At 38.6% G+C, this 72,089-nt stretch overlaps 1 protein-coding gene, 4 non-coding genes and 1 pseudogene across 5 annotated transcripts; 1 reads left to right on the forward strand and 5 right to left on the reverse strand.

Moving 5' to 3' along the window:
• Positions 1-5,175, reverse strand: part of LOC122055116 — a 22,746-nt pseudogene extending 17,571 nt beyond the window's left edge.
• Positions 5,176-23,443: 18,268 nt separating this feature from the next.
• Positions 23,444-23,549, reverse strand: LOC121968923. Its single transcript, XR_006108436.1, has one exon. It is a non-coding gene; the product is annotated as a small nucleolar RNA R71 (small nucleolar RNA).
• A 7,417-nt stretch (positions 23,550-30,966) lies between these two features.
• On the reverse strand, positions 30,967-31,072 carry LOC121968924. Its single transcript, XR_006108437.1, has one exon. It is a non-coding gene; the product is annotated as a small nucleolar RNA R71 (small nucleolar RNA).
• Positions 31,073-38,493: 7,421 nt separating this feature from the next.
• LOC121968925 lies at positions 38,494-38,599 on the reverse strand. Its single transcript, XR_006108438.1, has one exon. It is a non-coding gene; the product is annotated as a small nucleolar RNA R71 (small nucleolar RNA).
• A 7,521-nt stretch (positions 38,600-46,120) lies between these two features.
• On the reverse strand, positions 46,121-46,226 carry LOC121968816. The gene has a single exon (XR_006108351.1). It is a non-coding gene; the product is annotated as a small nucleolar RNA R71 (small nucleolar RNA).
• A 21,194-nt stretch (positions 46,227-67,420) lies between these two features.
• Positions 67,421-70,203, forward strand: LOC121967298 (protein ALP1-like). Its single transcript, XM_042517429.1, has 4 exons — positions 67,421-67,609; positions 68,774-69,301; positions 69,388-69,613; positions 69,717-70,203. The coding sequence occupies exons 2-4, from the start codon at positions 68,780-68,782 to the stop codon at positions 70,184-70,186; spliced, it is 1,218 nt and encodes a 405-aa protein (XP_042373363.1). The 5' UTR covers positions 67,421-67,609; positions 68,774-68,779; the 3' UTR covers positions 70,187-70,203.
• Positions 70,204-72,089: the final 1,886 nt, after the last annotated feature.

Here is a 72,089-nt window from a genome sequence, read left to right on the forward strand (position 1 = left end):
CTAAACCCAAGGCTCGGTAGAACCCAGGGCAGCAACTCACACAAGTGTGAGGCTCGGCTAGGGCAGAAGAAAGGGTCGGTTCGGCACTGGGGCAAAGGGTGTAGCGGCAGTGGCAAGGAAGTGGCGTCGGGCTCGCTAGGGCACAAGCACAGAGGAAGGGCCGGCGATGTCTCGTCGGACCAGAGGAGGGGAGAGGAATCGGGAGGCAGCGTCGGCGCTAGGCTCGGGTGCCGGCACAGAGAATCGGCTGTGAACACAAACTAGGGCAAAGGAAGAAAGGGCGCTGCGTGGTGATCGGTTCGTGGCGGCAGAGGAGGGCTTCGGCAGTGGCGAGAAGGTTGTTGAAGGAGGAAGACAGCGGCGTGAGAGCGAAGATGCAAAACCCTTGGCCGAGTGGTTTTGTACGCGGAGAGGGGAGAAACTTCCGTAACCCGGTTAGGGCACGGTTGTCGGGCGCGCGGGGAGGAAGAAACGGCGAGGAAGAGAGAAAATAAAGAAAAAAGAAAAAGAAAAAGGAAATATAAAAATAAACATTTCCTCACTTAAATGGGTAGCCTAAATAGGCTTTTCCCGGGCCCCATTTTTATCCCCATTAACTCGTCCGTACGAGCTCCGAAAAATCCCGAAAAATTTCCAAAAATTCCGGAAAATTCCCTTATTAATATTTGCCTATTTTCGGTATTTTAAATTCTCCTCCACTAATAAAAATTTGGTCCCCAAATTTCGTTATCTACCATCAGCAAGTACTAACAACAGATATAGAGTATAAATGCTGACCGGTAAATTAAATCACATACCTCAAGTAAAAAGATGGGGGTATCGAGCTCGGATAGTATCCTCAAGCTCCCAGGTAGCCTCCTCGTCCGAATGATGCTGCCATCCGACTTTAACCAGCCGGATAGTCTTGTTCCGCAACTGGCGCTCTTTCCGGTCAAGAATCCGTACCGGAACCTCCTCATAAGTGACGTCAGGCTGAACTAGAACTGAGACATCTGTCAGCACATGCGTCGGGTCAGGTACGTATCTCCTCAGCATAGATACATGAAATACATCGTGCACGCTTGCCAGGGACGGTGGTAGTGCCAGCCGGTAAGCTACTGCTCCAATCCTCTCCAGGATCTGGAAAGGGCCAATGTATCACGGAGCTAGCTTACCTCTGAGGCCAAATCTCTTCACCCCTTTCGTGGGTGAAACTCGCAGAAATACATGGTCGCCAATAGAAAACTCTAGTGGTCTGCGTCTCCGATCAGCATAACTCTTCTGGCGGTCCTGCGCCTCTGACATCCTCCGTCTGATAGTACGGACCAACTCTGCCTCCTGTTGAGCTCTATGAGGTCCCAATAGCTGGGCCTCTCCAACCTCATCCCAGAGGGTGGGTGTCCGACAAGGCCTACCATACAACACCTCAAACGGTGCCATCTAAATAGCCGAATGAAAGCTATTGTTGTAGGCGAACTCTACCAATGGCAAGTGGTCCTCCCAACTGCCTACGAAATCTATAACATACGATCTCAGCAGGTCCTCTAAATTCTGAATGGTCCGCTCTAACTGTCCATCTGTATGCGGATGGAAAGCTGTACTAAATCGGAGATGCGTGCCCAAGGCCTGCTGCAGACTCTGCCAGAAACGAGACGTGAACCGGGGGTCTCTATCCGAAATGATAGTCAAAGGAACACCATGTAATCTGATGATCTCCCGACAATACAGATCTACCAATCGATCCAGGGAATCAGTCCTCCGGATCGCTAAGAAGTGCGCGGATTTGGTTAATCGATCAACGATTACCCAAATCGCGTCATGGTCTCGTCGTGTCCTCGGCAATCCCACCACAAAGTCCATAGTAATATGTTCCTATTTCCACTCAGGAATAGGAATCCGCTGAAGTAATCCGGCAGGTCTCTGGTGCTCAGCCTTCACCTGCTGACAGACAAGACATCTAGCTACAAATTCCGCGATGTCTTTCTTCATACCGTTCCACCAGTAGGAACGCCTCAAATCTCGATACATGTGGGTCCCGCCTGGGTGGATCGCAAATCGAGAGTGATGAGCCTCCTGAAGTAGCTCCTGTAAGACCGGATGAGATTGAGGTACGCATAATCTGCCTCGGAAGTATATAATACCCTCATCGTCACGTGTAAACTCGGTCTGCTGCCCGGAAGCTATCTGACTGCCAATGAACTGCAAATGTTGATCACCAGCCTGGGTCTCTCGAATCCTCGTCCAGATCGACGACTGAGCAACCATGGTAACAAGTATACCCTACTCTGTATGTCCCTGCTCCTCAATGTCTAACTCGAAGAAAGCCTGAACCAAGTCTGTAACTGAAACTCGGTGGCAAGCCAAAGTCCCTCTGGACTTCCTATTGAGTGCATCGGCAACCACATTAGCTTTCCCCGGGTGGTAGCTAATGGTACAATCGTAATCCTTCAGGAACTCCATCCATCTCCTGTCGAAGATTAAGCTCCTTCTGAGTAAAAATATATTTAAGACTCTTATGATCAGTGAGAATCTCAAATGTAATGCCGTATAAATGATGCCGCCAAAGCTTCAGAGCAAATATGATGGCAGCTAACTCCAGGTCATGAACTGGGTAGTTTTTCTCATGTTCCTTCAACTGTCGAGAAGCATAGGATACTACCCTGTCGTGCTGCATCAGAACAGCGCCCAACCCTGAAGAGATGTGTCGGTGTAGAGTACAAATCCATCCTCTCCAGAAGGTAAAACCAAAACTGGAGCCGACACTAATCTCCGCTTCAGCTCCTGAAAGCTGGTCTCGCAATCCTTGGACCATGTGAACTTCACGCCTTTCCTAGTAAGATGTGTCAGCGGCATAGCAATACGCGAGAAACCCTCGACAAAACGTCGGTAATATCCTGCTAGTCCCAGAAAACTGCGGATCTCCTGAACTGATTTCGGCTGCTCCCAACTGGTGACAGCCTCGATCTTCTGAGGGTCTACTGAAATACCTCTGCTCGAAACCACATGTCCCAGAAAACCGACTAAAGATAGCCAGAATGCACACTTGCTGAACTTCGCGTACAGCTGATGTCGTCTAAGAGTCTCCATGACTATGCAAAGATGCTGTGCATGCTCCTCCTCGGAATACGAGTAGACCAATATGTCATCAATGAAAATGATAACAAACTGATCCAAATACTCCAGAAAGATGCGGTTCATCAAGTCCATAAACACCGCTGGAGCATTGGTAAGCCCAAATGGCATCACCAAAAACTCATAATGACCGTATCTGGTACGGAAAGCTATCTTCTGAATATCTGAGTCTCTGACTCTCAGCTGATGATATCCGGATCACAGATCAATCTTAGAATACACTGATGTACCTCTGAGATGATCAAACAAATCCTCGATCCGTGGTAATGGATATTTATTTCTGATGGTCACTGCATTCAGCTGTTTGTAGTCAATACATAACCTCATGGTGCCGTCCTTTTTCTTGACAAATAACATCGGAGAACCCCATGGAGAAACACTAGGGTGAATAAATCCCCTATCCAAAAGCTCTTGGAGTTGAACCTTCAGCTCATTCAACTCTTTCGGTGCCATACGATAAGGAGCTTTCGATGCCGGTGCAGTCCCCGGAATCAGCTCAATAGCGAACTCCACTTGCCTTCTAGGAGGCAAACCTGGTAGCTCCTCTGGAAATACATCCGGATACTCATGGACTACCGGAACGTTGAAGAGCTGCGAACTACTGCTGTCCTCAGTACTAATTAAAGATAACAGAAAACCCTGACAGCTATGTGACAGCAGCTTCTGAGCCTGAATCGCCGAAATGATCGATATGTCGTCGTCTCTGATGCTAGTGAAATCCCATGAGGGTTGGTTCGGAGGCCGGAATGTGACCACCCTCGTATGGCAATCAACAGTGGCATGATATGCTGACAAACAGTCCATGCCAAGTATAATATCAAACTCGACCATTTCCAATACTAACAGATCCACCGTAAGTATTAGGTTGCCAAAATCTAACGGGCAACCTTTGACCTCTTGGGTGACGTCCAATGTTTCACCGGAGGGTAGAGAGACGGTCAGTCGCTGCGATCTCGAAGTGGGTAATCTACCAATCTCCCGCATAAAAGTACGAGATATAAAAGAATGCGAGCTACCAGTATCTATTAGTATATTTGTAGATAAGGCATAAATAGAAATCATACCGTGGAAAACGGATCCGTCGGCTCGCTTCATGTCCTCTCTGGTGATCGCATGAATACGTGCAGTCTCTGACGGCGGAGGAGGGGGTAACGCTGCCAGTGGCTGCTGCAGCTGGGCAGAAGCCTGCCACTGAGGCGGTGCAGGATACTGTGCCATAGAAGCCTGAGAGGGCGACGACTGATATCGTACCGAGGGCTGGGACTATGTCTGATACTGAGCCTGTGGCTGAGACTGTGACTGGTACTGCCCCTGAGTCAGATAATGAGATCCCGGAATAAAGCTCTGGGGTAATATGGAAACACCGGAATACTCCTGTCCAAGCATGCCAAACGCAGCTGCTGCAGGAGGAGCTGTCCTCTGCTGATGATGCGAAGGTTGGGCTCTGTGCCCTCCTTGCTGAGTCCCTGTCTAACTGAGCTGAACTCCATGACCAGAAACTCAGGAAGCAATATGCTGAGCCTTCAGCGAACAATCTCGGCTCGCGTGCCCCAGCAGTTTATAATAATAGCAAACCGGCTGTCCCAGGGTGCAAGCTGATGTGGTGTGCTCTCTGGATCCACACCAGGTGCAGTGAATGTCACCGACGGTTTGTTTCCGGGTCTGCTGAGGAGGCCGGAAACGTCCAGATGGAAACCGCCTGGACCTCTGAGACTGACCAGATGCCCCAGAAGTACCCTGACCAGACCGACTGCGACTACTCTGCTGCTATCCGGTCGTCTGTGCCTGCTGGATCTGTCCTGACGTCTGATCCGTCTGCTTCCTTTTTCTGTCCGGATACGCTCTCTGCATAGCTGACTCGACCATGAGGGCTCTGTCCAATGTTTCTAAATAAGATGCACTACCCAAACCAGCAAGCTTTACTTGCAAATGCCCATCAAGCCCATGAACAAACTGCTGCATACGTGTACTGTCCTCAGTAACCAGCTCTGGACAAAATCTGGCCAATCTGTTAAACTCTGCATTATATTCTGTCACCAACCAGTTGTTCTGACGCAGGTTCATGAAATCCTACCGGCGGGTCATCTGATATGCTCGTGGAAAGAAGCAGCTCTCAAAAGCCTCTTTGAACCTGGCCCAAGTGACGTTCCGCTCGCCGATGAGGGAACGCTGAGTAACCCACCGGGTGTTAGCCTCATCCCGTAAATGAAAAGCAGCCAGCTCTGCTTTCTCCCACTCGGAGCAAGCTATATAGAAGAAGGTCCGCTCCATAGTCTCTATCCATGATAGGGCCATACTCGGATCGAGGTCTCCTTGGAAGAGTGTGAATCGACTCTTCATCGACTCTACTAATACTAGAATCCTGGCTCGTGCCACGACAAGGTCAATGAGGTGTGTCGGAACGGCTGCAGGAATTGTCGGAACCACTGGAGCTGGTACTACAGGTGGTACCGCTGAATAGACCAGAGGAGGTACTCCCAGTGCTGCTGTATAAATTGGAGCATAAGCTGCCGGTGGCACTGTAGGGTGAATATAGGTGGCCGCGACTGGAGGTACAGTAGGTAATGGTACCGGATGTGGAGCAGCCGGTATCCCTGATGCCAGTGCTGCTGGGTATACTGTAGGTCCAGGTGGCGGTGGTGCCGAGTACGCCGTAGGCTGGACCGGAGCAGGTGCGGGGTATGCCGGTAGTACCCCTGGTGGTACTGGAAATACAGTAGGGATAGGTACACTCGGCACAGCCGAGGTAGGTACCTCTATAGGAGCCATCGGGGTCTGAGAGCCCGACGCGCCCGCGATATGCTGAGTCTGTCCCTGACTGACAGGCTCAGCCCCAGTAGGCATCTCTGGGGAATCCAGAGATCCCAAAGTCCTCGTACGTGGTCCTCCAGCACCACGTCTCGCAGCAATACGTGTAGATCTCCTCATATCTGTTAAATTATATCACAGATATTACTACAAGTATAAACAATTACAAAATAACATCATACCTAATTGCTGTCTGGAGATGTTCCGTCGCTGTCCAGTCCCCATACTGACCTCGGAATTCCGAACGAGTAAATCGCCGGGAATCTATACCAATCCAAAACAGAAGTTCGAAATATAACCATAACAGAAATCCGTACAAACCGAAGTAGATATTCAAATATCCAGAACACCAAAAGCAAATATCATAACCCACTCTGATACCAATAAATTGGTATAAGATAAATCTCGAAAATCCGTAACACACGGAAATCAAACAAGTATCGCCAAACTTTGGCGCTCTGATACCAATAAATTGGTATAAGGTTATCCCAAATATCCAAAATACGAAAAAAAGATCGTAAAACCTTGCTCTGATACCAAATAAATTGTCATGCCCCGGAGGAGTCCCTGTCCGAAGAAATTTCGGCAGCATCTCCCTTGTACGGCGGACAATCTGAAACTTTCTACACCACCATATACCTCAGCCACATGCGGCTGAATAATAACAATAATAAAAATACATCACACAGCCATCCACGCAGTTAAATAGATAACAAACTAGAACAGGGATAATATGACTCAAAAACAACCCTACTCAACTACACTCGTAAAGCTCAAAACCGATATCCTACTCCACTACACTCATAAAGCTCAAATCACAACGAACTTACCTCTTCTGCCCTCTAGACAGACATGTAGTAAAAATAAATCCAAATAAAAGTCATCCACAAGTAAAACAATCCATACAAGACCCAAAGTATCCAAAATGGAACAAGTCCGAACATAGTCTACAAAAGAACACCAAAAGACAAATAACCATCCTCGTGGACTGCAGGGGACTAGTGACTAGAACTCTCTCCTGACAGCATCAACCTGAAATAGCAATGGAGGAGGGTGTGAGTCCAACACTCAGCAGGTACAACTGATATACATAGTAAGGAAATAACATCTAGCACTAATCATGCGTACAGTCTCCTGACATAATAAGGATAAATGCAAACTGAGATAAACAGGAGCATAACTGTACTAACCAGGACCAGGTATAAATATCACAGAGTCGTCCGACCAAGAAGTATCAATATCCTATATGCATGTCAAGCATATGCATCCATCCAAGTGCAGCAAATAAAATGCAGCAAACACAAACACAACCAATAAATGCATCATGCATATGATGCCCATGACATGTCCTGGTCACCCCTACTCTCCAGTCAGCTGTCTCACACACGATAGTGAGACCGAGTAGGTAGGGCTGTGACAACCGTGCACTCTGTCATCACTACTCCTGATGAGTGATCGAGTGAACGGGATGCTGTCGGAGTACACTTATCCTCCTACCCCAAATCATAAATGGGGGAGCTCAATGCTCTCATCTCCCGGTACACGATGACGGGGAGGGATCCCTGTCCTGCTACAACGCCGCGTCACACTAATCCATGAGTGGACCAACGGAGCCCTTGACAGAGCAACTGCTACAACACACCCTGCCTGAATATACCACTAACCCATGATTGGTCGTGTGTGCAGTTACATGTAACTGGCGATGTGCTCAACAATAATGGAGTCGACAATTGCACAGCATGCAATCATGCGAATGGTGCATGACACTAAGCATGGTAATATACTGAATCAATCTACATACATATATGATGTGCACCATAGTCAATAAATCATATCAAGGGTACACAGATCAGATAAGGTATCACACCTAGGTCCTGAACATGGTGAAGTATGGTTATATCACTACCCCTATAAGCACGTATAACCAGGTAAGTAATAACATGAGATGCAAAATAAGAAATCAACCAAGCATGTAACAGGTATCAGGTAGTGATTAACCGAAGCAAATAAGAAATATAATTATTGCTATTTGTTAACTTCACTACTATGCATATCAAAGACATAAAGTCAAAAGTACCCGCCTCCAATAAGAAATGATCCAATCTGGTCCAAATCTGACGTCAAGATGCTCGTCTCACGTCAAAACCCTGAGTCACGAATATATATACATTTTATTTAGCTACACTCCCTTAAACAGCTAAATAAAATCCTTATGAACAATTTAAGGTAAAACCCTAAACCATAAACCTCAACCTACCTTAATTAAATCCAACGGTTAATTAGGGTTAGTTACCTAATCCCTAATCAACCCATTAGATTAATAATTCAAACCTAAATCAATTATACTCATAACAATGCATTTACCTCAATCCAAACTCACCCAAATTCGTATACTTCGTCGTAAATTTGTCGATGGAGCATCTGCTGCCAGAACTGTAGCCGTAGCTAGAGTGAGCCACTGACCTTCACATCAAACACCCAAAATTTGTAGTCAATACATCCACCTCTGTGAATCAAACCCTAACATTACCTCCACAGTTTTAAACCAACAGCTTACCCTAAACCCAAGGCTCGGTAGAACCCAGGGCAGCAACTCACACAAGTGTGAGGCTCGGCTAGGGCAGAAGAAAGGGTCGGTTCGGCACTGGGGCAAAGGGTGTAGCGGCAGTGGCAAGGAAGTGGCGTCAGGCTCGCTAGGGCACAAGAACATAGGAAGGGCCGGCGATGTCTCATCGGACCAGAGGAGGGGAGAGGAATCGGGAGGCAGCGTCGACGCTAGGTTCGAGTACCGGCACAGAGAATCGGCCGTGAACACAAACTAGGGAAGAGGAAGAAAGGGCGCTGCGCGGTGATCGGCGCTGCGCGGTGATCGGCGCTAGGGCACCAGGGGGTGCGGCGCTGCTCTGTTCGTCGCCGGCGGCTAGGGCGCAGGGACGGCGTCGCTGTGGTAGCGGCAGAGGAGGGCTTCGGCAGTGGCGAGAGGGTTGTCGAAGGAGGAAGATAGCGGCGTGGGAGGGAAGATGCAAAAGCCTTGGTCGAGTGGTTTTGTACGCGTAGAGGGGAGAAACTGCCGTAACCCGGTTAGGGCACGGTTGTCGGGCACGCGGGGAGGAAGAAACGGCGAGGAAGAGAGAAAATAAAGAAAAAAGAAAAATAATAAATATAAAAATAAACATTTCCTCGCTTAAATGGGTAGCCTAAGCAGGCTTTTCCCGGACCCCGTTTTTATCCCCGTTAACTCGTTCGTACGAGCTCCGAAAAATTCCCGAAAAATTTCCAAAAATTCTGAAAAATTCCCTTATTAATATTTGCCTATTTTCAGTATTTTACAAGGAAGGGCAAGGTCGTACGAACCCGCACGGCCGTGCCACGGGCCGTGCGGAAGATCCCCCTTCGCTACCGGAAAAGCTTGTTCTCCTCTTTTTCACTTTCACTTGCCATTCAAATTCTGGCAAGCCGTCAGTTTCATTCTAACCCGATTAGTGCCAGTATCTTATATAAAACGGAGAGAAGAAAATAAACTAAAGTTATACACGTTCCCCATAATAACAAACTCTCTCATCTCTTTCCATTGTTCCGCCACACACACATACACTCCCAAGCACTGCTCCTGCTGCCTCCTCCTACTCGAGCTTTCCTTTACCTTTATCTGCAGTACAAGGAAATGCAAATCTATAAGCAGATGCTTAGTAAGTACTATCTACTCACAAAACGATACACTAACAGAGGATGTGCTTTTTAAACTGCTTGAAGAGAAATATAACATTGTAAACATGCTTTTGCCAGTAATTCACACTAAAACCGTACTTCAGAAATACGTACATGACGTGTATTTTCAAACTAGTTTATCATGCAAACCATCAACTAAAAATTATGCTAGTAACGAAATAAAAACAGGCATCTTGGCATATTATTGAGTTTATCACTGCTGTACTACGTAACTTAAATTCTCAACTTAGGAAAACTTCCACTAAGACAAGCCATGAAGTTTAAAAACTTTATATTACGTAATAGTGAAAATAATACTCACTTGCTTGGGTCCGACATTGTACCATTTTGTGCACATCCTTAATAAGATCCAAGGTAGCTAATCCCAAACCCATTAAGGTACTACTAGGCGGTCTAGGAGCTTAGGGGCGATCTAGAAGCCCACCCAAGGACCTTGTGTCCAGTACATGCCTTTCTAAAGTAAAATACTTCCTTTTAACTATTAATTTCTTGTACTTGCACTTGCTTGGCATTTAACTAAACACCTTATGTGCGCTTAATTGTTCCGTACTTATAGGGAAGTACTTTAGGCACTTGATTATACTTCTTAGTCCTAAAACTTAATTGGAAGCAAACCAAGATGATCTAAACATGCTTTTAATCCCAAAACTTTACAGGGTATCTTACATCTCATAACATCTATCTCCTTTAACATGCAACATGTTTAAAACATATCGTAACATGTATTAACGAGGCTACTCATACTGCAGGTGAGAGGTACTTACATCCTTTCGCTAGATCTTACGATTATAAGGTGCAAGGAAGACCCCAAAATCCTCTCTTGTGTGCCTTAATCTCTGAGTTGCCCTCCTTTTGCATCCTACATCCTTGGGAGAAACTCTCCCTTAGATTCCCTCCTTTGAAAGCTTTAAGACTTGGAGCCCTAGGTTTCCTTGGCTGAAACTTGAAGGGAGGGAGAAGAGGATTCGGCTAGAGAGGAAAAATGAGGCGGAAGATTAGGTTTTTTGATTTCATCCAACCCCTTTTATACTAAGTGGAAATTGGAGTGTCTCTTCGCACATAATCCGCATATAAGGAATTGTTTCATATTGCTCATGTGATGCTTTACCACCACTTAATGGCTACTTAAACAAATTTTAAGCAAGAGGTCTCAGGTTCAAATCCTAGCCTGGGCCATTTATGCATATATTTTTATTTCTTTTCTCTTCTTCTATTTCTTTTTGCGCTTTGTAAAAATAAAGGAAATTTATGGGTGTTACATTTATCATCTCAGGGATGGTCGATTCTAAATTGTTCATCCGATAGTTCATCACAAATTGTGAATGACTTTCCAATAAACTATGTAGAAATAAGTCAATACTTAACTCATGATCCATCGTAAAATTGAGTGATGATAAACACTCTATATAGCCATTCATCTTTAATACGTATTGTATTGCATACGCACCCTCCTATATCTTTGAGCAAAAGAGAAGCTTGGAGACCTTGAACCTTTCAGATCTAGCTTGCTCATCAAATAGCTCATAAAGATGATACAATATCATAAGCATCTAAATGGTCATGCTGTTTCTGTAATTTAGGAGTCATAGCGGCTAGCATGATGCAACTAGCAAGTATAGAATCATCCTTATATTTATGAAGGGCTAACAGTTAGTCCGCAGTTGCATCGACATCAATACTGGTGGGAAGAGGCTGATCAAGGACATAAGCTAGCTTCTTAGCTTCTCAAATTTCAAAACTAGTCCAAGAAGTTCGGTCTAGTCAGTTTGTACGATTTCAAAATTAAACGCAGATTAACAGAAGTCATAATTAAATGATTAACCTAGAAATACAAAAATGAGAATGTATAAGAGACATGATTTTATTTATGCAACCAATTTGCATAAAAGCCCGCTTATTTATCAAATTCAAATACCCTTATTTTGAATTCGGGAGATGGTAGGTTTTCTCCAAGTGGGTTGATATCCACTATAGATAAGAATAGCCTTGACTTTGGCCAATAAGCCATTCTTAGCTATAGCGGTAGATAACATATTTATCGATTGCATATCACTTATATACAATTATCACATTATGCTAGCAACTAATTGATTTTCGCATAAACATCGGATTGTTAACACATTAACAAGTATACATCAAATGCACATCACCCAACTTCAGCTCTATCCACATTGATCATGACTTTAGCACAACAAATCAACGCTTCAAGTTTAAAACCAATCCGTTAATTATGAGATTGCATCTCTATGGTTTGAACATGTTTAATTTCAAGTTGAGCTTGACTTTGGCCAACAACTTAAACTCTGGTTCTTACTATATTAACGGAAGGTGTAGGTTTTAATATTGAGTAAGGGATTTAGGTCTCATCTACATCATGCAAAATTCTATCTACATGACATTACACGCATGACATAAATGATGACATGACACATCGCATGTATGACATAAATGATGACATGACACATCACACGCATGACATAGCATGACACATCATACATATGGTAAGATCTAATCAAATCACACGCATGACAAAATCTAATCATGTCATAATTAATGCATCTACATGACATACAATATGGTATGTTCATGGAATAAATTTACATATGTTATAATTTTATTTTGGAAATAAAAATATGTTATAAATATGATTTTAATAAATCAAGATTTATCTAATTAAATTAGGAAACTAATTTCTAAATTTAATTAACATATCTCATCTAGAATCTTTCTATCAATCATGAATCTTTAATTAATTTAGAAAAAAATTTCAAATTAATTTCCTAACCATTTAGGAAATAAATAATTATTTTTTTTTTAATTTATTACAAAATAATTCAAATATGGGTTTTTATGATTTTTTAAATCTTTTCAAATTTGGTATGTGGTAACAATTTAGGAAACTTTCCAAAAATAAAATATTTTAATAAATCTAAAAATTTTAGAAAATATTAATTCTTTAATTTATTTAGAATATCTCAAATCTATATTTTTTTATGATTTTTTAAATCTGTCTAAATTTGGTGTTTCCTAATAATTTAAGAAACTTTTTAAAAATAAAATATTTTAATAAATCTGAAAATTACAGAAATATTAATTCTATAATTTAATTTAGAATATCGCATATCTAGATTTGTTTTAAAAAAATTTCAGAATCTTTCTATATTTGATATTTTCTAACAAATTAGGAAATTTTCTAAAAATAGAATATTTCTTAAAATTTTAAAAATTTCCAGAAATGATAATTTCTAAATTAATAGAATTTTTATAAATTTAATTTTTTGAAATTATATCATAAACTTTCCAAAAATAGAATTTCCTAACATTTTATAAAACTTTACAAAAATAGAAAAATCTTAATAATTCCAGGAAAAATTCCAAAATTAATTACAACATAAATTATGAACCATAAAATAATTTTACAATCATGTCGAAGAACGATCACCTCTTATATCACTATTGGGATATGTCCGACGCGGTGTGTGCTAAAACACATTTCGTAAACATGCGCAGTGGAAAATAAAATAATAATAATTCTTAAATTATTACATCATGCATACCACACGCATACAAGGATACAACATGCCAAATATGATCGCATAATTAAATTTTTATGGAAAGTAAATTTACGCTAGGTGTACCTTACGGATGACCTGTAACAAGAAGGGTATCAACCGTAGCGATGTTGTTGAACCTTGCCTCTATTCGTATCCATGCTGAGCTCCTCAAGACAACTCCTTGAGCACAAGCCTCTCCTTCAAAAGTTACTAGCCATGAGCGAAGAAGAGAGATCAAGAGGAAGAGGAAGAGAAGCACACAAGGAAGAGATTTCTTCCTTATGGTGGTCACGACAACAAGGGGAAGGGCTTCCCCTTGTTGGCGGTGGCAAAGAGAGAGGGGAGAGGGAGAGGAGAAGAGAAATTGGATTAAGGTTTTTCAAAAACCTTACAGGCCAATTAATGAGCTCATGTGTATAATCTTCTCTCAACCATATCAATATATAGCCCTTATTAATGAGTTAGAATAGAAAGTCCAAATCCAACCCATTATCCCTTAACTAAAAATTAGCCCATTAACCCCTTGGTTTGATTCACAACCAAACCAAGTTGGTTCATGACTAATTCATGATTAAACCAAATATGGTCCAATTCTTCCATAAGAGATGTGCCCCATCCATGCTTCCATTGCGACAAATATTTCCATATTTGTCTTATGTATGGTAGAACCAAATATTTATCTCTTGATCTAAGAATCCTATTCATTAACTTGTGTTACATCTTTTAGAGACTTGTTAGTGCATGTGACCCAATAGGTTTCTGGTTTATCTTGGTCGTCCATAATTAACTACTTAATTATAAAACAATGATGAGTGGCACATAGTAGTACATCATGATCCACAATTAGTCAAAAAATCATAGTTGATCTTAGAATTAATTCTAAATCCTTCAGCAGCTATAGTGAGTCGTACCTCGTTCCTTTCACTCGTCTTATACCCACTTGGTTTAGGACATGGTCTATGTGCCTTGTCCCCACTAGGCTGACTACATCACACCTAGCCCAAGTAATACTTCCTCATTTTACGGATTCAAATTACTCGTACATGTGTACAAGAGTCTCACACTCTTAACATATGATGCTTTGACCAAAGACTTTGAATAATAATCTTAACGAGTGGTCATAGGGTATAAGTCTCCTCACAAGGAGCGGTGAATTCTCTGTAGGCTATCCAAACACCTTTGGACACTTTAACTTATACCCAATTATCTCGGGTCCACACCTAAATGAGATGCTTGCTTAAGATGTCAAAGTATAAGTCTCCATGACTAAGATGACTTGTATACTTCAAGTCGAAGGAAACTTGCGCTCATGTTGTAGTAAGAACTTCATAGGCATATCTATATATATGTAGAGAACCATATGAAGTATTACAATGAGTCACTCCAATAAACTATTTACCATAACTAGCATCCACGTTTAACTCTCGACATTCCAATATCTCTAGCCAGTGAGAAAATAACTTCTTGGCCGAACCAAGGAGTATAATGTTAGGGTCGATTTGAAGCTAGAGGGGGGGGGTGAATAGTTCATTATCTTGCTTCGTGATGATGATATGCAGTGGAATGAAACACGAAACACACTTACAATGCTAATACGAAGGATTTACTTGGTATCCACCTCAAGAAGAGGTGACTAATCCAAGGATCCACAGGCGACACGCTCTCCACTATGAAAAATATTCCTTCTCGGTTGCTACCAGAGGTGGAGAAACCTCGTACAAGACTCGCACAACAAGATACAATAGACACAAGAAGAAAATACAAGAATGGAAATGGAAAACCTTCTTCTTGCTTGACCTTGTTGATGAAGATGCCTCTGGACTAACTGGAAAGTGCAACAACACTTATCTTCCACACTCGAAGTCTGGCGAACAGTAGCAGTGAAGGATCGTGTGAGCCAGAGAAGAAAAGTTTACAGTGTTTGAACTCTTCATCGCCTTTATAGCTATGCTTCTAGGGCTTCCAATCGTTGGGGCTCCTCCCAATCGATTGCCAAGTCAGATCCTAGTGATCTCGGCTATCCAAAACCTATATCTTGTGCAATGGTCGTATCCCAATCGATTGACCAATTAATTGGGGAGGCTTGAATCGATCGACCAATCGATTCAGCCTCTGTGCTCTGCTGGAGAAGGCCTGAATCGATCCCTCGATCGATTCAGCCTTTATCATGACTCGTGCGATTTCCAACTACCCAATCGATTGACCGATCGATTGTCGATTCCCAATCGATCGGCTGATCGATTGGGAAGCATTTTGTTTGCGTGATATAAGCTCCCAATTAATCGACCGATCGATTGGGCTGTTGTTTATTGCAACACTCTCCCAATCGATCTGACTTCGGTTCAATCAATCAGCTGATCGATTGACTGCCTTTGACTTGCTTAACTCAAGCTCAAGGACCCCCAATTCCAACATCTGGTCAACTGTAACCTATTGGAACTCTTCATGCCTAGCATCCAGTCAACTTTCACTTGCTGGGACTTCTTCACCAAGTGTTCGGTCAATCCTTTGATCCACTTGGACTTATCGTCTCATGTCAAGTGTCCAGTCCTCCATGACCCACTTGGACTTCCTTCCACCAGATGTCTGGTCACTCTTGACCCATCTGGATTTTCTTGTGCCAAGTATCCAGTCACTCCTTTAACCTATTTGGACTTCCACCAGATGTCTGGTCAATCCTTTGCCATACATGGGCTTCCCAACACCAGGTGTCCAGTCAACCTTGATCCACCTGGATTTCCACGTGCTTGGCTTCACTCACCAGGTCTTTCCATCTGCCAAGCTTCACTCACTAGGACTTTCCTTCTTCCTAGCTTCACTTACTAGGGCTTTCCATATATTTGGCTTCACTCACCAGGACTTTTCATCTGCCTGGCTTCACTCACCAGGACTTTCACCTAGCTTCACTCACCAGGATTTTCCCACTTCTCGGCTTCACTCACCAAGACTTTCACCTGCCTACCTTCACTCACTAGGTCTTTCACCTAACTTCACTCACTAGGATTTCCCAATCACCTGGCTTCACTCATAAGGACTATCACTGCCTAACCTCCAGTTAGGACTTTCACAGTCTAGTATCTGGTCAACCCTTTAACCTACTAATGTGCGTAGATTATTTATACTTTTATGCATGTCTTGACACACATCTACTTGTATTTCATTAGCATAATCTATGTTTATTGTACCCTATTTCATTGTAATATTATACTTCCATTATATTATGTTCGGAGATCTGCTCTCTACTTGTTTTGATTGATAGGATGTGATTTGGAGTAAAAATGGAGCTTAAATGAAGTCTAGAGCTTCCAGAGTGTCACGGGCATGCAAAAACTAAGTCCTTGCAGGTTTTGGCCATGTGGAGGCCATGTGGGGGGCGTGTTGAGGCCGTGTGAATGTCACACGGCCATGCTAAGGTATTGTGGAATTTTTAGTATTGTAAACCAAAAGTAAAATGACCATAACTTTGTGCTCGGTTGGAGTTTTGAGCTGTTCTTTATACCGATTTGTAGACAACTTCAAAATCTACAACTCTGATGAAGACTTCAACCAGAGAAAACCCCATATTTATGGTGTAAAAGATGTTGCAATGAAACATAATCATTTAGAGCTATGACAAGGACCATGACAAGGGGTGTGCAAGGGCCATGCAAGGGGTGTGTGAGAACCACACAACCATGACATGGTTGTGTCACATTTCCAGAGAAGAAGAAGACTTAGGCCGTGTGGTGATGCTCACCCGTGCAAGCCTTGCAGAACCAAAGCAGTACATGGTCGTGTCCCAGACATGACCGTGCAAGCCTTCCAGAGCCAGAGCAGTACATCTTCGTATCCCAGACACGGCTGTACAAGACTTCTAGAAGCTAAACAAGGCTGGGTCATGTCCCAGACACGACCGTGCATGAGCTCCAGAGCCAGAGGCAGCACAGGCCGTGTAGATCTACACAACCGTGCAAAGGAGGGCAGTGGCAGAGTATGACATGGCCGTGTGTATCACACAACCGTGTGAGATGGGCAGTGAAGGAAATGGTCTAGGTCGTGTCTCACACACGGTCGGGTCTTGGGGTCGTGTGGCGCCTGAAAACTCTACTCTATATAAGGGTTTCTTCTATCATTTGAAGGGGGAGTTCTCCCTCTTGGGAGAGGACGAGATTTGGGCAATTCCTCACCTTCTTGGAGGGATTTTCCGGCGATCTAAGGGTAGATCTTCAACGAATCGACTCCAGGAATGAGGATTGGATCCGAAAACTGTTCTTCATCGTAAATAAACTTTTCTTCCCTTTCTCTTCTTGGATTTTGGGATCAAGATGCTTGTAATCTTCTTGTCTTTGGGTTTCTTTTCCTGTTCTATGGATTAGATCTCTTTGTTCTAGGATGGAGGGAGTATTTGTTATGTGATTTGATGTAAACTCTTGTGGATTTGCCAATTTCCTATTTCTATGATGTTGTCTTGTTTGTATCTATTTGATCTTGTGTGGATTGATGTGATTGGACATAATTACCATATTTGATTGAATGTTTGAGTGTCTTGTGGATCTTCTAGAGGTAATCCCTCATTCAATTATCCGAGGGACGTACATGACAGACAAGCCTATGTAAGGACGATTGAGGGATAAATCTTGAAGGGGAAATAAGGACATTCAAGGGGGTAGGATAGATTGTATGCTGTTAGAGTGTATACTAATTAAAAGCCTAGCTTTTTGTATAAATATTTATTTAGAAATAAGAATCACATTGGTCAAGTGTCTACATTTATATATCCTGAGTGTAGTCGTTCAATTAATTTATATTGTAGATAACACAGTGTATGATGTCACACACAGGAGATCGTGTTATCAGTTCTTTATAAATTATAAATAGTAGCTCACGACTAAGATGGAAAGGAACAAACCATTGGAATAGTCGCAGTGTAATTAGGTATTAGTTTGTCTTGACTAATAAATTACACTAGTACACTCCAAGTGTATTGAGCAGGACCATTTAAGGAAAGTTCTTTTTATACTGACTTAATAAAAGAACAAGTTCTTAGTTATTATGGAAGTGTGTGCTCTTAATCCTAATATAATAACAATCACATATATTTAATATTTATTTTTTTAACTTATCAAAGGGTGAGATTTAGCTTGATAAATCAATAAGTTCGATAAGTTGGGAAATGATATTACTTATAGTGTGTGTTGTTGATTATAGAAGGAAACTGCGTCCTAGTAATCTAGGTTGATAATATCCCCAAGAGGAGCTCATAAGGTTTGTCATGTTAGACCCTTCAGGTGGACTTAGTCCGACATGGCGATAAGGTTGAGTGGTACTACTCTTGGACTGATATATTAATTAAAATGAGTTGTCAGTAACTCAATTAATTAGTGGACATTCGACATCTTAAACACAGGGAGACTAACACACTCATAATAAGAAGGGGCCCAAAATGTAATTTGGGATTGGTACGGTAGTTCAATAATAATTCTTTAGTGATATGAATTATTATTGATAAAGTTAAGTTGTGTGTTCGAGGCGAACATGAGAAGCTTAATTTCATCGGGAGACCAAAACCAATTCCTCCTCTCGGTCCCTATTGTAGCCTCTTGTATATAGAGATTTATACCCACCACATACCCACTTCTTACCCAACTCAAGGGGGTCGGCCAAGCTAGCTTGGAACCCAAGCTAGGGTCGGCCAAGACCCAAGGATGGAGCCAAGATTAGTGGCCGACCCTAGCTTGGAGTCCAAGCTAGGTGTGGCCGGCCACATAGAAAATAAAAAGGTTTTTTTTTAAAAAAATTATTTCTTATGTGGATATCATGGTTTTAAGAGAGAGTTTAAAATTTAAATCTTTCCTTTTATAGCTTTCTACAAAAGATTAAGAAAAGATTTGAAATCTTTCCTTATTTGTAGATTGAAAGGTAGATTTTAATTTTAAGAAAACTTTCCTTCTTTTAACCATGTTCATAATTTAAAAGAGAGTTTAAAAAATTAAATATTTCCTTTTATAAGTTTCTACAAAAGATTAAGAAAAGTTTTGATATCTTTCCTTATTTGTAGATTGAAAGGAGATTTTAATTTTTAGAGATAACTTTCCTTTTTTGAAATCATCCACATGTTTAAAAGAAAGATTTTAATTTATAAAATTTCCTTTTTACAAACCACCATGAAGGGAAAAATTATTGGAGAAATTTTTTATAAATTTTCGGAAACAAATTAGGAAGTTTTAATTCTTGTGAATAGAAACTTTCCTTGATGGAAAATAAGAGGTGGCCGGCCATTACAATTGAGAAGAGGAAATTATTTTTAATTAAATAAATTTTCCTTTTCATGGCAAAAAAATTAAGAGAGTTTTTATTAAAATTTCCTTATTTGCTAAGACCAAGGATTATAAAAGAGGGGGTAGAGGTGCCTTCATGAGAGAACTCTATTCTTTTTCTTCCTTTCTTTTCTTCCTTGGTGTGGCCGACCCTAGAGGTTTTCCCTCTCCTCTTCTCTTCTTCTTTAGTGGCTGGTTTCATCTTCTCTTGAAGATCTTGTTGATGGCCGGTTCGAGCTAGGAGAAGAAGGAGAGAAAGGGGGTTTTGTTTCTAGCATCCCTTGGAGCTTGGTGGTTGTGGCCGGACCTCTACTTCTGATGGAGAATTGTGGTGGTCAAATCTTGCTTGGAGAAGAAGGTGGCTTAGGTAGATTCTCGTCTCGGAAGATCGTTTCCCACACAACGCCCGAGATTAGAAGAGGAATACGGTAGAAGATCAAGAGGTTATTTGCTTACAAAGAAAGGTATAACTAGTAATTATTTTCCGCATCATACTAGTTTTCTTTGTATAGTTATTTTTGGAAATACCAAACACAAGAGTCATATGATTCTAGAGTTTTCAGATTTGTTTCGAATTTGTGTTTCTTTTGTTTTATTTTTTGAATTTGTGATTCGATTGTTATTTTTGGTTAAATCTAGAGTTATGTAAGGAAATTAAATATTAGCTTTCCTTAAAAGGCTTTGTCTAGGCGGTGGTGGATGCTCCCATACCCAAGAAGGCCATGTGCCTCGCCATGCAGTCCTGGAAGCTAATTTTGGAAATTAATATTTAATTGAATTTATAACATAGGTTGATTTGGATCAATAGTGTTAATTTCCGCTTGTAATCCAAGTCTAAACCATTAAGAATAGATAAGTTAAATTTGGAATCAAATGTTAAGTTCCATTTGTGATTCCTAATTTAACTTCTAAAGAACACAATAGGTTGTTTAGGAAAAGGTTCGACACTTGTACAAAATTTTTGTACAGTGGAACCGGTACGATCCTCCTCGGACCAACCAACATATGCATTAATCCTTTATATCTTAATATGGGTTGAGAAGTAATGCATTTCTATGTTGATTATCCAAGGGACGCACGTGACAGGCAAGCCCGTGTTAGGACATCATAGGAATCATTCCTAATTGATCATATTTAGATATAGATTTTAGTCCTAAGCCGATTGTCTATTGTAAGAGAGAATCGACAACTTTCTACAAATGATGGACAATTGAGGAATAAGATTTGGTAGATCATTTACATTGAATAACATTACAAAGAAACCAAAACTCCTAGAACATCCTTTATCATAGCCCTTATCCCTGTTTTTATGCTTTTACTTCTAGGTTTTACTTTCTATAGTTGCTCCTAGCTTTTATAATTCAATTGATTAGTTGTTTAGCTAATTCGCGTTGAGATATCTTTAGTGGTTAATACCAGTCCCTGTGGATACGATATCTTTCTTTATTATTGACAACGTATCCGTATACTTGCGGATCGTTAACAAGTTTTTGGCATCATTGCCGGGGACTGCGCTATAACATTAGAGATTATCAATTGAGTTACACTAAACATAATTTTTCTTTTCTTTTCATTAGCATAGTTGTAACTAATTGATGTGCGTAGATTATATACTCTTTTATGCATCTTTTTACGCATATTTACATACTTTGAGCATGCTTGATCTATGCATTTTTATACTTCCAGCTTTCCTTTTAGCATATTTACTCTTTTGGTTCGGAGATATGCTTTTTGTGCATTTTCTATACACAGGAGTCGAAATTGGTGAAGATTATGCGTCCTCGGACAAGCTTGGAAGGAATTGAAGGGAGAGAGCATCAGGCCGTGTACCACACACGACCGTGTAGTTTTAACAGGAAGGGAAGAGGACATGGCCGTGTGAATCTCACACGGCCGTGTCTTGATTTGAAGAAATTAGAGCAGATGCCTTACATGGCCGTGTAGATCTACACGACCGTGTGAGGTTTCCAGAGGCCAAGCAGGTGGTGGCCGTGTGCACCACACGGCCGTGTAGCATTTCCAGAGAATAGAAGGGTCCTGGCCGTGTGAGTCACACGGCCGTGCAGCTTTGGCAGAGAAGGAACTGGACATGGCCGTGTGAATCTCACACGGCCGTGTCATGGGGCCGTGTGGCGCCCGATTTCCTCCTCTATTTAAACCCTCCTTCATGAATTGAAAGGGGATCTCTTCCCCTTTGGGAGAAGGCAAGATTTGGTGGTATCCTCCCATTCTTGGGAGGATTTCTGGGCGATTCGAGGGGAGTTCTTGACGATTTCGACTCCGGAGCGAGGATTGGATCCGAAGACGAGGCTTCTTCGTAGATAAGTTTTCTCTTTCCCCCTTTTCTTGGTTTCTTGGATTGGGGATTTAAGAAATGCTTGTAATCTTTATTTCTTCGGGTATTCTTCCTCGATTCATGGAGTAGATCTTGTATTCTAGGATTAAGGGAGTATTTGTATGATGGATTGATGTAATCTCTTATGGATTTGCCAATTTCTTGTTTCAATGACATTGTCTTGCTTGTATCAATTAGATCTTGAATGATTAATGGTGATTTGTGCTTAATTCTCATTCTTGATTGATTGTTTGGATTTCTTGTGGACTTAGTAAAGATAAACTCTCACTCGATCATCCGAGGGATCCACGTGATAGGTGCAAGCCCGTGTAAGGACGTTTGAGAGATAATCTTGAAGAGGAAATAGGAATATTCAAGAGAGTAGGATGGATCTTGTGATTAGTTTCTTGTATCTTGATAGATTAATAAGTTGTGGGCTTCTATGTTGATATCCGAGGAAGGCATAGTAATAGGTGCGCTTCTGTGTAAGGACAACGTAGGTTCACGTCTAATTGATCATATTTAGATACATTTCTCAGTCCTTAGCCGGTTATCTATTGCAAGAGAGAACCGACAACTTTCTACAAGTGTTTGGCAATTGAGGGATAAGAATTGGTGAACCATTTACATTCAAGAAATCTTACAAAGAAACCGAAACTCCTAGAATCTCCCCTTATCATAACCCAAAACACTAAACTCTTGTTTGTTGATCTTTAATATTAGATTTGTTTACCTTCACTTTGCATTTGAAACAATTGGATAGTTGTTTAGCTAATTCGCATTGAGGCATTTCTAGTGCTTATTCCAGTCCCTGTGGATACGATAATCTTTTATATTACTTGCGACATTTCCGTACACTTGCGGAGTGTAACAAGTTTTTGGCGTCATTGTCGGGGACTGCGCTATAACACTAGGAATTATCAATTGAGTTAGACTAAACATAACATTTGTTTTCCTTTCATATTTCATAGTTGTAACTAATCATTAGATTTCTGTTTTTACTTTCTTGTATAACTTTTACTTCTTGTTAATTCTTTTTGTACAAATTCAATTCTGCATTTTTGATTCTTTTATTTTTTTTTCTTTTTCTGTTGAATTATCATTTGCTATCTTGTTCTTGTGTATGCGAAGATCTAACTTTGCAGGGGAATTCTTTCCTTTTGACCCTGAGATTGATAGAACTTTCCATAAAAGAAGAATTCTGCAAAGGCAAATTGAAGAACAGGAACATTTGAACATGGCGAATAGACCACTCAAGGATTATGCAGCACCTTATGCAAGAGGTTTTCGATCTAGTATTTCAAGACCTTCAGTGGAAGCTAATAACTTTGAGATCAAACCCGCAATTATATCTATGGTGCAGCAGAACCAATTTGGTGGAGGACCTCATGAAGACCCCAATCAACACTTAGAGGTCTTTTATGAAATATGTGGTACCATGAAAATGAATGGAGTTCCTTCAGAAGCAGTTAGATTATTATTATTTTGGTTTTCTTTAAGAGATAGGGCAAAGCAATGACTGAATTCTTTGGCCCCTAATAGCATCACCACTTGGGAGCAGTGTGAGCAACAGTTTCTTGATAAATTCTATCCACCAAGCAAAACAGCTCATATGAGGAATTTAATTGCAAGCTTAAAGCAAACTGACTCAGAATCTCTTTTTGAAGCATGGGATAGATATAATAGTATGCTCAGACAATGCCCACATCATGGGTTGGAAAGATGGTTAGTGTTGCACACTTTTTATAATGGTATCAACTATCATACCAAAGTGTCCCTTGATTCAACTGCTGGAGGGGCACTTATGAATAAAAGTTTAGATGAAGCTGAAGAAATTATTGACAGTGTAGCACAAAATCATCATCAATGGGCAAATGAAAGAAGTTGTGGCTATTCTCCTATAAACCCAACAATTAAAGCATCAGGGAAGTTTGATGTAGATGCAGTCACTCTTTTGTCTGCAAAATTGGACGCTCTTACAAAGAAATTTGAGAATATGGGGACTAGTGCTAATATGGTCAATGTTATTAGTACATCTTGTGAAGTATGTGGGAGTTCAGAGCACTCAAATGACTCATGTCCATTGGGAGCTATCACTGCACAAATCAATCAACTGGAACAATGTGATGCAATCATGAGTTACAATCAAAGGCAGAACAACCCATACTCAAATACTTATAACCCTGGATGGAAGAGCCATCCCAATTTTTCTTACAGAAATAATCAAGATCAAGGACCATCTATGGGGGCAAGACCAAATTTTCAAGCTGGGCAACAAAATTTTCAACATCTATCTTCTCAAGGCTTACCAAAGTCAAATATTGAAAAGATGCTTGAAGAAATTATCTCAAGTCAGAATGAAATGAAGCAAGATTTAGCAAAGCTCATTCAGAGAATGGATAATTCTGAAAAGCATCAAAAGATCCAGGATAGTCAAATTGCCCAACTAGCTTCCTCATCATCCGGAGCACCAGGACAACTTCCAGGAAAACCTGATGTGAATCCTATGGAGCATTGCAATAGAATTGAGCTTAGGAGCGGACGGACCTTGGGAGACTCCCAAGTGACTGCTCCAAAAGGGATACAAAAAGAAGAAGAGCTCTCTCCTCTTATACCAAATCAGATTCAAGCTAATGAGGAGAGTACCATTGAGGTTGAAGAGACTCTTCCACTGAACCATCAGAGCAAAGCTGTCCCTTTTCCTCAGAGACTTACAATGCTCAAGAAAGATGAAGAATTTGGCAAGTTTTTAGAAAAAGTTAAGGAAATTTGTGTAGAGGTACCTCTTATTGATGTTATTCTTCAAATGCCTAGATTTGCCAAATTCCTGAAGGATCTCATGTCAAACAAGAGAAGAAGAGGAGAGGTTGAGATAATTGCGCTTAGTGAGGAATGTAGTGCTATTTTGGAGAAGAACACTTCCCCAAAACTAAAGGACCCAGGGAGCTTTTATATTCCTTGCAACATAGGAAAAGATTTTTTTGAAAAATCTTTTTGTGATTTGGGGGCAAGTGTTAGCCTCATTCCCTATTCAATTTGTAATAAATTAGGTCTAAAAAACATTAAACTTACTACTATGACACTTCAACTTGCTGATCATTCCTGCAGGTACCCTTTGGGTAATATAGAAGATGTGCCAATAGAGGTGGATGGGAATGTTATTCCCACAGATTTTGTCGTGTTGGACATGGAAGAGGACCCCAGGATTCCTATCATATTAGGAAGACCTTTCCTTGCTACAGCTGGAGCTATAATTGATGTCAAAAATCATAAGCTTTCTTTGGTAATTGGTAAGGAAAGGTTGGAATATGATTTATCTAATATCTCTAACCATGTCTCGTCTCTTTTAAATGCTTGTAGCAGGACAAGCATTTATAAACTTGAGGAATGGAATTTCCATCCTCATGGAAGGCCACCAAACAAAGGAGACAATGTGGTGGAAGATGTTGGGAGAAGATCTCCCAACAAAAATGAAAAGTATATCTGTCCTCCAAGGGCGAGGAAAAGAAGTGAATGATCAAGTTTGGTCGAGCTAAAGACCTTAAACAAGCGCTTCTTGGGAGGCAACCCAAGGGTTCTTTTAGTTAGTTTTGATTTGTATTTTAATTTCTTTTCGTTTGATGCATTCTTTTGATTTTGTTTTCAGGTTAGGTGCAAAACAGAGCCCGGCCGTGTGCTATACACGGCCAGGCAAAGGTTGCAGAGAAGGGAAGTGCTTGGGCCGTGTCATCCAGACACAGCCGTGTAGGATCTCCCGAGGAGAAAAAGGACTAGGTCGTGTCCCAAACACGGTCGTGCAAAGAATTCCGAGAAGAAAGATGGAGAGGCTGTGTCCCAAACACGGTCGTGCAAAGAATTCCGAGAAGAAAGATGGAGAGGCTGTGTCCCAGACACGGCCGTGCGAAGAATCCAGAGAAGGAAGAGGGGGAGGCCGTGTGGATCTGCTCGGCCCGTGTAGGAGAGTTATTTAAGTCTTCTTTCTACCTTACACGGCCAGATCTTGGCCGTGTTCCGCACACCCCCAACTCTCCAAAACATCTCTTTCTCTCCCAATCTCTTAAAAACTCCTCTCTAATCTCTCAAGATCTCTTAGATCCGGATTCTCCTCCTCTCTAAGACTTGGACTTTTTATTCTCCTAACCTAAGATCTTTGCTCTTTGAAGTTTTGTTCTTTGAGTTCCATTTTTCCAACCCTAGATAATTCTTCCCCTATCTAAACTCATCGAGATGTCCAACATTTTGAAGAAACTTCGCAAAGGAGGTGGTGGATCCAGTGGAGACAAAGAGAAGGAGCCATCAAGGGACAAAGGAAAACAACCAATGAAAGGCAAAGGCAAAAGGACTTCACGCAATGAAGGTAATGACAATAAATTCAATATTGTGTTTAGAAATGATGATCAAGTAACTAGATTTGTAATTCTTGTCAATAGAAAGATAGTGTGTACTAGATATATGGACCCAACTGTTCTTGATATGCTTGGAATTAGGGAAGATGTAGATTTGATGATTGGGTTTTTGGATTGAAGTGATATTATGTACACACATTTGCCTACATATCCTCGTCTTGTTTTGGAATTTTTAAGTTCATTGGATGTCCATTTTACTAATGAAGATGATTATTTTGGAAAAATCTCATTTAGACTAATGAATCAAGAATTTCTATGGGCATTTAGTGACTTTAATTCTTGTTTTGGATTAACCACCGGTAGCCCTCGTAGGTTTGATCCAAGGTTTAATTGGAATCATTTTTGGAATGCAATAACTGGGTTAGATCAACCTTATGAGCCTTCAAGAGCTAAGGCCTCCCATATGCAAAACCCCATCTTTAAGTATCTACATAGAGTCATGAGTAAAACTATTTTTGGTAGGAGAGAGTGATGGGGTGGTTAAAAAGATAGAGCTTTATGCTTTATGGGCTATGCTTTATAAGGTTGAATTTGATTCTGGTTTTCATTTTGTTCAAACCTTATTAAGATCTGCTAGGGCATCATCGGGATCAATTGTTTTTGGTGGTTTGATTACCCGAATAGCTTATAATTTAAATCTTGATGTTGATGGGTTAGAAATAATTCATGGTAATGACATAATTGACATTGATGCATGTCTTGCTATGGAAATGATCGTTCGGGATGAGAATGGTTTCGCGTTTCCTAGGAGAAGTGGTTCTCCTTTACCCCTTCCTTTTCCTGAACGAACTACTATTCGTAACCCGACTAATTGGGTAATTTCTGAGTTAGATTTTGAGGATAACCCTTCTATACCTGGAGACACTGAGCCACATCATGAGCCCTCGTCATCTGGACACCCGCAACCTTCTAGTTTTATGGAGCCTGCTAGGCATTCTTTTGCATATGGCACGGGATCTTCTAGGATTGATTTTTCATATTTTCGTACGTCTCTAGAATCACTTCATGAGAAGCAAGATGCCCAACGAAAAATGTTGGAGGGACGCTTCTCTTTATCTGATGATCAGTTTAGGGAGGTACAAAATCATTTTCAGTTTACGAGGAATTTTCAAGGTCAAGTGGCTGAGTTTGTGCAGGATTATGATACTGATCAGGCTAGGATGAGAGATTTTATGCAGAGCATGATGCTTACTAGCCAACAAGTAGATGCTTTATATGAGTATCATAGATCCTTGGGTGAGATTCCAGGTTTTCCTAGTTTTCCTATTGGCCAACCACGTCGTAGACCTCCTTTCCCTCGTCCACCTCCTCCACCATATTGATTTCATCGGGACGATGAAAAGTTTAAGTCTGGGGGGTGTCATGTACTGTTTAGTTTGGTTTTCAGTTTTTAGTTTTTGTTAGTTTTTCATGTTGGTTCATATTTTCATTGCTTGTTGCTTTATTTTGCTTGTTTTTGAAATAATCATGGCAAAAAAAAAAAATTTGAGAACATCAAATCTTCACTTATATGCTTTCTTGGATTCAAGTGAAATGTTAGCACGATTATTGTCTTGATTCATGATGTTCTAATGATGCTAGTAGTAAACTTTGTGTAGTTCTTTTTTCTATCTTGGGAAGCATTAATAAGCTAAGAATCTTATGGTGATGAGTTTTAGTTTTGGTTCAACCTTAAAGATTTTATCTTCACTACACTTGTGCTTGATGCTTGAATAGTTGATGTCATTGAAATAGTCATGATTCATCTTGTTTGCTTAGTACTTGGTTTCCATGGTGATTTCTCAACTTTCATTTTGGTTACTGGATGAGGCTCAAATCATTAAAGCTCATTTGGAAAAATCAAAATATCCCAACATGTGTGCTAAAAGTACATTTGTGAATAAGTTTTGCACAATGCAAACACTTATAAAAAAAAATGAATAAGGGATATAAAAAATAGTTGTCATGAGTGGAATCTAGCAAGTCACCCCTTTGAGACCGAGTTAGGTTACTGGGGAAATGACTGCTTAGCTTCCCTTGAGATTGAGCACACCTTTGAGACCTTGGGTTAGTTGAGAAATATGAACCAAGTGAATGGTGAGTAAGTGCCTATCACTGGTTACTTGTCTTTCACTGGAAACATTAGGAATTCAAATTTGATGACGACTTGATTAGAACATGGATTGAGACTTGAAGGGTGTTGAGTTACTTTTACACTGTGCACAAGATTCTTATGCTTGAACCATACTTTACTTGTTTCCATGATCACGCTTGTTAATGAAACTTTTTGATAGAGTTAGGAAAGTGCACTAGGTTTTATGAATGTGTTGTAGAACATATGAATTTAGACTGCAGCATTTTGCTTGAGGACAATCAAAGGTTTAAGTCTGGGGGTGTGATGTGCGTAGATTATATACTCTTTTATGCATGTTTTTACGCACATTTACATACTTTGAGCATGCTTGATCTAGGCACTTTTATACTTCCAGCTTTCCTTTCAGCATATTTACTCTTTTGGTTCGGAGATCTACTTTTTGTGCATTTTCTGTACACAGGAGTCGAAATTGGTGAAGATTATGCGTCCTCGGACAAGCTTGGAAGGAATTGAAGGGAGAGAGCATCAGGCCGTGTACCACACACGACCGTGTAGTTTTAACAGGAAGGGAAGAGGACGTGGCCGTGTGAATCTCACACGGTCGTGTCTTGATTTGAAGAAATTAGAGCAGATGCCTTACATGGTCGTGTAGATCTACACGGCCGTGTGAGGTTTCCAGAGGCCAAGCAGGTGGTGGCCGTGTGCACCACACGGCCGTGTAGCATTTCCAGAGAACAGAAGGGTCCTGGCCGTGTGAGTCACATGGCCGTGCAGCTTTGGTAGAGAAGGAACTGGACATGACCGTGTGAATCTCACACGACCGTGTCATGGGGCCGTGTGGCGCCTGATTTCCTCCTCTATTTAAACCCTCCTTCATGAATTGAAAGGGGATCTCTTCCCCTTTGGGAGAAGGCAAGATTTGGTGGTATCCTCCCATTCTTGGGAGGATTTCTGGGCGATTCAAGGGGAGTTCTTGACGATTTCGACTCCGGAGCGAGGATTGGATCCAAAGACGAGGCTTCTTCGTAGATAAGTTTTCTCTTTCCCCCTTTTCTTGGTTTCTTGGATTGGGGATTTAAGAAATGCTTGTAATCTTTATTTCTTCGGGTATTCTTCCTCGATTCATGGAGTACGATCTTGTATTCTAGGATTAAGGGAGTATTTGTATGATGGATTGATGTAATCTCTTATGGATTTGCCAATTTCTTGTTTCAATGACATTGTCTTGCTTGTATCAATTAGATCTTGAATGATTAATGGTGATTTGTGCTTAATTCTCATTCTTGATTGATTGTTTGGATTTCTTGTGGACTTAGTAAAGATAAACTCTCACTCGATCATCCGAGGGATCCACGTGACAGGTGCAAGCCCGTGTAAGGACGTTTGAGAGATAATCTTGAAGAGGAAATAGGAATATTCAAGAGAGTAGGATGGATCTTGTGATTAGTTTCTTGTATCTTGATAGATTAATAAGTTGTGGGCTTCTATGTTGATATCCGAGGAAGGCATAGTAATAGGTGCGCTTCTGTGTAAGGACAACGTAGGTTCACGTCTAATTGATCATATTTAGATACATTTCTCAGTCCTTAGCCGGTTATCTATTGCAAGAGAGAACCGACAACTTTCTACAAGTGTTTGGCAATTGAGGGATAAGAATTGGTGAACCATTTACATTCAAGAAATCTTACAAAGAAACCGAAACTCCTAGAATCTCCCTTATCATAACCCAAAACACTAAACTCTTGTTTGTTGATCTTTAATATTAGATTTGTTTACCTTCACTTTGCATTTGAAACAATTGGATAGTTGTTTAGCTAATTCGCATTGAGACATTTCTAGTGCTTATTCCAGTCCCTGTGGATACGATAATCTTTTATATTACTTGCGACATTTCCGTACACTTGCGGAGTGTAACAAGTTTTTGGCGTCATTGTCGGGGACTGCGCTATAACACTAGGAATTATCAATTGAGTTAGACTAAACATAACATTTGTTTTCCTTTCATATTTCATAGTTGTAACTAATCATTAGATTTCTGTTTTTACTTTCTTGTATAACTTTTACTTCTTGTTAATTCTTTTTGTACAAATTCAATTCTGCATTTTTGATTCTTTTATTTTTTTTTCTTTTTCTGTTGAATTATCATTTGCTATCTTGTTCTTGTGTATGCGAAGATCTAACTTTGCAGGGGAATTCTTTCCTTTTGACCCTGAGATTGACAGAACTTTCCATAAAAGAAGAATTCTGCAAAGGCAAATTGAAGAACAGGAACATTTGAACATGGCGAATAGACCACTCAAGGATTATGCAGCACCTTATGCAAGAGGTTTTCGATCTAGTATTTCAAGACCTTCAGTGGAAGCTAATAACTTTGAGATCAAACCCGCAATTATATCTATGGTGCAGCAGAACCAATTTGGTGGAGGACCTCATGAAGACCCCAATCAACACTTAGAGGTCTTTTATGAAATATGTGGTACCATGAAAATGAATGGAGTTCCTTCAGAAGCAGTTAGATTATTATTATTTTGGTTTTCTTTAAGAGATAGGGCAAAGCAATGACTGAATTCTTTGGCCCCTAATAGCATCACCACTTGGGAGCAGTGTGAGCAACAGTTTCTTGATAAATTCTATCCACCAAGCAAAACAGCTCATATGAGGAATTTAATTGCAAGCTTAAAGCAAACTGACTCAGAATCTCTTTTTGAAGCATGGGATAGATATAATAGTATGCTCAGACAATGCCCACATCATGGGTTGGAAAGATGGTTAGTGTTGCACAATTTTATAATGGTATCAACTATCATACCAAAGTGTCCCTTGATTCAACTGCTGGAGGGGCACTTATGAATAAAAGTTTAGATGAAGCTGAAGAAATTATTGACAGTGTAGCACAAAATCATCATCAATGGGCAAATGAAAGAAGTTGTGGCTATTCTCCTATAAACCCAACAATTAAAGCATCAGGGAAGTTTGATGTAGATGCAGTCACTCTTTTGTCTGCAAAATTGGACGCTCTTACAAAGAAATTTGAGAATATGGGGACTAGTGCTAATATGGTCAATGTTATTAGTACATCTTGTGAAGTATGTGGGAGTTCAGAGCACTCAAATGACTCATGTCCATTGGGAGCTATCACTGCACAAATCAATCAACTGGAACAATGTGATGCAATCATGAGTTACAATCAAAGGCAGAACAACCCATACTCAAATACTTATAACCCTGGATGGAAGAGCCATCCCAATTTTTCTTACAGAAATAATCAAGATCAAGGACCATCTATGGGGGCAAGACCAAATTTTCAAGCTGGGCAACAAAATTTTCAACATCTATCTTCTCAAGGCTTACCAAAGTCAAATATTGAAAAGATGCTTGAAGAAATTATCTCAAGTCAGAATGAAATGAAGCAAGATTTAGCAAAGCTCATTCAGAGAATGGATAATTCTGAAAAGCATCAAAAGATCCAGGATAGTCAAATTGCCCAACTAGCTTCCTCATCATCCAGAGCACCAGGACAACTTCCTGGAAAACCTGATGTGAATCCTATGGAGCATTGCAATAGAATTGAGCTTAGGAGCGGACGGACCTTGGGAGACTCCCAAGTGACTGCTCCAAAAGGGATACAAAAAGAAGAAGAGCTCTCTCCTCTTATACCAAATCAGATTCAAGCTAATGAGGAGAGTACCATTGAGGTTGAAGAGACTCTTCCACTGAACCATCAGAGCAAAGTTGTCCCTTTTCCTCAGAGACTTACAATGCTCAAGAAAGATGAAGAATTTGGCAAGTTTTTAGAAAAAGTTAAGGAAATTTGTGTAGAGGTACCTCTTATTGATGTTATTCTTCAAATGCCTAGATTTGCCAAATTCCTGAAGGATCTCATGTCAAACAAGAGAAGAAGAGGAGAGGTTGAGATAATTGCGCTTAGTGAGGAATGTAGTGCTATTTTGGAGAAGAACACTTCCCCAAAACTAAAGGACCCAGGGAGCTTTTATATTCCTTGCAACATAGGAAAAGAATTTTTTGAAAAAGTTTTTTGTGATTTGGGGCAAGTGTTAGCCTCATTCCCTATTCAATTTGTAATAAATTAGGTCTCAAAAACATTAAACTTACTACTATGACACTTCAACTTGCTGATCATTCTTGCAGGTACCCTTTGGGTATTATAGAAGATGTGCCAGTAGAGGTGGATGGGAATGTTATTCCCACATATTTTGTCGTGTTGGACATGGAAGAGGACCCCAGGATTCCTATCATATTAGGAAGACCTTTCCTTGCTACAGCTGGAGCTATAATTGATATCAAAAATCATAAGCTTTCTTTGGTAATTGGTAAGGAAAGGTTGGAATATGATTTATCTAATATCTCTAACCATGTCTCGTCTCTTTTAAATGCTTGTAGCAGGACAAGCATTTATAAACTTGAGGAATGGAATTTCCATCCTCATGGAAGGCCACCAAACGAAGGAGACAATGTGGTGGAAGATGTTGGGAGAAGATCTCCCAACAAAAACGAAAAGTATATCTGTCCTCCAAGGGCGAGGAAAAGAAGTGAATGATCAAGTTTGGTCGAGCTAAAGACCTTAAACAAGCGCTTCTTGGGAGGCAACCCAAGGGTTCTTTTAGTTAGTTTTGATTTGTATTTTAATTTCTTTTCGTTTGATGCATTCTTTTGATTTTGTTTTCAGGTTAGGTGCAAAACAGAGCCCGGCCGTGTGCTATACACGGCCAGGCAAAGGTTGCAGAGAAGGGAAGTGCTTGGGCCGTGTCATCCAGACACAGCCGTGTAGGATCTCCCGAGGAGAAAAAGGACTAGGTCGTGTCCCAAACACGGTCGTGCAAAGAATTCCGAGAAGAAAGATGGAGAGGCTGTGTCCCAAACACGGTCGTGCAAAGAATTCCGAGAAGAAAGATGGAGAGGCCGTGTCCCAGACACGGCCGTGCGAAGAATCCAGAGAAGGAAGAGGGGGAGGCCGTGTGGATCTGCACGGCCCGTGTAGGAGAGTTATTTAAGTCTTCTTTCTACCTTACACGGCCAGATCTTGGCCGTGTTCCGCACACCCCCAACTCTCCAAAACATCTCTTTCTCTCCCAATCTCTTAAAAACTCCTCTCTAATCTCTCAAGATCTCTTAGATCCGGATTCTCCTCCTCTCTAAGACTTGGACTTTTTATTCTCCTAACCTAAGATCTTTGCTCTTTGAAGTTTTGTTCTTTGAGTTCCATTTTTCCAACCCTAGATAATTCTTCCCCTATCTAAACTCATCGAGATGTCCAACATTTTGAAGAAACTTCGCAAAGGAGGTGGTGGATCCAGTGGAGACAAAGAGAAGGAGCCATCAAGGGACAAAGGAAAACAACCAATGAAAGGCAAAGGCAAAAGGACTTCACGCAATGAAGGTAATGACAATAAATTCAATATTGTGTTTAGAAATGATGATCAAGTAACTAGATTTGTAATTCTTGTCAATAGAAAGATAGTGTGTACTAGATATATGGACCCAACTGTTCTTGATATGCTTGGAATTAGGGAAGATGTAGATTTGATGATTGGGTTTTTGGATTGAAGTGATATTATGTACACACATTTGCCTACATATCCTCGTCTTGTTTTGGAATTTTTAAGTTCATTGGATGTCCATTTTACTAATGAAGATGATTATTTTGGAAAAATCTCATTTAGACTAATGAATCAAGAATTTCTATGGGCATTTAGTGACTTTAATTCTTGTTTTGGATTAACCACCGGTAGCCCTCGTAGGTTTGATCCAAGGTTTAATTGGAATCATTTTTGGAATGCAATAACTGGGTTAGATCAACCTTATGAGCCTTCAAGAGCTAAGGCCTCCCATATGCAAAACCCCATCTTTAAGTATCTACATAGAGTCATGAGTAAAACTATTTTTGGTAGGGGAGAGAGTGATGGGGTGGTTAAAAAGATAGAGCTTTATGCTTTATGGGCTATGCTTTATAAGGTTGAATTTGATTCTGGTTTTCATTTTGTTCAAACCTTATTAAGATCTGCTAGGGCATCATCGGGATCAATTGTTTTTGGTGGTTTGATTACCCGAATAGCTTATAATTTAAATCTTGATGTTGATGGGTTAGAAATAATTCATGGTAATGACATAATTGACATTGATGCATGTCTTGCTATGGAAATGATCGTTCGGGATGAGAATGGTTTCGCGTTTCCTAGGAGAAGTGGTTCTCCTTTACCCCTTCCTTTTCCTGAACGAACTACTATTCGTAACCCGACTAATTGGGTAATTTCTGAGTTAGATTTTGAGGATAACCCTTCTATACCTGGAGACACTGAGCCACATCATGAGCCCTCGTCATCTGGACACCCGCAACCTTCTAGTTTTATGGAGCCTGCTAGGCATTCTTTTGCATATGGCACGGGATCTTCTAGGATTGATTTTTCATATTTTCGTACGTCTCTAGAATCACTTCATGAGAAGCAAGATGCCCAACGAAAAATGTTGGAGGGACGCTTCTCTTTATCTGATGATCAGTTTAGGGAGGTACAAAATCATTTTCGGTTTATGAGGAATTTTCAAGGTCAAGTGGCTGAGTTTGTGCAGGATTATGATACTGATCAGGCTAGGATGAGAGATTTTATGCAGAGCATGATGCTTACTAGCCAACAAGTAGATGCTTTATATGAGTATCATAGATCCTTGGGTGAGATTCCAGGTTTTCCTAGTTTTCCTATTGGCCAACCACGTCGTAGACCTCCTTTCCCTCGTCCACCTCCTCCACCATATTGATTTCATCGGGACGATGAAAAGTTTAAGTCTGGGGGGGTGTCATGTACTGTTTAGTTTGGTTTTCAGTTTTTAGTTTTTGTTAGTTTTTCATGTTGGTTCATATTTTCATTGCTTGTTGCTTTATTTTGCTTGTTTTTGAAATAATCATGGCAAAAAAAAAAAATTGAGAACATCAAATCTTCACTTATATGCTTTCTTGGATTCAAGTGAAATGTTAGCACGATTATTGTCTTGATTCATGATGTTCTAATGATGCTAGTAGTAAACTTTGTGTAGTTCTTTTTTCTATCTTGGGAAGCATTAATAAGCTAAGAATCTTATGGTGATGAGTTTTAGTTTTGGTTCAACCTTAAAGATTTTATCTTCACTACACTTGTGCTTGATGCTTGAATAGTTGATGTCATTGAAATAGTCATGATTCATCTTGTTTGCTTAGTACTTGGTTTCCATGGTGATTTCTCAACTTTCATTTTGGTTACTGGATGAGGCTCAAATCATTAAAGCTCATTTGGAAAAATCAAAATATCCCAACATGTGTGCTAAAAGTACATTTGTGAATAAGTTTTGCACAATGCAAACACTTAAAAAAAATAAAAAAAAATAAGGGATATAAAAAACAGTTGTCATGAGTGGAATCTAGCAAGTCACCCCTTTGAGACCGAGTTAGGTTACTGGGGAAATGACTGCCTAGCTTCCCTTGAGATTGAGCACACCTTTGAGACCTTGGGTTAGTTGAGAAATATGAACCAAGTGAATGGTGAGTAAGTGCCTATCACTGGTTACTTGTCTTTCACTGGAAACATTAGGAATTCAAATTTGATGACGACTTGATTAGAACATGGATTGAGACTTGAAGGGTGTTGAGTTACTTTTACACTGTGCACAAGATTCTTATGCTTGAACCATACTTTACTTGTTTCCATGATCACGCTTGTTAATGAAACTTTTTGATAGAGTTAGGAAAGTGCACTAGGTTTTATGAATGTGTTATAGAACATATGAATTTAGACTGCAGCATTTTGCTTGAGGACAAGCAAAGGTTTAAGTCTGGGGGTGTGATGTGCGTAGATTATATACTCTTTTATGCATGTTTTTACGCACATTTACATACTTTGAGCATGCTTGATCTATGCAATTTTATACTTCCAGCTTTCCTTTTAGCATATTTACTCTTTTGGTTCGGAGATCTGCTTTTTGTGCATTTTCTGTACACAGGAGTCGAAATTGGTGAAGATTATGCGTCCTCGGACAAGCTTGGAAGGAATTGAAGGGAGAGAGCATCAGGCCGTGTACCACACACGGCCGTGTAGTTTTAACAGGAAGGGAAGAGGACATGGCCGTGTGAATCTCACACGGCCATGTCTTGATTTGAAGAAATTAGAGCAGATGCCTTACATGGTCGTGTAGATCTACATGGCCGTGTGAGGTTTCCAGAGGCCAAGTAGGTGGTGGTCGTGTGCACCACACGGCCGTGTAGCATTTCCAGAGAACAGAAGGGTCCTGGCCGTGTGAGTCACATGGCCGTGCAGCTTTGGTAGAGAAGGAACTGGACATGACCGTGTGAATCTCACACGACCGTGTCATGGGGCCGTGTGGCGCCTGATTTCCTCCTCTATTTAAACCCTCCTTCATGAATTGAAAGGGGATCTCTTCCCCTTTGGGAGAAGGCAAGATTTGGTGGTATCCTCCCATTCTTGGGAGGATTTCTGGGCGATTCAAGGGGAGTTCTTGACGATTTCGACTCCGGAGCGAGGATTGGATCCAAAGACGAGGCTTCTTCGTAGATAAGTTTTCTCTTTCCCCCTTTTCTTGGTTTCTTGGATTGGGGATTTAAGAAATGCTTGTAATCTTTATTTCTTCGGGTATTCTTCCTCGATTCATGGAGTACGATCTTGTATTCTAGGATTAAGGGAGTATTTGTATGATGGATTGATGTAATCTCTTATGGATTTGCCAATTTCTTGTTTCAATGACATTGTCTTGCTTGTATCAATTAGATCTTGAATGATTAATGGTGATTTGTGCTTAATTCTCATTCTTGATTGATTGTTTGGATTTCTTGTGGACTTAGTAAAGATAAACTCTCACTCGATCATCCGAGGGATCCACGTGACAGGTGCAAGCCCGTGTAAGGACGTTTGAGAGATAATCTTGAAGAGGAAATAGGAATATTCAAGAGAGTAGGATGGATCTTGTGATTAGTTTCTTGTATCTTGATAGATTAATAAGTTGTGGGCTTCTATGTTGATATCCGAGGAAGGCATAGTAATAGGTGCGCTTCTGTGTAAGGAAAACGTAGGTTCACGTCTAATTGATCATATTTAGATACATTTCTCAGTCCTTAGCCGGTTATCTATTGCAAGAGAGAACCGACAACTTTCTACAAGTGTTTGGCAATTGAGGGATAAGAATTGGTGAACCATTTACATTCAAGAAATCTTACAAAGAAACCGAAACTCCTAGAATCTCCCCTTATCATAACCCAAAACACTAAACTCTTGTTTGTTGATCTTTAATATTAGATTTGTTTACCTTCACTTTGCATTTGAAACAATTGGATAGTTGTTTAGCTAATTCGCATTGAGGCATTTCTAGTGCTTATTCCAGTCCCTGTGGATACGATAATCTTTTATATTACTTGCGACATTTCCGTACACTTGCGGAGTGTAACAAGTTTTTGGCGTCATTGTCGGGGACTGCGCTATAACACTAGGAATTATCAATTGAGTTAGACTAAACATAACATTTGTTTTCCTTTCATATTTCATAGTTGTAACTAATCATTAGATTTCTGTTTTTACTTTCTTGTATAACTTTTACTTCTTGTTAATTCTTTTTGTACAAATTCAATTCTGCATTTTTGATTCTTTTATTTTTTTTTCTTTTTCTGTTGAATTATCATTTGCTATCTTGTTCTTGTGTATGCGAAGATCTAACTTTGCAGGGGAATTCTTTCCTTTTGACCCTGAGATTGACAGAACTTTCCATAAAAGAAGAATTCTGCAAAGGCAAATTGAAGAACAGGAACATTTGAACATGGCGAATAGACCACTCAAGGATTATGCAGCACCTTATGCAAGAGGTTTTCGATCTAGTATTTCAAGACCTTCAGTGGAAGCTAATAACTTTGAGATCAAACCCGCAATTATATCTATGGTGCAGCAGAACCAATTTGGTGGAGGACCTCATGAAGACCCCAATCAACACTTAGAGGTCTTTTATGAAATATGTGGTACCATGAAAATGAATGGAGTTCCTTCAGAAGCAGTTAGATTATTATTATTTTGGTTTTCTTTAAGAGATAGGGCAAAGCAATGACTGAATTCTTTGGCCCCTAATAGCATCACCACTTGGGAGCAGTGTGAGCAACAGTTTCTTGATAAATTCTATCCACCAAGCAAAACAGCTCATATGAGGAATTTAATTGCAAGCTTAAAGCAAACTGACTCAGAATCTCTTTTTGAAGCATGGGATAGATATAATAGTATGCTCAGACAATGCCCACATCATGGGTTGGAAAGATGGTTAGTGTTGCACACTTTTTATAATGGTATCAACTATCATACCAAAGTGTCCCTTGATTCAACTGCTGGAGGGGCACTTATGAATAAAAGTTTAGATGAAGCTGAAGAAATTATTGACAGTGTAGCACAAAATCATCATCAATGGGCAAATGAAAGAAGTTGTGGCTATTCTCCTATAAACCCAACAATTAAAGCATCAGGGAAGTTTGATGTAGATGCAGTCACTCTTTTGTCTGCAAAATTGGACGCTCTTACAAAGAAATTTGAGAATATGGGGACTAGTGCTAATATGGTCAATGTTATTAGTACATCTTGTGAAGTATGTGGGAGTTCAGAGCACTCAAATGACTCATGTCCATTGGGAGCTATCACTGCACAAATCAATCAACTGGAACAATGTGATGCAATCATGAGTTACAATCAAAGGCAGAACAACCCATACTCAAATACTTATAACCCTGGATGGAAGAGCCATCCCAATTTTTCTTACAGAAATAATCAAGATCAAGGACCATCTATGGGGGCAAGACCAAATTTTCAAGCTGGGCAACAAAATTTTCAACATCTATCTTCTCAAGGCTTACCAAAGTCAAATATTGAAAAGATGCTTGAAGAAATTATCTCAAGTCAGAATGAAATGAAGCAAGATTTAGCAAAGCTCATTCAGAGAATGGATAATTCTGAAAAGCATCAAAAGATCCAGGATAGTCAAATTGCCCAACTAGCTTCCTCATCATCCAGAGCACCAGGACAACTTCCAGGAAAACCTGATGTGAATCCTATGGAGCATTGCAATAGAATTGAGCTTAGGAGCGGACGGACCTTGGGAGACTCCCAAGTGACTGCTCCAAAAGGGATACAAAAAGAAGAAGAGCTCTCTCCTCTTATACCAAATCGAATTCAAGCTAATGAGGAGAGTACCATTGAGGTTGAAGAGACTCTTCCACTGAACCATCAGAGCAAAGCTGTCCCTTTTCCTCAGAGACTTACAATGCTCAAGAAAGATGAAGAATTTGGCAAGTTTTTAGAAAAAGTTAAGGAAATTTGTGTAGAGGTACCTCTTATTGATGTTATTCTTCAAATGCCTAGATTTGCCAAATTCCTGAAGGATCTCATGTCAAACAAGAGAAGAAGAGGAGAGGTTGAGATAATTGCGCTTAGTGAGGAATGTAGTGCTATTTTGGAGAAGAACACTTCCCCAAAACTAAAGGACCCAGGGAGCTTTTATATTCCTTGCAACATAGGAAAAGATTTTTTTGAAAAATCTTTTTGTGATTTGGGGGCAAGTGTTAGCCTCATTCCCTATTCAATTTGTAATAAATTAGGTCTAAAAAACATTAAACTTACTACTATGACACTTCAACTTGCTGATCATTCCTGCAGGTACCCTTTGGGTAATATAGAAGATGTGCCAATAGAGGTGGATGAGAATGTTATTCCCACAGATTTTGTCGTGTTGGACATGGAAGAGGACCCCAGGATTCCTATCATATTAGGAAGACCTTTCCTTGCTACAGCTGGAGCTATAATTGATGTCAAAAATCATAAGCTTTCTTTGGTAATTGGTAAGGAAAGGTTGGAATATGATTTATCTAATATCTCTAACCATGTCTCGTCTCTTTTAAATGCTTGTAGCAGGACAAGCATTTATAAACTTGAGGAATGGAATTTCCATCCTCATGGAAGGCCACCAAACAAAGGAGACAATGTGGTGGAAGATGTTGGGAGAAGATCTCCCAACAAAAATGAAAAGTATATCTGTCCTCCAAGGGCGAGGAAAAGAAGTGAATGATCAAGTTTGGTCGAGCTAAAGACCTTAAACAAGCGCTTCTTGGGAGGCAACCCAAGGGTTCTTTTAGTTAGTTTTGATTTGTATTTTAATTTCTTTTCGTTTGATGCATTCTTTTGATTTTGTTTTCAGGTTAGGTGCAAAACAGAGCCCGGCCGTGTGCTATACACGGCCAGGCAAAGGTTGCAGAGAAGGGAAGTGCTTGGGCCGTGTCATCCAGACACAGCCGTGTAGGATCTCCCGAGGAGAAAAAGGACTAGGTCGTGTCCCAAACACGGTCGTGCAAAGAATTCCGAGAAGAAAGATGGAGAGGCTGTGTCCCAAACACGGTCGTGCAAAGAATTCCGAGAAGAAAGATGGAGAGGCTGTGTCCCAGACACGGCCGTGCGAAGAATCCAGAGAAGGAAGAGGGGGAGGCCGTGTGGATCTGCTCGGCCCGTGTAGGAGAGTTATTTAAGTCTTCTTTCTACCTTACACGGCCAGATCTTGGCCGTGTTCCGCACACCCCCAACTCTCCAAAACATCTCTTTCTCTCCCAATCTCTTAAAAACTCCTCTCTAATCTCTCAAGATCTCTTAGATCCGGATTCTCCTCCTCTCTAAGACTTGGACTTTTTATTCTCCTAACCTAAGATCTTTGCTCTTTGAAGTTTTGTTCTTTGAGTTCCATTTTTCCAACCCTAGATAATTCTTCCCCTATCTAAACTCATCGAGATGTCCAACATTTTGAAGAAACTTCGCAAAGGAGGTGGTGGATCCAGTGGAGACAAAGAGAAGGAGCCATCAAGGGACAAAGGAAAACAACCAATGAAAGGCAAAGGCAAAAGGACTTCACGCAATGAAGGTAATGACAATAAATTCAATATTGTGTTTAGAAATGATGATCAAGTAACTAGATTTGTAATTCTTGTCAATAGAAAGATAGTGTGTACTAGATATATGGACCCAACTGTTCTTGATATGCTTGGAATTAGGGAAGATGTAGATTTGATGATTGGGTTTTTGGATTGAAGTGATATTATGTACACACATTTGCCTACATATCCTCGTCTTGTTTTGGAATTTTTAAGTTCATTGGATGTCCATTTTACTAATGAAGATGATTATTTTGGAAAAATCTCATTTAGACTAATGAATCAAGAATTTCTATGGGCATTTAGTGACTTTAATTCTTGTTTTGGATTAACCACCGGTAGCCCTCGTAGGTTTGATCCAAGGTTTAATTGGAATCATTTTTGGAATGCAATAACTGGGTTAGATCAACCTTATGAGCCTTCAAGAGCTAAGGCCTCCCATATGCAAAACCCCATCTTTAAGTATCTACATAGAGTCATGAGTAAAACTATTTTTGGTAGGGAGAGAGTGATGGGGTGGTTAAAAGATAGAGCTTTATGCTTTATGGGCTATGCTTTATAAGGTTGAATTTGATTCTGGTTTTCATTTTGTTCAAACCTTATTAAGATCTGCTAGGGCATCATCGGGATCAATTGTTTTTGGTGGTTTGATTACCCGAATAGCTTATAATTTAAATCTTGATGTTGATGGGTTGGAAATAATTCATGGTAATGACATAATTGACATTGATGCATGTCTTGCTATGGAAATGATCGTTCGGGATGAGAATGGTTTCGCGTTTCCTAGGAGAAGTGGTTCTCCTTTACCCCTTCCTTTTCCTGAACGAACTACTATTCGTAACCCGACTAATTGGGTAATTTCTGAGTTAGATTTTGAGGATAACCCTTCTATACCTGGAGACACTGAGCCACATCATGAGCCCTCGTCATCTGGACACCCGCAACCTTCTAGTTTTATGGAGCCTGCTAGGCATTCTTTTGCATATGGCACGGGATCTTCTAGGATTGATTTTTCATATTTTCGTACGTCTCTAGAATCACTTCATGAGAAGCAAGATGCCCAACGAAAAATGTTGGAGGGACGCTTCTCTTTATCTGATGATCAGTTTAGGGAGGTACAAAATCATTTTCGGTTTATGAGGAATTTTCAAGGTCAAGTGGCTGAGTTTGTGCAGGATTATGATACTGATCAGGCTAGGATGAGAGATTTTATGCAGAGCATGATGCTTACTAGCCAACAAGTAGATGCTTTATATGAGTATCATAGATCCTTGGGTGAGATTCCAGGTTTTCCTAGTTTTCCTATTGGCCAACCACGTCGTAGACCTCCTTTCCCTCGTCCACCTCCTCCACCATATTGATTTCATCGGGACGATGAAAAGTTTAAGTCTGGGGGGGTGTCATGTACTGTTTAGTTTGGTTTTCAGTTTTTAGTTTTTGTTAGTTTTTCATGTTGGTTCATATTTTCATTGCTTGTTGCTTTATTTTGCTTGTTTTTGAAATAATCATGGCAAAAAAAAAAAAAAAAAATTTGAGAACATCAAATCTTCACTTATATGCTTTCTTGGATTCAAGTGAAATGTTAGCACGATTATTGTCTTGATTCATGATGTTCTAATGATGCTAGTAGTAAACTTTGTGTAGTTCTTTTTTCTATCTTGGGAAGCATTAATAAGCTAAGAATCTTATGGTGATGAGTTTTAGTTTTGGTTCAACCTTAAAGATTTTATCTTCACTACACTTGTGCTTGATGCTTGAATAGTTGATGTCATTGAAATAGTCATGATTCATCTTGTTTGCTTAGTACTTGGTTTCCATGGTGATTTCTCAACTTTCATTTTGGTTACTGGATGAGGCTCAAATCATTAAAGCTCATTTGGAAAAATCAAAATATCCCAACATGTGTGCTAAAAGTACATTTGTGAATAAGTTTTGCACAATGCAAACACTTAAAAAAAAAATAAAAATAAGGGATATAAAAAATAGTTGTCATGAGTGGAATCTAGCAAGTCACCCCTTTGAGACCGAGTTAGGTTACTGGGGAAATGACTGCCTAGCTTCCCTTGAGATTGAGCACACCTTTGAGACCTTGGGTTAGTTGAGAAATATGAACCAAGTGAATGGTGAGTAAGTGCCTATCACTGGTTACTTGTCTTTCACTGGAAACATTAGGAATTCAAATTTGATGACGACTTGATTAGAACATGGATTGAGACTTGAAGGGTGTTGAGTTACTTTTACACTGTGCACAAGATTCTTATGCTTGAACCATACTTTACTTGTTTCCATGATCACGCTTGTTAATGAAACTTTTTGATAGAGTTAGGAAAGTGCACTAGGTTTTATGAATGTGTTATAGAACATATGAATTTAGATCGCAGATTTTGCTTGAGGACAAGCAAAGGTTTAAGTCTGGGGGTGTGATGTGCGTAGATTATATACTCTTTTATGCATGTTTTTACGCACATTTACATACTTTGAGCATGCTTGATCTATGCAATTTTATACTTCCAGCTTTCCTTTTAGCATATTTACTCTTTTGGTTCGGAGATCTGTTTTTGTGCATTTTCTGTACACAGGAGTCGAAATTGGTGAAGATTATGCGTCCTCGGACAAGCTTGGAAGGAATTGAAGGGAGAGAGCATCAGGCCGTGTACCACACACGGCCGTGTAGTTTTAACAGGAAGGGAAGAGGACATGGCCGTGTGAATCTCACACGGCCATGTCTTGATTTGAAGAAATTAGAGCAGATGCCTTACATGGTCGTGTAGATCTACATGGCCGTGTGAGGTTTCCAGAGGCCAAGTAGGTGGTGGTCGTGTGCACCACACGGCCGTGTAGCATTTCCAGAGAACAGAAGGGTCCTGGCCGTGTGAGTCACATGGCCGTGCAGCTTTGGTAGAGAAGGAACTGGACATGACCGTGTGAATCTCACACGGCCGTGTCATGGGGCCGTGTGGCGCCTGATTTCCTCCTCTATTTAAACCCTCCTTCATGAATTGAAAGGGGATCTCTTCCCCTTTGGGAGAAGGCAAGATTTGGTGGTATCCTCCCATTCTTGGGAGGATTTCTGGGCGATTCAAGGGGAGTTCTTGACGATTTCGACTCCGGAGCGAGGATTGGATCCAAAGACGAGGCTTCTTCGTAGATAAGTTTTCTCTTTCCCCCTTTTCTTGGTTTCTTGGATTGGGGATTTAAGAAATGCTTGTAATCTTTATTTCTTCGGGTATTCTTCCTCGATTCATGGAGTAGATCTTGTATTCTAGGATTAAGGGAGTATTTGTATGATGGATTGATGTAATCTCTTATGGATTTGCCAATTTCTTGTTTCAATGACATTGTCTTGCTTGTATCAATTAGATCTTGAATGATTAATGGTGATTTGTGCTTAATTCTCATTCTTGATTGATTGTTTGGATTTCTTGTGGACTTAGTAAAGATAAACTCTCACTCGATCATCCGAGGGATCCACGTGACAGGTGCAAGCCCGTGTAAGGACGTTTGAGAGATAATCTTGAAGAGGAAATAGGAATATTCAAGAGAGTAGGATGGATCTTGTGATTAGTTTCTTGTATCTTGATAGATTAATAAGTTGTGGGCTTCTATGTTGATATCCGAGGAAGGCATAGTAATAGGTGCACTTCTGTGTAAGGACAACGTAGGTTCACGTCTAATTGATCATATTTAGATACATTTCTCAGTCCTTAGCCGGTTATCTATTGCAAGAGAGAACCGACAACTTTCTACAAGTGTTTGGCAATTGAGGGATAAGAATTGGTGAACCATTTACATTCAAGAAATCTTACAAAGAAACCGAAACTCCTAGAATCTCCCCTTATCATAACCCAAAACACTAAACTCTTGTTTGTTGATCTTTAATATTAGATTTGTTTACCTTCACTTTGCATTTGAAACAATTGGATAGTTGTTTAGCTAATTCTCATTGAGGCATTTCTAGTGCTTATTCTAGTCCCTGTGGATACGATAATCTTTTATATTACTTGCGACATTTCCGTACACTTGCGGAGCGTAACACTAATCTTTAGAATTTTTTTTCTCGCATATCTTTCTACTTCTTGACAATCTATTTTGTTGCAATTCTAATTCTAATTCTAATTCTAATTTTGCATTCTTGATTTCTAGCATTCTAGTTTAGCTTTTCTCTGTTTTTCTTTTTATTTAAAATTTTCTTTCTTTACTTTTCTTTTGTAAACATATCTTGCAATATTGTTCTTGTGTATGAGAAGATCAAACTTCATAAAGGCATGAAGAATAACAAGAACTTATAACCACATTAGTTGATTAACATATAAATTATTTTAGACATTTTTCTTTTTCCTTTTATCTTTTCTTTCCTATTTTCATTATGCACTTTCTTTCTTGCAATTTAAATTTTGCATTTTCTTTCTTGCTTTTCATATTACATTTTATTTCTTGTCTTTGATTCTTCAATCTTTTCTTCTAATATTTTTTTCTTGAATATCCATGAGCACTAACATGTCAAACAGGTCCATGAGAAATTTTTCTACACTCTTTTCTGCAAGATTTTTATCTCCCATTGTGCAACCTCAAATTGAAGCAGAAAATTTCTAACTAGACCCGGAGTTAATTTCCATGATACAAGGTCACAAATTTGGAGGAGAAGTATCAGAAAGTCCTTATCTGCATCTTGAAACATTCTTAGAGATTTGTGATATGGTGAAATGTGAAGGAGTGTCAGTAGATGCAGTTCGATTGATAACATTTCCTTTCAGTATCAAGGATAAAGCAAGGACTTGGTTATATTCTCTCCATCCTCAAAGTATCACAAGTTGGGAGTAATTGGAGAAGCAATTTCTGAATCATTTTTTCCCTCCAAGCAGAACAGTGTATATGAGGAATTGCATAACAAATTTTGCTCAGGCATATGGAGAATCATTATTTGAATCTTGGGATAGATTCAAGAGTCTTCAAAGATAGTGCCCTCATCATGGTTTTGAAAAATGGTTGATTCTGCACATATTCTATGGGGAAATTTCTTTCTCAGACAAGAGTTTATCAGATTCATCAGCTAGAGGATCTTTTATGGACAAAAGTGTAGATGAAGCATATATGTTAATTGATTAAGTGACATTGAACCTCCATGAATGGTCGAACATAAGTTAGATAAATTTCCCTCAAACATTCATGAAGTGCAAGCCATAAATGCTATAGAGCCTGCCAAACAAATTGTAACTCAACCATCTATAAGTCTTGAAAATCACAAGTCACAGAATGGGGAGTTCAAATATTTGGGGGCAAAGATTGAAAGTATTGTTTCAAAATGGTTTAAAGGAGATCCCCCTCCTTCGCTGACAAGATCTGGTGAAAAGTGTGATGATGTTGGGTTATTGATCACACTAACACTAGATAAGCAAGTTGGACCTCCTCCAAAAGCTCAAAGGGAATTTGGGAAAAAGGAAGTTCAATCTTTCTCAGGACCTTCACTAAGGGTTCCTTTTCCACAAAGGTTAGTGGGGGTCAGTGAAAATATAGACTTCGGCAAATCTTGTGACACTAATATGGTTGAGTGCAGGTTTTTGAATGTATATGAAGATGAGGACTCTTCAGATGAGGATTTTATTGATAATGCAGTGGTAAATAAGTTTTCAGATCTACCTTTAAATTTTATAGGGTGTTATAGTGACATTAATTTTTCAGACGATGAATGTGATGTGGTAGATCAATTTAAAACTACAAGTGAAGTTATTGATCCTCTTGTTATTGATTCTCCTATTGAGGATATAGATGTTGGTTTATTTTTTGATGTATGTGTTGATGATGATGATATGGAAGAATATGTAGGGAGCTGTGTTGTGGAAGTAGCATCTCAAGGATCACCACCTTTGTCCACAAAACCCTTAGAAATTGTAAGAATTGATCATGTTGTGGAACAATGTGTAGGGACTTTTGCAGAGCTAGCAGAATCTCAAGAATCACCATCATTGATATCATCAACACCTGAGCCAGAGTTAGAACCATAATTTGATTCAGAGGAAGTCACATCTACATGTTTAGAAATTTCAGGTATCTCTCAGCAAAATAAGATTAGTATTTCTTGTGATCTTTTGGAAAATTTTATAGAGGTACCTATCATTGACTTTGTTAGATATGATTCAATTTTTATTTCTTATTCTGCTTATCTTAGTATGATTATGGCTCTATCTTATCTAATATGTTTGTGGGAGATTTGTATTTTCTTTGCATGTGCAAATTTCACTTGGGCTAATAATTGGAAGTTCACACTGAACAATCTTCGACCACCTGAGAGAACTTCAAAGAAGACAAAGATGGAGAGAGCAATACTTCATTTTGTAATTCCTATATTGGAGGCTCCCTCCATAATAAGAGCCCTCGGTAGGAGGGTGTTGAAATATCTTACCCCTCCAAGAGCAAGATTTAGATGAATCTTATGAGGTGGTCGAGCTAATGACCTTAAACAAGTGCTTTTTGGGAGGCAACCCAAGTTCTTCAAACTTATTTTCATTCATATTTTAGTTTCTTTCTAGTTTCATTTCTTTCTTTATAATAAATTTGTATTCTCTACTTAATTTTTGTTGTTTATTTTCTTTTATGGGACTCAAAGATTAGGAGTGCAACTATATGATGGAGAAGTTCATGACATGGATATTTGACGTGCATCATTTGGTAACTTCTTTTCCTTTTAATCTCCTCCACATTATTTTTAGTTTTCATTGGGACAATGAAAAGTTTATGTCTGGGGGGATGCATTAGATGCATTTGGTTTAGTTTGCTCATTTCTTTTTACCTAATAAAATTTGCTAGTTGCATCATCCATCACATCATGTTTGTTAGTCCTTATTGCAAAACACTAGCACGTTTATTTTAGATTCCATGTGGTTTATTGGTTACTTATGGTGCTATTATGTTTAATGATCTATCTTTTTCTATCTATGATAGCATGAAGTGAGCAATGTTTTTACTATAAGAGTTTAAGTATTGGCCTTATTTTAGGATCTCTATACACTATGTCTATTTTTGATGGTTGATAACTCTAAAATAGTCATGATTCATAGAATTGGACTAGTACTTGTGCTTCTATGGTGACCTCTCAACTACATTTTGGTTACTGGATAAACTCAGATCATGTAAGCTCATTTGGAAAAATCAACAAAAAAAAAAATGAAAGTTTGTTCAAGTTTAATACTTTGAAAACATTCAAAGAAAAAAATAAGGGATAAAAAATAGTTATCGTGAGTGGAAACTAGTAATTCACCCCTTTGAGACCGAGTTAGGCTACTGGGGAAATGAATGCTATGTTTCTCTTGATACTGAGTATTCCTTTGAGAACTTGTGTAGACGATGCATAGTATTTTTGTGGGGAATGAACCTTGCGTGTGGCAGGTAAGTGCCTATCGTCGGAAGCATAAGGAACACAATTTTATGACGACTTGACTAGACTTAGGGATTAAAACTTGAAAAATTTAGGCCACTATTGCACTGAGCACGGAGGACTACTACTTAAGTCATACTCAAACTACTTTTGTATCTTGCTCACCAATGAAATCATCTGATAGGATTAGATTAATTTGCTAGATATTATGATGCACTATTTAACCACATAAATCTAGATTGTTGGTTTTGCTTGAGGACAAGCAAAGGTTTAAGTCTGGGGGTGTGATGTGCGTAGATTATATACACTTTTATGCATGTCTTGACGTACATATGCTTGTATTTCATTAGCATAATCTATGTTTATTGTACCCTATTTCATTGTAATATCATACTTCCATTATATTCTGTTCGGAGATATGCTCTTTGCTTGTTTTGATTGATAGGACATGATTTGGAGAAAAAATGGAGCTTAAATGAAGTCTAGAGCTTCCAGAGTGTCACGGGCATGCAAAAACTAAGTCTTGCAAGACAATGTTAGCACATAGATAACAGTATGAATATAGAGTGTGACAGTCATCGGGCTGTCCGGGTCTGACTTCGGATCTCTGACCGAAAACCCTAGGTCGACCCGACGCCTAATGTTCCCTCTGCGGGGAACGCGTCCTCACCTACTCCCCTCAGGAGAGATTACCTGGTGCCAGTCAGGTCCTCCAGATCGACTGGACTTTCTGCCTAGGGTTACCACCCCTAGGACCTAGGGTTACCACCCCTTAGGGTTTTTCTCCACTTAAGGTTACCACCTCCTAGGACCTAAGGTTCCCCCCCCCCCCCCCCCCCTTAGGATTTTCCTCCACCTAGGGTTACCACCCCTTAGGACCTAGGGTTACCACCCCCTAGTATTGGTTGGTCCTAGGAGGATCGTACCGGTTCCACTGTATAAAAATTTTGTACAAGTGTCGAACCTTTTCCTAAACAACCTATTGTGTTCTTTAGAAGTTAAATTAGGAATCGCAAACGAAACTTAACATTATTGATTCCAAATTTAACTTATCTATTCTTAATGGTTTAGACTTGGATCGCAAACGGAACTTAACACTATTGATCCAAATCAACCTATGTTATAAATTCAATTAAATATTAATTTTCAAAATTGGCTTCCAGGACTGCATGGCGAGGCACATGACCTTCTTGGATATGGGAGCATCCACCACTGCCTAGACAAAGCCTTTTAAGAAAAGCTAATATTTAATTTCCTTATATAACTCTAGGTTTAACCAAAAGGAACAATTGAATCACAAATTCAAAAAATAAAACAAAAGAAACACAAATTTGAAACAAATCCGAAAACTCTAGAATCATATGCCTCTTGTGTTTGGTATTTCCAAATATAACTATACAAAGAAAACTAGTATGATGCGAAAAATAATTACTAGTTATACCTTTCTTTGTAAGCAAATAACCTCTTGATCTTCTACCGTATTCCTCTTCTAATCTCGGACGTTGTGTGGGCAACGATCTTCCGAGACGAGAACCACCAAGCTCCTTCTTCTCCAAGCTAGATTCGGCCACCATCAATTCTCTAAGAGAAGTAGAGTTCTGACCACCACCACCAAGCTCCAAGGGATGCTAGAAACAAAGTCTCCTTTTCCTCCTTCTTCTCCAAGCAAGATCCGGCCACCTTCCAAGCTTCAAAGGTTGAAGAGATTCGACCACCAAGGAGAAGAAAGCAAAAGGAGAGGGAAGAACTTGAAGGGTCGGCCACACCAAGGAAAAGAGGGAGAGAAAAATAGAATAGAGTTCACCTTTTTGAAGGTACCTCTACCCCCTCTTTTATAATCATTGGCCTTGGCAAATAAGGAAATTTAAATAAAAACTTCCTTAATTCTTTTGCCATGAAAATAAAAATTAATTAATTTAAAAATCAATTTTCTTTTCTTAAACAAGAGGCTACGATAGGGACCGAGAGGAGGAATTGGTTTTGATCTCTCGATGAAATTAATCTTCCCATGTTCGCCCCGAACACACAACTTAACTTCATCAATAATAATTCATACCACTAAAGAATTATTATTGAACTACCGCACCAATCCCAATTATATTTTGGGCTCCTTCTTATTATGAGTGTGTTAGTCTCCCTGTGTTTAAGATGTCGGATGCCCACTAATTAATTGAGTTACTAACCACTCATTTTAATTAATATCTCAGTCCAAGAGTAGTACCACTCAACCTTATCGTCATATTAGACTAAGTCCACCTACAGGGTTTAACATGACAATCTTTATGAGCTCCTCTTGGGGACATTATCAACCTAGATTACTAGGACACAATTCCTTCTATAATCAACAAGACACACTATAAGTAACATCATTTCCCAACTTACCGGGCATTTTGATTTATCAAGCTAAATCTCACCCTTTGATAAGTCAAAGAAATAAATATTAAATATATGTGCTTGTTATTATATTAGGATTAAGAGCACACACTTCCATAATAACTAAGGACTTGTTCTTTTATTAAGTCAGTATAAAAAGAACTTTCCTTAAATGGTCCTGCTCAATACACTTAGAGTATACTAGTGTAATTTATTAGTCAAGATAAACTAATACCTAATTACACTACGACTATTCCAATGGTTTGTTCCTTTCCATCTCAGTCGTGAGCTACTGTTTATAATTTATAAAGAACCGATAACACGATCTCCTGTGTGTGACACCACACACCGTGTTATCTACAATATAAATTAATTGAACGACTACACTCAGTATAAATGTAGATACTTGACCAATGTGATTCTTATTTCTAAATAAATGTTTATACAAAAGCTAGGCTTTTAGTATATACTCTAACACCTAGGACCTAAGGTTATCACCCCTTAGGATTTTCCACCTGCCTAACCGCAGTTAGGACTTTCCTGAAACCACTTATTCAAGTATGTTAGACAACAATTAATCTTAACTTTGACCCCTTTGCCATTATCAAAACTCTGATTCGATCGTTGGATGCTTCCTGCACCAACAACTAGGACCCATCTTCACTCACCGGGACTTCCACTTTGCCTAACCTTTGGTTAGGACTTACCTTTGCTAGTCATCTAGTCCTGACTAGACTTCTCTCTCTCAAACATCAAGTCCTATTTGGGTCAACCCTTGGTCATATTGTCAAACATCGAAACCCTAGAGGTCGATTGCACCAACATCTTGTGCTAAAGAGTCACACCTAACAAATGTTAAAAGGATACTTAGGCATATTAAGGGAACCCTAAATGTAGGACTTTGGTACCCTAGGACTTTGGTGCAAACTAGATAGAAAAAGCACAAGTGGTAGCTGTCAATTTCTAGGTCAGTGCCTAGTAAGTTGGTCAAGCAGAAAGCAACACTGTGTTACTACTGAAACTGAATACATAGCCTTAGGAGAATGTGTATCTCAACTATTATGGATGATGCATACCCTAAAAGACTATCAACTAGAATATAAAAATATAAAAATTTTAATTGATAATATAAGTTCAATTAACTTAACCAAGAATCCTATTCACCACTTAAGGACTAAACACATAGAAGTGAAACATCACTTTGTAAGGGATCATGTAGCTAAGTGTGACATTGTACTTAACTATGTTGAGTCTAAGTCAAACCTAGCTGATATTTTCACAAAACCTTTACCTGAACTTGAGTTCAATGCACTTAGAAGACAAATAGGAATATGCTTGGTAGAATAGATTCTACTTTCAAAAAAAAATTCTTTATTATTTCCATTTCAAATTTTCTTTTGCTTTGTTTTAAAATTCTAGAAAAAATATTTTTGAAAATTCCAATTTTCTTAGTATTTCAAAATTTGGACTTAGCCTAGGCATCCATCCCCTAGAAAGCATGTACCCCTAGATTTCAGCCAGAGCATCTCACAAGAACACTAGGATTACCTTACTTGTGTATGAAGAATACTTAGAATGGTGTGAGATGCATAGGGTACTGCCTGGATTTTGGAATGCTTATGTATGTGCATCAACATAAGTCAGGACAATAAATATCAAATTGAAATTAATCAAATTAAGTTATCCAAGCTTAGTCAAACTAACTGGACCACTTGCTTAATTTGACTAACCAAGTGAAAGCTACTACCTCATGGTAAATAGCTAGTAGCTAAAGGTTAGACATTTGTTAAGGAAGATGTTTATGTTGAATTTTTTTTTAACACTCATGCTTGGACTCTAGGACTTTGAAGGCTAGCATTAATCAAGAGGAAGTGAAAGAAATCAAATTTAAGTTTTTTTAAAAATATTTTTCAAAACTTCAGTTTTTGGTGGTTAAACAAAATTATTTTTAAAGCTAAGTATTTAAACAAACTTTTTAAAGCTAAAGGTGTTATCAAATTCTTTTTAAGTTGAGTACTTTTAACTAAGTTTTTTTTTTTACTTTGTTTTTAAAGCCAAGCATTTATCAAAATAGTTTTAAAGCTACAGTATTTTTATCAAGTTTTTTCAACATACTTAACTAATTTTTAACCTAATTTTTGGTAAGTCATTTTTTAAGTTTAAATATTTGGCTAAGTTTAAAACAAAAAGCTAAGTATTTTCAAAAAAAATTTAAGTGCTTTTCAAAACTTAAGTTTTTTTAGATATTTTGAAAAGCTAAAGCTATTCTCAAAATCTAGCTAAGTTTTTGGTAACCCCTAAAAAATCACTTTCAAAGCTTTACACAATTTTTCCTTCTTATTCATTAAATCTACTTTCAAAACTACAAACTTGCCAATATCTTTTTAAAAATGCTACCTTTCAGGGGGAGCTAAAATTTCCTATCTTTACAACCATCTTTCTATTTTTTTGATATATGGCAAAGGGGGAGGGAAAAAATGAAGTTAAGTAATTAAAAAGTGGATAAGTGATTAAGGGGGAGATACTGATTGCACTTGAATTATGTTTTTTAATCATATTATGTTTTTGAATTTTTGACATTTGCATTTATTCATTCTTTTTAATTATGGTTTACTTAACTTTGAATTTGGTTGTCATAATTAAAAAGGGAGAGATTGTTGGTGCGGGATGCATCCGACGATCGAACCCAAGTTTTGATAATGGCAAAGAGTTCAAAGTTAAGGTTATTTGTGGTTTAACAAATTACAATGAGATTGCAGGAAAGTCCTAAGGGTACTTAGGCAAAAGTCCTAGCTGCGGTTAGGCAGGTAGAAAATCCTAAGGGGTGGTAACCTTAGGTCCTAGGGGGAGGTAACCCTAGGTGGTGGAAAATCCTAAGGGGTGGTAACCTTAGATCCTAGGGGGTGATAACCCTAGGTGTAGGAAAACCCTAGGGGGTGGTAACCCTAGGTCCTATGGGGCGGTAACCCTAGGCTGAGGAAAATCCTAGGGGGTGGTAACCCTAGGCAGAAAGTCCAGTCAGTCTAGAGGATCGATTTGACAATAGGTAAACTCTCCTGAGAGGAGTAGGTGAGGACATGTTCCCCGGCGAGGGAATAGTAGGCGTTGGTTAGACCTAGAGTTTCGATGAACTCAAAGTCAGAATCGGACAGTCAGAGGCTATCATAATTTCACATTATATGTATATTGTTTTTGCCTAGACTAACTTTGTTTTGCAAAAAAACAATGGCTAGAGAAAGATGGTTTAAGCGCCCGGAAGGGGTCCGGGCGCCCCGAGCTGTTTCGGGCGCTCGGAGTCGGTCCGAGCGCCCGGAGTCTGTCCAGGCGCCCAAAACCCAAAAGTTATTAGGAAGCTGATGTAGCGTGCGTAGAGTGGTCGAGCCATGTGTTCCAAGTGCCCGGAGGAGTTCCAGGCCCCCAGAATAGCCTATATAAGGAGCCTCGACCAGAAGCTTCAGAATAACACAACGAACGACTTCCACTTCTTCGAGCTACTCAGAAAATGCTTCTACGATGCTCGAAAGCTCCGACGACTGTTCCACCGAAGATTTGCTATTGTCGGTATTCTTTAAATTGCTAATTATTTGTAATACTCAATTTGTAATCTTTCAATTGATTAGTGATTTCCCATTGAAAGCACTCTTACGCGCAGGCCTTGGAGTAAGAGTCGGCACAGGCTCCGAACCAAGTAATCAAAAGTGTTAGCGATTGGTTTTTCGTTCACTTCTATTTCCGCTGTGTATTTACGAAATGAAAAGTGAAAGCCACGAGCACTATTAACCCCCCCCCTCCCCTCTAGCGTTTTCGATCCTACAACATTGAGTCCAAGTCAAACTTAGCTGATATATTTACCAAGCCTCTCCCTGAAAGTGAATTTAGTAATTTAAGTTGACAACTAGGAATGTGTTTCATAAACTAAGACTATCATTTTTAAAAATTATTTTCAAAATTTATAAATTCTAGGGTAAAATTCTTTACTTACATCTTTCTCAAAATTCCCTTATTTTTAAAATTTTCAAAATCAATTTTAGCCTTAGTCTAGATCAAATCCATAGAAAGCATGTTCCTATAGATATAGGACTTGAGCATCTCACCAACACATTAGGGTTACCATGTTTGTGTATTGCCAAACTTAGAAAGGGGTGAGATGCATAGACATATTGCCTGGATTTAAGATGCTTATATTAGTACATCAACATAAGTTTGGGCGTTAAATACCAAATCTATAACAATCAGGTTAAGTAATCCAGATTAGTCAAACACTAACTGGATACAAAGACCTAACCAAACTAACCAAGTGAATATTGTTGTCTTCTGATAGTTAGTTAGTAACTAACGGTTATACAGTTAAGGATAATTTATAGTTGACTAAATTATTTTGAAATAATCTCTGGTTCAGGGGGAGAATTAACAAGTCAATAAATTTTAAAAACATTCTTTTTATTTTGTTTTAAATCCATTTTTGAAAAAGATTATCACATGTTTTGAAAATTTATTTTAAAAACTGTTTCAATTATTCCAAACTACTTTAAAATAATTTTAAATGTTGTAGCACTTAGTATTTTAACTTTTGCTTTGGAGAGAACTTAGTATTTTTCAAAAAAAAATTGAAAAACTTTAAAGTTTCTAAACTTAGTAGATTTTAAAGTATTTTCAACTTTGTTAGCCTTGTGAAAATGTTAATATACAGTGTTTTCAAATTTGTTTTGAAAGATGCCTTTAAATTTTTTTTGAAATATGCTTTATAAGATGTCATGAAAATACTTTGAAAAAGTTTTTGAAAAGACTCTTTTCAAAACTAATTTTTTTTTGATATTTTTAATAAGTTGTTTTCTTTATCATTTTGAAATGCTAAGTGGTTTCAAAACTATCTTTGAACATATTTTAACATATGTTGTAAAATATTTTTTTATTCTGAAAATCTTTTATGGTTATAACATTTTCTCTCTCAAGTAATCCGGGGAATTATTGTAAAAAAAAATCTATTTACTTTCCCTAACACATTTTTACTTGAATATCTATTCATGTTTTTTTATGAATGCCAAAGGGGGAGGTTGTTGGTGCGGTTTGCACTAACGGTCTAACTCGCGTTTTGATGAATGATATGTTAAGTTAGATTTTGTTGTGATCTAACCATTTGATTAAGTGTGTAGGAAATCCATCTAGGTTGACGGGTCGACCGAATAGCTGTTATGAAGTCCAAATAGGTCGACAGGCTGACCGGATATCTGACAAGAAGTCCAGCTAGGTCAACGGGGTGACTGGATAGCTGGCATGAAGTGCAGACAGGTCGATGGGCTGACCAGATGTCTAGCAAGATGGTAAGTTAAGATAAGTCACTGGAGGAGAGTGACCAAGTGAGGATGTGTTCCAATTGAAAGAACAGTAGGTGTTGGTCCAGTTTAGGTCCATTTGGGATCCCTAAACTGAAACCTTGACTAGTTCCTGGTCCTAGGGAGGCAAGAACTAATTACTACATTTTATTCATTATTATTGTCCTAATAATTGTTTTGCGGAGTATTTTGAACTAACATTGTTTTGCAGAGCAAAAAGGATAAAATTATCATTGGATGAATAGTATCCGAAGGCGCCTTCAACGGAGATGGAAGGCGCCTTTCGCAGGATGAATTTTTGACTTCGTAGTGGATAAGTGCCGAACAGTTCGGAATCAAACTTGCCTCATAAGAGGCCCCTTCCATGGCTATGGAAGGCGCCTTCCATGCCTTATATAAGGCAGTCTCGAGAAGCCTTCAATACACAATACCTATACGAGCTATTGCACATCCAATTGAACTTCTGACTGTTACAGGCTTCTGCTACGACTCTACTGTAAAGCTATTGCACCTAACAACTATTTCGAGAACTTCTAATCGCAATCGACAGTCCGACATCGACACATGAGTATCCCTACTTCTATTTCTAAAAGCGTCAGTAACTTTTCATTTGTGTATTTGATTACTACAAAAGGACAAGTGCAATGTGTTGCACTTGTTCTGACTTTCTTTGTATTCAATTTCCTCTTCCTAAGGTACCAGAAAAGGCTTTTAGTGGATTACTCATTGATAAGTCCACGGGACCTGGGTCTTGGAGTAGGAGTCACCGAAGACTCCAAACCAAGTAAACCACTCGTGTCTTCTGGTGTAGTTTTCATTTTAATTTTTCACTGCGTACTCTACTCTATTTTTAAAACCGAACAGAAAAATCTAATATTTAATTCCTTATATAACTCTTGGTTTAACCAAAAAGAACAATCGAATCACAAATTCGAAAAACAAAAAAAACACAAACTTGAATCACAAATTCGAAACTCTAGAATCATATGCCTCTTGTGTTTGGAATTGATACAAAGAAAAACTAGCATGATGCGGAAAATAATTACTAGTTATACCTTTCTTTGTATGCAATGACCTCTTGATCTTCTGCCGTATCGTGTGGGTGATGAACCTCCAAGATGAACACCACCTAAAAGCTTCTCCTCCTTCTCTAAGTTTCAGCCACAACCACCACCAAGGAACAAAAGAGAGCAAGGGGAAAGGAAAGGGGAGAGGGCCGACCACAAGAGAGAGCACAAACAAGAGAATAAGAATTGATACATCATGAGGCCTCTCCTCCCCTTCTTTTATAATACTTGCCCAAGGCAAATAAAGAAAGATTTTTATAAAAAATTAAAATCTTCCTCTTGTTTTCCTTTCCTCCTATTTAATTCCTGTTTCTCCTCTTAATTGATTGAATGGCCGGCCCCTTGCTTGGGCACCAAGTAAGGGTGGCCGGCCCTTAAAAGAAGAAATGATAATCTTGTAAAAATTTTATAAGCAAAGAAGGAAAGCTCTTATAAAATTTTACAAGCTCTCTTTTAATTTCCTAATGTGGATGTTTTAAAAAAGAAAAATTTTAAAACAAGTTTTAAGATTTAAAACTTCTTATTTAAAATTTCCTTTTTTAACATGGTTACAAAAAAAGGAAAGTTTTAAATTTAAAACTCTCTTTTTAAAAACCATGTGGATGGTTAAAAAAGGAAAGTTTTAAAACTTGTAAAAACTTTCTTTTAAACCATGTTGCCTAATTCAAATAAGGAAAGTTTTATAATTTTAAAATCTCTCTTTTAAAACTTGTAGATATCTACAAAGAGAAGATTTAAAAAATTTAAAACACCCCTCATACTTTGAATTATGTGGTTGACCCCCTTCAAATTACTTGTGCCCGACCCCTTTTGAGAAGATAGTGGTCGACCCTTGGCTTAGTCACCAAGCCTTGGGCCGGCCCCTCTCTTGGACATCAAAATGGGCTTTTCATGGGTGGATATGAGACATTAATGAGGCTACGACAGGGACCTAGAGGAGAAATTGGTTTTGGCCTCCCGACGAGCTCGAGTATCCCATGTTCGCCTCGAACACACAACTCAAGTTCATCAATAATAACTCATTCCACTAGAGAGTTATTATTGCACTACCGCACCAATCCCAAATTACATTATGGACTCCTTCTTATCATGAGTGTGTTAATCTCTCTGCGTTTAAGATATCGGATGTCCACTAATTAATTGAGTTACTGACAACTCATTTTAATTAATGTCTTAGTCCAAGAGTAGTACCCCTCAACCTTATCGTCATGTCGAACTAAGTCCACCTGCAAGGTTTAACATGACAGTCCTTATGAACTCCTCTTGGGGACATTATCAACATATATTACTAGGACACAGTTTCCTTCTATAATCAACAACACACACTATAAGTAATAGCATTTCCCAACTTATCGGGCCTTTTGATTTATCGAACTAAATCTCACCCTTTGATAAGTCAAAGAAATAAATATTAAATATATGTGCTTGTCATTATATCAGGATTAAGAACACACACTTTCATAATAACCGAGGTCTTGTTCTTTTATTTAGTCAGTATAAAAAGAAACTGCCCAATGATCCTACTCAATACACTCTAAGTGTACTAGTATAATTATATAGTCAAAATAAACTAATACCTAATTACACTACAACTGTTCTGATGGTTTGTTCCTTTCTATCTTGGTCGTGAGCTACTGTTTATAATTTATAAGGAATTGATAACATGATCTTCTGTGTGTGACACCACACATCATGTTATCTACAATATAAATTAATTGAACAACTACACTTAGCATATAAATGTAGATATTTTTGACTAATGTGATCCTTTATTTTAAAATAAATATTTACAAAAGCTAGACTTTTAGTATACACTCTAACAAGTCAGGATGAACTTGCACACTTTCATGATTCTCCTCTGGTCGGGATATTGGTGCCTCTTAGACAGCTTGGACTAGTATCTTGAGTTTGACGGGCATTGCATGAGTCAGTCCGAATTATATCCATGTAGCATTTCCTCACCACTAATTAGTCACCTTTTACCTCACTGACCTAGCTCCCCATCGAGAATTTGATTTTATGGTGAAAAGTGGAGACTACCACTTGGAAAGTACTCAATGCCAACCTCCTTAGTATGACATTGTAGGCAAAGATAGTGTTTATGATAATAAAGGTCATTTGTCGAGTTCACATTAGTGACTCCTCTCCTAAGGAAAGGGAGAGGTTAATCTAGCCGACATGTTGTATTTCATGCCCTTTGAAGCCATAAGGGGGGGTATGTATAAGATGAAGTTTCTCTCCATTTAGCTGCATCTGATCGAAAGCTATTTTGAAAATAATGTTGATGGAACTGTCAATATCAATAAATACTCTTGAATTCCTACCAAATCCTTGAGTTTAACATTTAAGGAGGGGCCTTGTCCTCTTTCCCAACTGGTGCTAATGGCATAGCTCTCCAGCCTTCTACCATGAGTCTTTCGGGCTTGAGTGGAGTCCCCATCTGTGGGATCACCCGATATTATGTTCACAGCCCCTCGGGCATCAATCTTGCTGTTAGATTATATATTTATTTGTTTATAGCTTTTAGGGCAATTTGGACTTTTTTTTCTTTTTTTATAGAGTTTAGGGTTTCTTAACTTAACTATATAAGACCTTATACTCTATATCAATTTTAAGATCCAATAATATGATTAATTTTTTTCCTTCTCTTAATTTCTACATGGTATCAGAGCGATTCTTCTTCTCTGACCTAATTTTTTCTACCGTCCCTTGTTATTGCTTCCTATTGTCGCTGCCATCTCCTACTGCTGCTATTGATTTCGGCGTTGACATCTATTTTCTGTCCTGCTGTTGTTGATTTCAGCACTGACATCTATTTTCTATCGATTTCGGCGTTGACGTCTTGTCCTACCGATTTCAATGTTGACATTATTTTCTATCGATTTTGGCACTGACGTTATTTTCTGCCTATTTCGGCACTGACGTCCTGTGTTGTCAATTTTGGAGCCAACACTCTTTTCTACTAATTTCAGTGCCAAAGCTCTATGTTGCCGATTTCGGCATTGACATTCTTTTCTACTGATTTTGACACCGACGCCCTGTGCTACTGATTTCTACATTTGACATCCTTTTCTACCTCAGATTCTTTGTTTGACCACGGGTCGTCCTGATATCAGTTTTTACGGATCATACAAATGTGTATCCTTACAATTTGGTTATTCTGAGAATTATTTGTTCTGTCATCATGCCTGGTTGTGTAGATGCTTTATGGAAATTTGATTTATATATGTTTGAGCAGTTTCAATAGTTTCTTGCTTTACATCCCTCTGCGATGTCAGCTTCCTCTCATATAGGTTTATCGTCGTCTAGTATTTTAGGTATATCTTCACCCTTGTGGATTTTAGACTCTAGTGCCTCCCATCATATGTCATCCAATTTGTCATCTTTTGTTTCTTTTTCTCCCAGTTCATCTATATCTATTGTGACTGCTGATGGTACTCCTATGTCATTAGTAGATGTTGATTCAATTATTACATTTTCTTTATCTCTTACCAATATTTATTATATTTTGAGTCTTACTTTAAATATTATTTCTGTTAGTCAATTATGTGAGTCTGGATACCTAGTCTCTTTTCCTTTATCCAATTGTTATGTTCAGAACGCGCAATCTTAGAGGTTAATTGGGGCAGGCCATAAGCAAGGAAGACTCTATGTTTTAGATCAACTCAAATTACCAAAAGTTGTAGCTTCGAGTGTGGATTTATCGTCTTTTCATCTGAGTCGTTCATCTTCTGATTATTATTTGTAGCACTCTCGCTTAGGTCATATTTCAGCGCCTCGTTTGTAGTTTTTAGCCTCTACAGGAGCATTAGGACTTTTAAAAAGTTCTGATATTTCTTATTGTAGTGGTTGTAAACTGGCCAAATTTTTTGTCTTATCATTTTCTAAAAGTCTTTCTTTTTCTTCTGCTCCATTTAATCCTATCCATTCTGATGTGCGGGGATCCTCTCCTATTCCTACAAAAGGGGGGGGTCGAGGTATTATGTTTCATTTATTGATGATTGCCCTTATTACTCTTGGGTCTATCTTATGAAACACAGGTTTGATTATCTTACAATTTTTAATAACTTTAGAACTCTTGTGAAAACTCAACATTCTAGTATCATAAAGTGTTTTCATTGTGATTTTGGGAGGTGAATACACTTTGAATTAATTTTCACATTTACTTGCTTCTGATGGTACTATTCATCAAACCTCGTGTACAAATACTCCTGAACAAAATAGTGTGGCTGAATAGAAACATAGATATCTTGTTGAAATAGTCCGTTCATTTTTATTGTCTGCCAGTATTCCTAGTGCCTTTGGGGGGAAGCAATCCTTACTGCTGCTCATGTCATTAATATAATTCCAACCTCACACAATTCAGGTTTGTCACCTTTTGAAAAATTATATGGGTATGCTCCTGTCTATTCATTGTACTTGCTTTGTCCTTCGTCCACATGCAGAGCATAATAAGTTAGCCTCTCGGTCTGCTCTTTGTGTCTTTCTGGGTTATGGTGTTAGTCAAAAAAGATATCGTTGTTTGATCTCGTTAGTCAAAAATTGTATGTCTCTCATCATGTTGTATTTCTTGAGTATATATTCCATTTTTTTCTATTTGGGCTAGTTCGCATAATATGACAAAGTCAGATTTACTTTGTATTGATCCTTTTAAAACTGATACTAAGGAAGATTCACCCATAAATCCTTGGTAGTTCAACTGAATCTGGTACTTTGATTCCCGAGATATCCGCTCCACATATTCCTCCTTCTGCCACTACCCAATTATCTCTTGAGGTTACGGATGATCCTTCTCTCCACTGTCGTCAATCCACTCATATTCGTAAGTCTACTAAACTATCAGATTTTACTTACTCTTATTATTCTCATTTTTTTGCTTCATTTGTTGCATCTATTCGTTGTCTTTCTGAGCCTAATCCTATAGAGAAGCTGTTTGTAACTCACTTTGGTAGAGTGCTATGGCTAAGGAACTAACTGCTTTGTATCAGAGTCATATATGAGATTTGGTTCCATTGCGGCCAGGAAAATAAACTATTGGTTCTCGTTGGGTATATAAGATCAAAACTAAATCTGATGGATTTATCGAACGATACAAAGCTCGTCTTGTTGCTAAAGGTTATTCTCAGGAGTATGACATGGATTATGAGAAAATATTTGCTCCTGTTACAAAAATAATAACTATTCATACTCTGATTGTTGTTGCTTCTGTTTGTCGATGGAGAATATCTCATATGGATGTCAAGAATGCATTTCTAAATGGTGATTTTCATGAAGAAGTTTATATGACACCTCCTCCTGGTATTTGACACAAACTCAGTGAAGTTGTAGGCTTCGTAAAGCGCTTTATGGTCTCAAACAAGTACCTCGTGCTTGGTTTGAGAAGTTCTCTACAGTGATTACTTTTTTCGGTTTTCATCCTAGTAATCATGATTCAACATTGTTTGTCAGATGTATGAGTGCATGTCGTATTCTTTTATCATTATATGTTGATGACATGATTATTACTGGTGATGATTCTGATGGAATTGCTTCCTTGAAGTCTGAATTGACTCATTTTTTTTGCTATGAAAGATTTGGGTATACTACGCTACTTTCTGGGCATTGAGGTTGCTTATTTCTCAAAAGATTATCTTTTATCTCAGTCAAAGTATATATCTAATCTGTTTGAGCGTGCTCGTCTTACTGATAATAGAGTTGTTGATACTCCTATTGAGACTAATGCTTGATATTCTCTATCTGATGACTCACCTTTGCTGGATCCTAGTTTGTACAGGACTATTATTGGAAGCTTGGTTTATCTCACCATGACTCATCTAGATATTGTGTATGCTGTTCATGTGGTTAGTTAATTTGTTGCTGCACCAAGTACAGTTCATTGGGTTGTTGTTCTTCGTATTCTCAAGTATCTTTGGGGCACTCAATTTCAAAGCCTTTTATTTTCTTCTACTTCATCTCTTGAACTACGTGCATACTCTGATGTGGATTGGGATGGTGATCCTACAGATCGCAAATCTACCATTGGCTTCTGTATTTTTCTTGGTGATTCCCTCATTTCTTGGAAGAGTAAAAAGCAAGATGTTATTTCTAGATCTTCCACAGAAGCTGAGTATCGTGTCATGGCCTCAACTACTTGTGAGATAGCTTGGTTGCGTTGGTTGCTTGCGAATATGGGTGTCTCTCTTCATCAACCTACTCCGTTATATTGTGATAATCAGAGTGATATTCAAATTACACACAATTCAATTTTTCATGAGCGGACGAAACATATTGAAATTGATTGTCACATTACTCGTCACTATCTTCATATTGGCACCGTCACATTATCTTTTGTTCCTTCAAAGCTACAGATTGCTGATATATTTACCAAGGCACATTCTGCTTCACGTTTTTATTTTTTATTTGACAAACTCTCAATGCTTTTAGCTGTAGCATCGTGAGTTTGAGGGGGGGTGTTAGATTATATATTTATTTGTTTATAGCTTTTAAGGTAATTTGGACCTTTTCCTTTTTTTATAGAGTTTAGAGTTTCTTAACTTAACTATATAAGACCTTGTACTCTGTATCAATTTTAAGATCCAATAATATGGTTAGTTTTTTCCTTCTCTTAATTTCTACAGTTCTTGCTTGTATTTTTTCCTTCTTCTACCTCCTGATGAGATCGGGAGGAACCTTGGGGTTCCTTTGAGGGAGAACAAGATTGCCGACTTATGAGTCGACCGATATCATCATCATCATGATGACGTTTGTAAGGTTTAAGAGATTTTCTTTTGTCGGGTCAACTCCTATTGACATTCCGTTGATCAACTACTCATTTTAATTCCCTTTCATATTGTTGGCAGTCTTGAGTAGAGTGAGTACTCGATTGATGGTAGATATAATATTAAGTCCCTCTGGGGGTCCCTCGATTATATTCAAGAGTAGAAGTCGAGGCTATTTCCACTGCCCGTACTACTTTTTTCCTCCTCCAATTTGTGAACTCACAATTTCACAAGGACGAAGGAGGGGTTGTACGGTCTAGATGAGTGGAGAGGGGAGTTGGAGTCGGAGCTTCCTTCCTTTTCGTGGACTGGGTTTCCTTGACTTTGATATACTTAAGTGTCCGAACTTGTAATCCTCTGAAGTTCGCTAGAGGCTTTTTCACCAAAGACCTGGAAAAATATCCATCAACTAAGCCTTGTGAGAAGGCACTGTCTTGTACCTCTGAGGTAACCAAGGGAGCATCTATGACTACCTACTTAAATCGTTGTAATTTTTTTTCAGGAATTCTTTGAATTTTTGCCTAAGGGAGGAAACATCATGCAGCGTTTTTTGGTATCTTAGACTAGTTGTGAAGTGTTACATGAAGACAACTTTAAACTCCTCAAAAGTTTGAATAGAAGAGGTAGGGAGTCAACTAAACCATCTCTATACCGAGCCTGAGAGCGTAGTTAAGAAAACTCGATACTTAACGTCATCTGTATACTGATGTAATAAAGAAGTGTTTTCAAATATGTAGATATGATCTTTGGAATCTATAGCACTATTATATTCCTCGATTTTCAACACCCAAAAGTGTCTTGCTAATTCATCTTAGAGGATATATGTCCCTCGAGAATGGAGGGTCTCAAGGGGCTCTCGTTCTACCAGATTTAGGAGCCTTTTCCTTTGGAGAATCTCGATGAGGAGTTTCATCAGAAGATTCTATAAAATATTCTCTCGCGACAGATTTATTGATTGGTAGGCTAAGGCACCTTTTGGTGTGCCTGTGTCGCTTCAACTGATAGGGGTGGTGCTTCGATTGAGGTATTGACCATCGGTGGAAGATGTGAGGATTACCCCTTTACTATCAATTTGTCAAAATCCTTTATTGTCAGTCGGTGCAGCCATTCAAACACTCAAGTTAGAGAACGAAAAAAAAGAGCAATATTAAGGTTTTGATGTATGTGTGTACATGTACCTTGGATGTCAGAAGAGACTACTTTTTATAGGGAGATGATAGACTTTTTTCCTTATATTATCATTATTTAATTCCTTAAATAATGCAAGACTTATTCATGTTGTTGTCTTTTTTTCCTGAAATAATTTTAAATTTGCATGATGATTATTCTTTTTTTGAATTAACCTGGGATTTACGCAATGGTTATCCTTTCCCTTAAATAACCTTAGATTTTAGTCAAGTATCAAGAAGACAAGCGTCTAAAAAAGATGGAGTGCCAAGGAGTTAGGATCACCGAAGGAGTTGGGGCGCCCAAGTAGTTCAGGTGGCCAAGAAGCCAAGGTTGATTTAGTTTTTCCCTCTGTTGGAATCATCGTCTCAATATGTCACCAACCTCTTTTATCCATACGGCACAAACTAATTATCCCCGGATCAGATATAATTCTATATTTTTTGCAAAGATAAAATTGTTATGAGTTTGTTTATGAATGTGCATTATATCGATCGTTAAGGGACTTGTAAACTTTTCTAAGGGTGATAGATGAGTGCATCAAATTTAGAACAATAATTTTGCAAGGAAAAATTATATGGGATTCTTTTAATTTTAAATCAAAATGATATACGCACCTTTTTTCTTTAAAAGAAAAAGAGCCACTCTTTTTAAGTTTTTCACAATATTTAACAATGTAAATTATTTTATTGAATGCCACTTGTTACAAGCGGAAATTAACACTATTGATCCAAATCAACGTATGTTATAAATTCAATTAAATATTAATTTCCAAAATTAGCTTCCAGGACTGCATGGCGAGGCACATGGCCTTCTTGGGTATGGGAGCATCCACCACCGCCTAGACAAAGCCTTTTAAGGAAAGCTAATATTTAATTTCCTTACATAACTCTAGATTTAACCAAAAATAACAATCGAATCACAAATTCAAAAAATAAAACAAAAGAAACACAAATTCGAAACAAATATGAAAACTCTAGAATCATATGACTCTTGTGTTTGGTATTTCCAAAAATAACTATACAAAGAAAACTAGTATGATGCGGAAAATAATTACTAGTTATACCTTTCTTTGTAAGCAAATAACCTCTTGATCTTCTACCGTATTCCTCTTCTAATCTCGGGCGTTGTGTGGGAAACGATCTTCCGAGACGAGAATCCACCTAAGCCACCTTCTTCTCCAAGCAAGATTTGACCACCACAATTCTCCATCAGAAGTAGAGGTCCGGCCACAACCACCAAGCTCCAAGGGATGCTAGAAACAAAACCTCCTTTCTCTCCTTCTTCTCCTAGCTCGAACCGGCCATCAACAAGATCTTCAAGAGAAGATGAAACCAGCCACTAAAGAAGAAGAGAAGAGGAGAGGGAAAACCTCTAGGGTCGGCCACACTAAGGAAGAAAAGAGAGGAAGAAAAAGAATAGAGTTCTCTCATGAAGGCACCTCTATCCCCTCTTTTATAATCCTTGGTCTTAGCAAATAAGGAAATTTTAATAAAAACTCTCTTAATTTTTTTGCCATGAAAAGGAAAATTTATTTAATTAAAAATAATTTCCTCTTCTCAATTGTAATGGCCGGCCACCTCTTATTTTCCATCAAGGAAAGTTTCTATTCACAAGAATTAAAACTTCCTAATTTGTTTCCGAAAATTTATAAAAAATTTCTCCAATAATTTTTCCCTTCATGGTGGTTTGTAAAAAGGAAATTTTATAAATTAAAATCTTTCTTTTAAACATGTGGATGATTTCAAAAAAGGAAAGTTATCTCTAAAAATTAAAATCTCCTTTCAATCTACAAATAAGGAAAGATATCAAAACTTTTCTTAGGGGGCGTTTGGTTTAAGGGAATAAAAGTAAGGAATGGGAATAGCAATCAATATTAATGTTTGGATTACAACAATGGGAATGAAAATGAGGGAATGATTCTCTATTAATGGGTAATGGCTTATTCCGGTGTCCCACCCCTTCAATCACCGATTCCTGGATTTGCATCAATCAAAATTTCTCATTAATTCCTAAAATGCCCTTAACCTAATATTCTCCATCGCATTTCTCTCCTCTCGTTGCAACCTGTTCCCAAACGATGCCAACGCCGCACCTCGCCCGATGCCGAACGTCGCCACCTGCCGAACGCCTCCACCTCGCCGAACGTCGCCACCTCGTCGGGGATTCGAAGATCCCCTTCCTCCCCGAATCTGAACGCCTCCACCTTCCCAGTATCGTTGTACCAGTGATCTAGGTTTTTCGACCGGATCACGAACCGTTGAATCTCCTCCCCACGCTCACCACCAGGTAACCCTTCAATGCAATGTCTTTTCCTCTCGATTCGAAGATATCTGTGTCCTCGAACATAATCCCTTCTACAATCGTTTAGAAAAGTCTATGAAATAAACACCCAAAATAGGATACTCAATCCGTTAATTGAGTATGAAACATGATACCCAAAACCTGAGATTTTTATTTCTAGTTACAAATTCATTAATTGTTTTCTTTGGTGGAGTGTGAAATTTCTAAATAACAAACAAACTGAAAACCTGCTTGTTTAAAATGTTGAAGTTAAGTGCTTTGGCAACGTTCACATTCAGATTTTGGCTGTGACCTGATACGCTACTTTAGCAACCAAAGCATGACTGATGAAAAAAAGAATAGTATGTTGATAATCATATAAATGAAAAGTGGGAAGCGTGTACACATGAATTACATGTTGGTAATTCCTTTTTTTTGGAAGTGTAGATCATCTCATTTCATGGGGCGGTGCTGTAGATGAATGATTAAGCAATCACATGTGCCAAAACAGAAAGGAATAAAGGCAATTTGTTAAGTGGTATGAAGTATATATGAAGTGCTAGGGCAAGGATATACAAGCAAATTAATTGCTTTAACTATCAGGATGTTACAATTATAGTACGAGTTCAGGTTTTAGAAAGGGCTTCAAATGTTTTGATCATTGCAAGCCAAAAAGGCTGGGTGGTAGGGCCCTCTTTGGATGGGGCAAGATCATGAGAAATGATGAGGATTTGAGACCCACAGTCAGATCTAGACAAGTGAACACCATTATTTAATCTACCTCTAAAAAAATTAGCACTTCCTTTGGCCGTTTGATTCAAGAGATTACATTTGAAACTAGATTATAACAAACATATAGAGTCATGACATTGTGTGAGATAATCTAATGTTGCCAACATAACTAACCAGTAGATGATTTAATAGGTAGAGTTTTATTAGGAACTATTTCAATATATGCTAGCTTGACCTTAATTGTGTTTAACTTGGTTCAAGATGCATGGGTCATACTTTAGATGTTAACATAATTTATTTTATCCAAGGCAGAAACACTTTATATTAAGATCAATTGATCTTTATTATATTGATCATGCATTTTTTTTAATTCTTCTATTTTTTTTTTTGTACTTTTCAATCCCTTAATTGATGTTTTTTTTACTTGTATTGTTGTAGAAAAGCATGGCACGACCTCCTTTTAATAGCAGAAGTCAAAATTTAATGTGCACATTGTGGGTTACACATATTATACTTATGGCTGTTATGGTTCTCATATTCTATCAACATTCGTATCGAATATATCGACGTACTAAAATTTGCCGAATAAAAAATAAGGAAGAAAAACGAATTAAGCGAATGCAATGGATATTTAGCCTTACAAAAGAGAGTGATGCATTTTGTATTAGTGAACTCCGCATGGATAGACGAACCTTTGAGATATTATGTGATATGGTAAGAGACATTGGGGGATTAAAAGACACAAGAAATGCGGCTGTTGATGAAATTGTTGCATTTTTTATCTATGTTCTGGCACATCACAAGAAAAACAGAACAATTAGTCTACTTTTTCATCGAAGTCAAGAGACTGTGAGCCGTCACTTCAATCTGTGTCTTCATGCAATTTTGAAGCTTCACCACATATTACTCCAAACACCAGAACCTATATCCGAAAACTGTGAAGATGACAGATGGAAACCATTTAAGGTAATAATATATGATAAATATTTAGTAACATGTTAGGGTCATTATGTTTTAGTAGTATTTCTTATTAATTCATTTGAATAATATAGGGTTGCTTAGGCGCGTTAGATGGTACTTTTATTCCAATAACACCTCCTAAAGAAGAAAAACAACGTTATCGTACAAGGAAAGGAGGTATAGCGACAAATGTGTTGGGAGTATGTTCCCAAAATATGCAATTTATATATGTGTTACCTGGATGGGAAGGTTCTGCTCACGACGGTCGTGTTCTTCGTGATGCCATTAGTAGGCCTACTGGGCTTAAAGTTCCTCAAGGTATATATAAAAAAGTTGTGAATTAACTAATTACCTTAATTTTAAATTTCTAAATTAAGTTGTTTATTGTAGTCTTACATTTAATATTGTTTTATTGCCAAAGGTTGTTACTACTTGGTGGATGCTGGTTATTGTAATTCTTCTGGATTTCTTGCGCCTTATCGTGGACATAGGTATCATCTTAATGAGTTTGATGGTCATCGACCCGAGACTCCGGAAGAATATTTTAATATGAAGCATTCTCGAGCAAGAAATGTAATTGAGAGGTGTTTTGGTTTGTTGAAGGGGCGTTGGAAAATTCTAGCATCCCCTTCTTTCTTCCCAATACAAACCCAAGTCCGTATTATTATTTCCTGTTGTCTACTCCATAATCTGATTCGCAAATTTATGAGTACAGATCCTCAGGAATCTATAGAGGATGATGAAGAAAGCGAAGGTGAGGAAAGCGATGATGATGATGAAGTGGAATACATACGAACAATTGCCCCAACTGACCAGTGGAATGCGTTCAGAAATAATATGGCAATTGAAATGTTTAATAATTGGAGAAATGGAGTTTTTAATATGGGATGACTATTGCATATGTTTGTGATTTTGTTGTATTTTTATTAGAACATTTTCAATTTGATGTGGGATGTTGTATGACTTTGCTAGCTGTCTTATGTACTGCCTAACTGTTTCAACATTATTTGATATTTATATTTTTGAGTTGTTATATAATGTGTATAATTACATTATTATGCTTTTGGAATTTGTATTTTTTGAACCACAGTATGATGAAAAGTAGTACAATGGATGTGCATAACCAAGAGACAAATGAAGTGGAATACGGAAGAGGCAAGAATAAGCGATTTTGGACAGAGGAGGAAAGTTGGGTTTTAATTAGATGTTTACAAGATATGGCCACTGATCCTCTTTGGAAAACAGATGGTGGTTTTAAGAACAATTACATGAATGAGATAAGAAGATTAATGGTGCAAAAGTTACCCCAGTTGATAATTGAAGTGAAACACATTGACTCTAGGATCAAGTTCTTGAAGGGAAGGTACCATGCTATTAATGAAATGTGCAAGCAGAGTGGATGTTCTTGGAATGATGTTGAAAAAAAGATTGCTTGTGAATTTACATGGTATACCGAATGGATTAAGTTATGTCAATTCATGTGTTTTAATTTGTAATTTTATAATATTGTCGGTTAGAGGTATATGCTGATGTTACTTTGATGTTGTACCTTTTTTTTTACACAAATTCACAATTGGTTTGATCCAAATCTAGCCCAATCCATGCAGTCTCTACCAAGGATCACCTTATATGCTATCTACAATGCTTCTATTTTGACAAAACATAAAAATGCTCTTCTGACTATGATTTTTAATCCTGTGAGATGAAATATGCGCATGAATTTTAATGTGATTGACTCTTATAGATTGTGACATACCTCAGCCAATTAGATTTAGGTGAAATGAACAACGCTTATTTTGCTCTTGAAAACACATCAATTTGCTAATGTTCTTGACCCGAAATTGATTCATTCTAGCTTTGTAGAGTAGAACTTCATCACCAAATGTGGTGTGCTCATCAATTTACTATGATGTCAGTTTCATCTACTTTCGAGGGGAACACAATCTCGGATGCTTAGATTTTATAGGTTTGTTCTTTTCTTTTTTTGTTAGTAGTAATCCTTTGTATTTCCATGCTCGTAATCACCTTCCGACGTTTCAATTAATTTTGTGCATGTAATCGAGTCTTTGGTCTTTGTACATGTAAGTGAACAAGTGAAATTAATCTTTTTTTGATGATTTGTAATTTGTCAAGTTTGCTAAATCAAGTTGATGACACTTCTCATCTGATATTTTTTGCCGCTGTAGACTATGATTGGCATCCTCTTTTTCCTATTTGAGTTCTTACATGACCAACCACTAGCAATCCAGGTCTTAACTCTTGTATGGCTGTGTGAGTTATTTACGATGATGATCGGTAATATCTCTGTTTGTCTTGTTGTTAATGACTACTGTATTGACTTATGCCAGGTGTGCAACTTTAGGTTATACAGTTTGTAGCAAACAGAGTTCTAATTTGAAGTTGGAGTAGTAGCCATAATTAGTTATGTGTATTAGGTCCTCAACCTTAGTGTGCCTCCAAATGATGCAAAAGCTAGCATCTGGATATGGTGTATCAATTATGTGTTCAGCCATTCATGAATCTGTACTTTAACATGACTATGTTGTTTTTTTTTAATGTAGAATCTAATTATACGTTTGTCTTTGTATTTTTTTTACAGATTCACAAAGATGCTAAGGGCTTATATAATGTCTCATTCTCTTACTTTACGGATTTGGATATGGTGTATGGCAAGGATCGAGCAACGGGAGATGTGGCTGAAGATCCACTTGCTGCTGAGCAGAATTTAGGAAATGCTACTGTTACTTTGACTGTGACAGATGAGAGTGATTCCAACACTGAAATTGAATTTTTA

This window comes from Zingiber officinale, chromosome 3B, assembly GCF_018446385.1.
Source record: "Zingiber officinale cultivar Zhangliang chromosome 3B, Zo_v1.1, whole genome shotgun sequence".
In the NCBI taxonomy this organism is placed as follows: Eukaryota; Viridiplantae; Streptophyta; class Magnoliopsida; order Zingiberales; family Zingiberaceae; genus Zingiber; species Zingiber officinale.

Excerpts from the sequence above, each read along its gene's own strand:
- LOC121967298 (XM_042517429.1), top strand. The coding sequence starts at position 68,780 with ATGGCACGACCTCCTTTTAATAGCAGAAGTCAAAATTTAATGTGCACA. Across the intron at positions 69,302-69,387 it reads ACAGATGGAAACCATTTAAG|GGTTGCTTAGGCGCGTTAGA; the intron begins GTAATAATATAT and ends TGAATAATATAG. Across the intron at positions 69,614-69,716 it reads TGGGCTTAAAGTTCCTCAAG|GTTGTTACTACTTGGTGGAT; the intron begins GTATATATAAAA and ends TTATTGCCAAAG.